The sequence below is a fragment of the Mesoplodon mirus genome (genome assembly GCF_964341445.2).
Source record: "Mesoplodon mirus genome assembly, contig: HAP1_SCAFFOLD_1328, whole genome shotgun sequence".
NCBI classification, from domain to species: Eukaryota; Metazoa; Chordata; class Mammalia; order Artiodactyla; family Ziphiidae; genus Mesoplodon; species Mesoplodon mirus.
In genome coordinates, this window is record NW_028294775.1 from 36,843 (window position 1) to 103,000 (window position 66,158).

The 66,158-nt window shown below is 46.1% G+C and overlaps 2 protein-coding genes across 2 annotated transcripts; one reads left to right on the forward strand and one right to left on the reverse strand.

Moving 5' to 3' along the window:
• Positions 1-25,545: 25,545 nt before the first annotated feature.
• Positions 25,546-27,379, forward strand: LOC309797979 (kelch-like protein 25; the record flags this gene model as incomplete). Its single annotated transcript, XM_082646340.1, has 2 exons — positions 25,546-25,669; positions 26,466-27,379. The coding sequence occupies 2 exons, from the start codon at positions 25,546-25,548 to the stop codon at positions 27,377-27,379; spliced, it is 1,038 nt and encodes a 345-aa protein (XP_082502466.1).
• A 5,685-nt stretch (positions 27,380-33,064) lies between these two features.
• Positions 33,065-58,511, reverse strand: LOC309797980 (A-kinase anchor protein 13-like; the record flags this gene model as incomplete). The annotated part of the gene is made up of 16 exons (XM_082646341.1): positions 33,065-33,710; positions 34,406-34,476; positions 34,920-35,081; positions 38,177-38,371; positions 41,026-41,102; positions 41,229-41,410; positions 41,945-42,021; positions 45,530-45,778; positions 46,664-46,781; positions 46,898-47,023; positions 49,335-49,585; positions 50,206-50,358; positions 50,942-51,054; positions 52,474-52,609; positions 56,235-56,301; positions 58,444-58,511. Coding segments are annotated over 16 exons (2,090 nt in total), but the record flags the coding sequence as incomplete, so codon positions are not given.
• Between the last annotated feature and the right edge of the window lie 7,647 nt (positions 58,512-66,158).

The following is a 66,158-nucleotide window of genomic DNA, read 5'->3' on the forward strand; positions in this document are numbered from 1 at the left end:
GGCTGGGGCAGAGGGCTTTTGTTATTTTGAAAGATCTTAGCAAAGTGCTCTCCAGCTCTCCCCTGCCCTCCTCCCTCTCCATGGGAGGGGAGAAACAGAGCTGTGTCTTGGGCTTTAGCAATTGAGGCACATACCCATTCTGGTTCGACAGCAGCCCTGGCAGCCTGGAGTAGAACGAAGCTTCTAGAGCACAGGGAGAAAGAAATCCACGAAGAAGTAGCCGGTGCTTGACTGTTTTTTTTTTTTTTTCCTTCTGTCCTGTTGTGCGTGTGCATTTTCCTCCCAGGCTGTCACTCCAGGTGGCTCACTGCAAGTGATATCTAGGCCCCAGTGCTTTTAATGACTCCATCTGTGGGCCTCTGTGACTCTTTCAGGGGACCAGACAGGAAGAGAGACAGCCTCCCTCCAGGCCGCCAGCCTCCCTCTGTTTGCCAAGGGCCCGGCCAGTCCTGCTGAAGAGGGAGGAACCCAGGACCAGGAGGCGATGTTTGCTTTGTACGGGGGCTGTTCTCTGCCCCTGCTTGTTCCTCTCTGTCTCGCTCTGGATAAATGAAAGGAAACAAGTGATTTCAACAGATGGGCGAACCTGAGCACCAAGATCTTTGTCCCCTCTGGTTAGACCAGGGATGTCCATTTCATTGGCCCCGCTCCCGTCTGCAGCAATAGCTGGGCTTGCAGACCCCCAGCCTCGAGGGCCAGAGACAGTCCAGGCGGTCCCACTGAGTTGAGGGGCAGCAGGATGCGGCAGTGGAAGCCAGGTGGCAGCTTCTCTCGGCCCTTCCCTGCCGAATTTGGAGGCATCTGAGCCACTCCTCCCTTAGCTGAAAGAAGCCTCTTTGTTGCAGCGGTGGTTTCATTAAGCATGGTAACCAGAGCTTCTATGACAGTATGACGTCACACATCTGTAATTCTTCTCCAAAGATTTTTATCTCAAGAGAATACAGTGATTCCTAATACACCACAGCAAAGACGTTATTTGTTCGTTGGATACAAATGCAAAACTATGGATGAATGAATTAGTAAGTCATGGTGCTTATATACTTCACAGACATTAAAAATTACAGCTGACAACCCCAGAGACGCTGGGATAAACCAACCGGTTCATCGCAGTGTCTGCATGCAGGAGACCCCTGATCAATCTGTGTTCAGTGGTGAATGAAGGATAGGAGCATGCAAACTCTGTGAATGGTAAAAACAATCTGAAATTGTGTTCTATAGTTGCAACAATGTAAAATGTTTGTTTTGGGATAAAAGCTGAAAATAATAAGCGAAAGTGAAAATGGCCATTGTGTTTGCAGTGCCTCTCAACCTTATCACTTCCCCCCACAAACCTTTTTGGACCTTTTATTCCTAATTGCGCTCAACCCCCCTCCCCGCCATAAATTTTAATACCAGATATGCTATAAGTCTGTGTTCTGTATGTATGTCTGTGCTTTGTACCTACAACAAGTAAGATTTTTTTCTGTCTTCCAAGAACCAGTTTTTGCCTCCTTAGGACAGTGTTCCTGCCCACCACCTCCTGACCCCCTCGACCCCCCATGAGAACGTCTGTGTCGGGGCTGTGATTCCTGGGGATTGTCGTCTTTTGTGTCTTGCCTTCACTTTTGTGTTGTCTTCTCAGTAAAAATGACTGAGCTCCTGGGTGTGCCTGTTGGCCTATCTCACTTGGTTCGTGGAGCTCCCACTCAGAAGAGGGGGTCCTGGGCAGAAAAGGGGGCGCCAACCATCTGTGGCTGCGTCTGCTGGGCTGGGCGTATGGCTGGGCAGTCATTACAGGGAGTCATTCCCACACCTCCCTGCCCGGTGTCCCAGCCTAAACAAAGCACTCAGAGCAGTGCCTAGTGCATAGCAAGTGCTCAGTCACTATGACTTATTGGTAGTAGTACTGTTGTCATTACCATTCATCTCTGAGCTGCTGTTTTCTTGTCTGTAAACTACAGAACTAATAGGGCATATGGCAGGATCGCACCTCTGGTGCTGTCCTGGTGAACGAAGCCGCGTGACTCGTTTTAGCTAATGAGATGGGGACAGAAGTGATGTGCGTCTTTCTAAGGCCAAGCACCGAATTGGCAGTGCCGCTTTCCAGAGCGTTCTCTGTTTTCTGTTGGCATGGTGACTGGTGACGTGGCGACTGCTCTGTCATCTGGGTCCCTGGGAGTGACAGTGATGAGAAGAGTACTCTCTCTCCCCCCCCACCCACCAACTAACCCCCAGTGCGTGTAGCGTAAGCGCGAAATGTCTCTGTCCCCAAAGCCACCGAGATTCGGGGTGTTTGTTGCTGCAGCACAACGTAGCCCATCTTGATTAAAACAGAGTCATAACCTTGTCAGGCTTGGTTGTGAGGATGAAATCTTCCATGTAAGATGCCCAGCACAGTTTGGATACATGGTAGTCATGTGCTCCACGCGGCTCCCTTCCCGGCCAGAATTCCCTGTTGATTCTTTGCAGCAGGTGTTGCTTCTTCCTACAGCAGAGTTTCACAGACCTTGAGCCCTTACCCCTGTCCTCTGCCTTTTCTGGGAAGGCAGAGCCTGTTGCCTGGGAAAGGCCAGGGCAGCGCACCACCCAGACCCTTCCTCCAGAAGTGGCCCGCCCACTCCGGCAGAGCTGGCATCCATCCCCATAGCATCTCTCAACTTGGAATAACAGCTCTGGCTCCCCGTTGACCAGAGGCTGCTGGCAGCCTGAGACCTGGCTGTCAATCACAGGAGCTAAAGTGGCCGCCCTTCCTCAAGTGTGCCTAACTAACATTCGTGTGCATCGAGTAAAAAGGCTGGAGCGCGTGGAGAAGGCGCTGAGGCATTTGCCTGCCCCTCTGGGTCTGCTGGGACCACGTTCCCCTTCCTGGCTGTGGGTGCAGGAAGTTGGGCCATGTGTAGGATTCAGTGCCCACCTGGGACTGTGTGTGTGAGTGTGTGTGACCCTTTTGAGAGGGTACAGTTGCACTGTTGCTCACGCCCTCAGGACGGCAGGTGGGAACCGGGCTGTCTCACACTGTGCCTTGTCTGAGGGTGTGGAAGGCTTGGGCTTCTGTCCAGAGGGGGCGAGCTCAGGGGCAGGCTCCACCCTTTGTGGGACATTCTGGCACTGCCTGAAGAGAACCCCATTTAGTACCAAGCAGGGTATGAAGCAGACACCGTCACCCCTTCCTGAACCTCACTCCATTCTAGAACCACCACCCGCATGGCCAGCGCATTCGCCTGCCAGAGGGCCCGGGCTTGCAGCGAGGCAAGGATGGGGTAAGGCTGGGGGCTGGGGTAGGGCGGAGTAGCATCCAGCAGGCTAACCACGGGAGAGCAGGAGGCGTGCGTTACACAATTCCCGTGACTCACTGCGGATTTGAAGTCTTTCAAAATCAAAAGCTGAAAAACAAGATCAAAATCAATAAATACACAGCAAAAAATATAAACAGTTTTAACCTGTTGGATTTTCAATAAAAATTCAGGTAATATGACTTTTGAATAAATATATATAAAGTTGTTTTTTGTTTTCTTTTTAAAAGAAAGGGCCATTGGAAGGTAGAAACATCTAGGGAAAGGACCCATTGTCTGATAATTCCCTTGTATCTAGAATGGTCTGTGGCTCTGCTTCAGTTACAGCAGTCATACTGATTTTACTTTCACTTAACGGTTAGATTTGTCTGCTTCATACGGTGCTTAGTTTGTTTTCCACTTGAAAATTGGACGGATGGCTGCCCCTGCACCCCGTGGGCTCCCCTAGGTGTGTGTGTCCCCCAGACATGGACAGGGTGGGGATTTGAGCTGCAGTATCACGGGGCGTCGTCTCGGAACCCCGCTCCTGGGAACCTTGTTGTAGCACGCCGCCCTGCATAGCCCTGATATCTGATAGTGTTGGAATCCTTCATTATCACAGTTCTGGAGTAACCCAGATCCAGCAGGCTTGAAGAAAACCTTTAGTGTTTTTCCTGACTATAAAAATATTACATACTCATTAAAAAAATCAAACAACTTAAAAATGAATAGAGTAGACAGTGAAAATCCCCTTTTTTTTTCGAAGTGGAGGTTGGGGTGATGTCTGCTGTGTTCTTTATTCAGTGACGGTGGTAATGACAACAGGAACAATAATAAAACAGCTGACCGAGTAAGCAGGAGAGGGCCAGGCCGTCCCAAATGCTTGTCATCGACGGTCTCATTTCAGTCTCAAACAAACTATAAAGTAGCAGCTGTTTTTGTCATCACTTTATGATTGAGAAAAATAGCCCAGAGAGGTGAATTAACTTTCTCAGGGTCACCAGTAAGGGCTGAGCTGTCTTCAGGGGCCCTGTTCCTGTGCACTGGCTTTGAGGAGCTGTGAGTTTCCCCGGGTCTGCTTTGTCACAGGTGTGTCAGTGGAGCTGGGGCAGAACCCCCTGGGAGATACAGCTTCAAAATACTTGCTGCCCCTCCCCTCTGTGGGCTGGGGTTCACCTGCTGCAGCTGCAATGTCCAAGGCGAATTCTTCGCTTACACGACTGGCCCCAGGGTTCACATGCCACTGGCCCTGTGTGATAGCGCCCCTGCCTGTCCCTGGCCTTTCTCTTCCCTGAAGGGCCGATGGTTTGCACCCAGCCTTTGCACCTGCTGCTTCTCTGCCTGAACCCTCCTTTCCCCGCCATCACCTCCGGGCTCCGCTCATCACTTGAAGTTTCATCCCACGTGTCTCCTCTTCACAGGGGCCTAAATGAGCCCACCGTCGTCTTGTCCCTCTGTGGCCCATTGCCATTTTATTTTCTTCATAGAACTCCCAGGAAGTGAAAGTGTCCCGTTCACTGGTTTGGTTCCTTATCGCTGGTCTGTCTGCCCCCTTCTATACCGCCAACCACAGAGTGCAGCCCCATGGGGGCAGGAACTCTGTCTCTGTGCATCACTGTCTCCCTGCCTGGCACGTGGGAATTGTTCGGGAAGCTTCTGGTGGATGAGCGAGTCAGAACCACATTACCTGCAACCCCTCAGCTGGGCCCTGGGATTTTCTGGCTCCCTCTGGCCACCAGCGAAGAGTGATGGAGTTGACACCCTCATTTAGAAAATTGCTAACTCCTGGCTGGGGGTGGAAGGCGAGGAGGGTATTAGCGCTGCAGGACAGAGCTGGACCTCCCAGAGAGTGACCCTCAAAATGCAGTTTTGATTGATTCTGGTGCCTTTTTCTCTGAGAGTGGAGGTCTTTAGATCTTAGTCACTGGAATCTTCAGAGAGCTTGGCAAGTTTTCTTCTGAAGATCTTGCGTCTTGGCTAGTTTGTTTACTTATGTATTTGGCTAACTTTCCAAGGAGGATGAAAGGTGAGCTGGGCACCTTGCTATTTGGTGCCTTTTTTTTGCAATTTTATTATTATGTTTTTAAATAAATTATTTTTGGCTGCATTGAGTCTTCGTTGCAGTGCGCGGGCTTCTCATTGCGGTGGCTTCTCTTGTGGAACACAGGCTCTAGGAGCGTGGGCTTCAGTACTTGTGGCGCATGGGCTTGGTTGCTCCGCAGCGTGTGGGATCTTCCCGGACCGGGGCTCGAACCCGTGTCCCCTTCATTGGCAGGCAGATTCTTAACCACTGCGCCACCAGGGAAGTCCCTTTTTGCAATTTTAAAACTATATATATAGGGCTTCCCTGGTGGCGCAGTGGTTGAGAGTCCGCCTGCCGATGCAGGGGACACGGGTTCGTGTCCCGGTCTGGGAAGATCCCACGGGCCGCAGAGCGCCTGGGCCCGTGAGCCATGGCCTCTGAGCCTGCGCGTCCGGAGCCTGTACTCCGCAACGGGAGAGGCCACAACAGTGAGAGGCCCGCATACTGAAAAAAAAAACAAACAACCTATATATATATTATATTGGAGTATAGTTGATTTACAATGTTGTGTTAGTTTCAGGTGTACAACAAAGTGATTCAATTAGACGTACACATATATTCATTCTTTTTCAGATTCTTTTCTCATATAGGTTATCACAGAATATTGAGTAGACTTCCCTGTGCTGTACAGTAGGTCCTCATTGGTTATCTGTCTTATATGTAGTGGTGTGTATATGTTCATCCCAAGCTCCTAATTTACCATTCCCCCCCTCCACGTTTCCCTTTTGATAGCCATGAGTTTGTTTTCGATATCTGTAAGTCTGTTTCTGTTTTGTAAATAAGTTCATTTGTATCATTTTTTGATAAGTGATATCAAAGTGATATCATATATTTGTCTTTGTCTGACTTCACTTAGTATGATAATCACTAGGTCCATCCATGTTGTTGCAAATGGCATTATTTCCTTCTTTTTTATGGCTGAGTAATATTCCATTGTAGGTATGTACCACATCTTGTTGATCTATTCCTCTGTCGATGGACAGTTAGTTTGCTTCTGTATCTTGGCTGTTGTAAATAGTGCTGCAGTGAACGCTGGGGTGCATGTATCTTTTCGAATGATGGTTTCCTCCTTATATATGCCCAGTAGTGGGATTGCAGGATCATTTGGTAGTTCTATTTTTAGTTTTTTAAGGAACCTCCATACTGTTCTCCATAGTGGCTGTATCAATTTACATTCCCACTAACATGTAGGAGGGTTCCCTTTTCTCCACACCCTCTCCAGCATTTATTGTTTGTAGGCTTTTTGAGGATGGCCACCCTGACTGGTGTGAGGTAATACATCATTGCAGTTTTGATTTGCATTTCTCTAATTAGCGATTTTGGGCATATTTCCATGTGCTTTTTGGCCATCCATATGTCTTCTTTGGAGAAACGTCCATTTAGATCTTCTGCCCATCTTTTTTATTGGGTTGTGTGTTTTTTGGATACAGAGCAGCATATGCTGTTTGTATATTTTGGAGATTAATCCCTGTCAGTTGCATCGTTTGCAAGTATTTTCTCCCATTCTGTGGGTTGTCTTTTCATTTTGTTTATGGTTTCCTTTGCCGTGCAGAAGCTTTTATGTTTAATTAGATCCCATTTGTTTATTTTTGTTTTTATTTTCATTAGGAGGTGGATCCAAAAAGGTATTGCTGTGAGTTATGTCAAAGAGTGTTCTGCCTATGTTTTCCTCTAAGAGTTTTATAGTGTCCAGCCTACATTTAGGTCTTTGGTCCATTTTGAGTTTATTTTTGTGTATGGTATTAGAGAATGTTCTAATTTCAGTCTTTTACATGTAGCCGTCCGGTGTTCCCAGCATCACTTATTGAAGAGGCTGTCTTCTCGCCATTGTATATTCTTGCCTCCTTGGTCATAGATTAGTTGACCATAGGTGCATGGGTTTATTTCTGGGCTTTCTATCCCGTTCCATTGAGCTATATTTCTGTTTTTGTGCCAGTACCATACTGTTTTGATGACTGTAACTTTGTAGTATAGTCTGAAGTCAGGGAGCCTGATTCCTCCAGCTCCATTTTTCTTTCTCAGGATTGCTTTGGCTGTTGGGGGTCTTTTGTGTCTCCATACAAATTAAAAAAAATTTTGTTCTAGTTCTGTGAAAAATGCCATTGGTAATTTGATAGGGATTGCATTGAATCTATAGATTGCCTTGGGTAGTATAGTCATTTTGACAATATTGATTCTTCCAGTGCAAGAACATGGTGTATCTCTCCATGTGTTTGTGTCATCTTCGATTTCTTTCATTAGTGTCTTATTGTTTTCAGAGTACAGGCAGGTCTCTTGTCTCCCTAGTTAGGTTTATTCCTAGGTGTTTTATTCTTTCTGATGTGGTGGTAAATGGGATTGTTTCCTAAATTTCTCTTTCTGGATCTTTTGTCGTTAGCGTATAGAAATGCAACAGATTTCTGTATTAATTTTCTTTCTTTTTTTAAAATAAATTTATTTATTTAATTTATTTATTATCGGGTCTTTGTTGCTGCACATGGGCTTTCTCTAGTTGCGGCGATTGGGGGCTACTCTTCATTGCAGTGCACGTGCTTCTCATTGCGATGGCTTCTCTTGTGGTGGAGCATGGGCTCTAGGCGTGTGGGCTTCAGTAATTGTGGCACGAGGGCTCAGTAGTTGTGGCTCTCAGGCTCTAGAGTGCAGGCTCAGTAGTTGTGGCCCACGGGCTTAGTTGCTCCACGGCATGTGGGATTTTCCCGGACCAGGGATCGGACTCGTGTTCCCTGCATTGGCAGGTGGATTCTCAACCACTGCACCACCAGGGAAGTCCTGTATTAATTTTCTATCCTGCAACTTTACCGAATTCATTGATGAGCTCTAGTAGTTTTCTGATAGCATCTTTAGGATTTTCTATGTATAGTTCATGTCATCTGCAAAGAGTGACAGTTTTACTTCTTCTTTTCCAATTTGGATTCCTTTTCTTTTTCTTCTCTGATTGCTGTGGTTAGGACTTCCAAAACTACATTGAATAAAAGTGGCGAGAGTGGACATCCTTGTCTAGTTCCTGATCTTAGAGGGAATGCTTTCAGCTCTTCACCATTGAGAACGATGTTAGCTGTGGGTTTGCCATATATGTCCTTTATTATGTTGAGGTAAGTTCCCTCTATGCCCACTTTCTGGAGACTTTTTATCATGAATGGGTGTTGAATTTTGTCAGAAGCTTTTTCTGCATCTATTGAGATGATCACTTGGTTTTTATTCTTCAGTTTGTTAATGTGTTATATCATACTGATTAATTTGTGGATATCGAAGAATCCTTGCATCGCAGGGATAAATCCCATTTGATCATGGTGTATGATCCTTTTTTTTAAATTGTTTAAATTATTTTATTTTTTTACATCTTTATTGGAGTATAATTGCTTTACAATGGTGTGTTAGTTTCTGCTTTATAACAAAGTGAATCAGTAATACATATACATATGTTCCCATATCTCTTCCCTCTTGTGTCTCCCTCCCTCCCTCCCACCCTCCCTATCGCACCCCCCTAGGTGGTCACAAAGCACCGAGCTGATCTCCCTGTGCTATGCAGCTGCTTCCCACTAGCTATCTCTTTTACGTTTGGTAGTGTATATATATATCCATGCCACTCTCTCACTTTGTCACAGCTTACCCTTCCCTCTCCCCATATCCTCAAGTCTGTTCTCTAGTAGGTCTGTGTCTTTATTCCCGTCTTACGCCTAGGTTCTTCATGACATTTTTTCCCTTAGATTCCATATATATGTGTTAGCATACAGTATTTGTCTTTCTCTTTCTGACTTACTTCACTCTGTATGACAGACTCTAGGTCCATCCACCTCACTACAAATAACTCAATTTTGTTTCTTTTTATGGCTGAGTAATATTCCATTGTATATATGTGCCACATCTTCTTTATCCATTCATCCGATGATGGACACTTAGGTTGCTTCCATCTCCTGGCTATTGTAAATAGAGCTGCAATGAACATTTTGGTACATGAGTCTTTTTGAATTATGGTTTTCTCAGGGTATATGCCCAGTAGTGGGATTGCTGGGTCATATGGTAGTTCTATTTGTAGTTTTTTAAGGAACCTCCATACTATTCTCCATAGTGGCTGTACCAATTCACATTCCCACCAACAGTGCAAGAGTGTTCCCTTTTCTCCACACCCTCTCCAGCATTTATTGTTTCTAGATTTTTTGATGATGGCCATTCTGACCGGTGTGAGATGATATCTCATTGTACTTTTGATTTGCATTTCTCTAATGAGTAATGATGTTGAGCATTCTTTCATGTGTTTGTTGGCAATCTGTATATCTTCTTGGGAGAAATGTCTATTTAGGTCTTCTGCCCATTTTTGGATTGGGTTGTTTGTTATTTTGTTATTGAGCTGCATGAGGTGCTTATAAATTTTGAGGATTAATCCTTTGTCAGGTGCTTCATTTGCAAATATTTTCTCCCATCCTGAGGGCTGTCTTTTGGTCTTGTTTATGGTTTCCTTTGGTGTGCAAAAGCTTTTCAGTTTCATTAGGTCCCATTTGTTTATTTTTGTTTTTATTTCCATTTCTCTAGGAGGTGGGTCAAAAAGGATCTTGCTGTGCTTTATGTCATAGAGTGTTCTGCCTATGTTTTCCTCTAAGAGTTTGATAGTTTCTGACCTTACATTTAGGTCTTTCATCCATTTTGAGCTTATTTTTGTGTCTTGTGTTAGGGAGTGTTCTAATCTCATACTTTCACATGTAGCTGTCCCGTTTTCCCAGCACCACTTGTTGAAGAGGCTATCCTTTCTCCACTGTACACTACTGCCTCCTTTATCAAAGATAAGGTGACCATATGTGCACGGGCTTATCTCTGGGATTTCTGTCCTGTTCCATTGATCTATATTTCGGTTTTTGTGCCAGTACCATACTGTCTTGATTACTGTAGCTTTGTAGTATAGTGTGAAGTCAGGGAGCCTGATTCCTCCAGCTCCGTTTTTCGTTCTCAAGATTGCTTTGGCTATTCGGAGTCTTTTGTGTTTCCATACAAATTGTGAAATTTTTTGTTCTAGTTCTGTGAAAAATGCCAGTGGTAGTGTGATAGGTATTGCATTGAATCTGTAGATTGCTTTGGGTAGTAGAGTCATTTTCACAATGTTGATTCTTCCAGTCCAAGAACATGGTATATCTCTCCATCTATTTGTATCATCTTTAATTTCTTTCATCAGTGTCTTATAATTTTCTGCATACAGGTCTTTTGTCTCCTTAGGTAGGTTTATTCCTAGATATTTTATTCTTTTTGTTGCAGTGGTAACTGGGAGTGTTTTCTTAATTTCACTTTGAATTTTTTCATCATTAGTGTGTAGGAATGCCAGAGATTTCTGTGCATTAATTTTGTATCCTTCTACTTTACCAAATTCATTGATTAGCTCTAGTAGTTTTCTGGTAGCATCTTTAGGATTCTCTATGTAGAGTATCATGTCATCTGCAAACAGTGCCAGCTTTACTTCTTCTTTTCTGATTTGGATTCCTTTTCTTTGCTTTTCTTCTCTGATTGCTGTGGCTAAAACTTCCAAAACTATGCTGAATGAGAGTGGTGAGAGTGGGCAACCTTGTCTTGTTCCTGATCTTAGTGGAAATGCTTTCAGTTTTTCACCATTGAGGACGATGTTGGCTGTGGGTTTGTCATATATGGCCTTCATTATGTTGAGGAAAGTTCCCTCTATGCCTACTTTGTGCAGGGTTTTTAATCATAAATGGGTGTTGAATTTTGACAAAAGCTTTCTCTGCATCTATTGAGATGATCATATGGTTTTTCTCCTTCAGTTTGTTAATATGGTGTATCGCGTTGATTGATTTGCGTATATTGAAGAATCCTTGCATTCCTGGAATAAACCCCACTTGGTCATAGTGTATGATCCTTTTAATGTGCTGTTGGATTCTGTTTGCTAGTATTTTGTTGAGGATTTTTGCATCTATGTTCATCAGTGATACTGGCCTGTAGTTTTCTTTCTTTGTGACATCTGTTTGTGGTTTTGGTATCAGGGTGATGGTGGCCTCATAGAATGAGTTTGGGAGTGTTCCTCCCTCTGCTATATTTTGGAAGAGTTTGAGAAGGATAGGTGTTAGCTCTTCTCTAAGTGTTTGATAGAATTCACCTGTGAAGCCATCTGGTCCTGGGCTTTTGTTTTTTGGAAGCTTTTTAATCAGAGTTTCAATTTCAGTGCTTTTGATTGGTCTGTTCATATTTTCTATTTCTTCCTGATTCAGTCTTGGCAGGTTGTGCATTTCGAAGAATTTGTCCATTTCTTCCAGGTTGTCCATTTTATTGGCATATAGTTGCTTGTAGTAATCTCTCATGATCTTTTGTATTTCTTTAGTGTCAGTTGTTACTTCTCCTTTTTCATTTCTAATTTTATTGATTTGAGTCTTCTCCCTTTTTTTCTTGATAAGTCTGGCTAATGGTTTATCAATTTAGCTCATCTTCTCAGAGAACCAGCTTTTAGTTTTATTGATCTTTGCTCTCGTTTCCTTCATTTCTTTTTCATTTATTTCTGATCTGATCTTTATGATTTCTTTACTTCTGCTAATTTTGGGGTTTTTTTTGTTCTTCTTTCTCTAATTGCTTTAGGTGCAAGGTTAGGTTGTTTATTCGAGATATTTCCTGTTTCTTAAGGTAGGATTGTATTGCTATAAACTTCCCTCTTAGAACTGCTTTTGCTGCATCCTATAGGTTTTGGGTCATCATGTTTTCATTGTCATTTGTTTCTAGGTAGTTTTTGATTTCCTCTTTGATTTCTTCAGTGATCACTTCGTTATTAAGTAGTGTATTGTTTAGCCTCCATGTGTTTGTATTTTTTACAGCTCTTTTCCTGTAATTGATATCTAGTCTCATAGCATTGTGTTCAGAAAAGATACTTGATACAATTTCAATTTTCTTAAATTTACCAAGGTTTGGTTTGTGACCCAAGATATAATCTATCCTGGAGAATGTTCCATGAACACTTGAGAAAAATGTGTATTCTGTTGTTTTTGGATGGAATGTCCTATAAATATCAGTTAAGTCCATTTTGTTTAATGTATCATTTAAAGCTTGTGTTTCCTTATTTATTTTCATTTTGGGTGATCTGTCCATTGGTGAAAGTGGGGTGTTAAAGTCCCCTACTATGATTGTGTTACTGTCGATTTCCCCTTTTATGGCTGTTAGTATTTGCCTTATGTATTGAGGTGCTCCTATGTTGGGTGCAGAAATATTTACAATGGTTCTATTTTCTTCTTGGATCGATCCCTTGATTATTATGTAGTGTCCTTCTTTGTCTCTTCTAATAGTCTTTATTTTAAAGTCTGTTTAGTCTGGTATGAGAATTGCTACTCCAGCTTTCTTTTGGTTTCCATTTGCGTGGAATATCTTTTTCCATCCCCTCACTTTCAGTCTGTATGTGTCCCTAGGTCTGAAGTGGGTCTCTTATAGACAGCATATATATGGGTCTGGTTTTTGTATCCATTCAGCCAGTCTGTGTCTTTTGGTGGGAGCATTTAATCCATTTACTTTTAAGGTAATTATCGATATGTATGTTCCTGTTCCACATTTTCTTAATTGTTTTGGGTTTGTTATTGTAGGTCTTTTCCTTCTCTTGTGTATCCTGCCTGGAACAGTTCCTTTAGCATTTGTTGTAAAGCTGGTTTGGTGGTGCTGAATATCTCTCAGCTTTTGTTTGTCTGTAAAGGTTTTGTTTGTTTTTTTTTTAGCCATACGCGGGCCTCTCACTGCTGTGGCCTTTCCCATTGCAGAGCACAGGCTCCAGACACGCAGGCTCAGCGGCCAGGGCTCACGGGCCCAGCCGCTCCGCGGCATGTAGGATCTTCCCGGACCGGGGCACAAACCCATGTCCTCTGCATCGGCAGGCGGACTCTCAACCACCGCGCCACCAGGGAAGCCCTGTAAAGGTTTTAATTTCTCCATCAAATCTGAATGTGATCCTTGCTGGGTAAAGTAATTTTGGTTGTAGGTTTTGCTCCTTCATCACTTTAAATATGTCCTGCCAGTCCCTTCTGGCTTGCAGAGTTTCTGCTGAAAGATCAGCTGTTAACCTTATGGGGATTCTCTTGTGTGTTATTTGTTGTTTTTCCCTTGCTGCTTTCATATTTGCTCTTTGTATTTAATTTTTGACAGTTTGATTAATATGTCTTGGCCTGTTTCTCCTTGGATTTATCCTGTATGGGACTCTCTGTGTTTCCTGGACTTGATTAACTATTTCCTTTCCCATATTAGGGAAGTTTTCAGCTATAATCTCTTCAAATATTTTCTCAGTCCCTTTCTTTTTCTCTTCTTCTTCTGGGACCCCTATAATTCGAATGTTGGTGCGTTTAATGTTGTCCCAGAGATCTCTGAGACTGTCCTCAGTTGTTTTAATTCTTTTCTCTTTATTCTGCTCTGCAGTGGTTATTTCCACTATTTTATCTTACAGGTCACTTATCCGTTCTTCTGCCTCAGTTATTCTGCTATTGATCCCTTCTAGAGTTTTTTTTTTTTTTTTTTTTTTTTTTTTTTTTTTTTTTTGCGGTACGCAGGCCTCTCACTGCTGTGGCCTCTCCCGTTGCAGAGCACAGGGTCCGGACACGCAGGCCCAGCGGCCACAGCTCACGGGGCCAGCCGCTCCGCGGCATGCGGGATCCTCCCGGACTGGGGCACGAACCCATGTCCCCTGCATCGGCAGGCGGACTCTCAACCACTGCGCCACCAGGGAAGCCCTAGAGTATTTTTAATTTCATTTATTGTGTTGTTCATTGTTGCTTGTTTCCTCTTTAGTTCTTCTAGGTCCTTGTTAAATCTTTCTTGCATTTTCTCTATTCTATTTGTAAGATTTTGGATCATCTTCACTGTCATTATTCTGAATTCTTTTTCAGGTAGACTGCCTATTTCCTCTTCATTTGTTAGGTCTGGTGAGATTTTATCTTGCTCCTTCATCTGCTGTATGTTTTTCTGTCTTCTCATTTTGCTTATCTTCCTGTGTTTGGGGTCTCCTTTTTGCAGGCTGCAGGTTCATAGTTCCTGTTGTTTTTGGTGTCTGTCCCCTGTGGTTAAAGTTGGTTCAGTGGGTTGTGTATGCTTCCTGGTGGAGGGGACTAGTGCCTGTGTTCTGGTGCATGAGGCTGGATTTTGTCTTTGTGGTGGGCAGGTCCACGTCTGGTGGTGTGTTTTGGGGTGTCTGTGGCCTTATTATGATTTAAGGCAGCCACTCTGCTAATGTGTGGGCTTATGTTCCTGTCTTGCTAGTTGTTTGGCATAGGGTGTCCAGCACTGTAGCTTGCTGGTCGTTGAGTGAAGCTGGGTGTTGATGTTGAGATGGAGATCTCTGGGAGATTTTCGCCATTTGATATTACGTGGAGCTGGGAGGTCTCTTGTGGACCAGTGTCCTGAAGTTGGGTCTCCCACCTCAGAGGCACAGCACTCTCTCCTGGCTGCAGCACCAAAAGCCTTTCATCCACACGGCTCAGAATAAAAGGGAGAAAAAATAGAAAGAAAGAATGAATGAAAAGGGATAAAATAAAATAAAGTAAGATAAAATGGAATAAAGTTATAAAAATAAAAATAATTATTAAGAAAAATAATTCTTTTTAAGTAAAAAAAAAAAAAAAAAAAAAAAACAACGGACAGAACCCTAGGACAAATGGTGAAACCAAAGCTATACAGACAAAATCTCACACAGAAGCTATATATACACATACACACTCACAAAAAGAGGAAAAGGGGAAAAAACTAATAAATCTTGCTCTCAAAGTCCACCTCCTCAATTTGGGATGATTCATTGTTTATTCAGGTATTCCACAGATGCAGGGTACATCAAGTTAATTGTGGAGATTTAATCCGATGCTCCTGAGGTTGCTGGGAGAAATTTCTTTTTCTCTTCTTTGTTCGCATCGCTCCTGGGGCTCAGCTTTGGATTTGGCCCCACATCTTAGTGTAGGTCTCCGGAGCGCGTGTGTTCTTCGCTCAGGCAGGATGGCGTTAAAGGAGCCGCTTATTCCGGGGCTCTTGCTCCCTCAGGCCGGGGGGAGGGAGGGGCATGGAGTGTGGGGCGAGCCTGTGGCGGCAGAGGCCAGCATGACGTTGCACCAGCCTGAGGCGCGCCGTGTGTTCTCCCGGGGAGGTTGTCCCTGGATCACGGGACCCTGGCAGTGGCCGGCTGCACAGGCTCCTGGGAGGGGAGGTGTGGATAGTGACCTGTGCTTGCACACAGGCTTATTGGTGGCTGCAGCAGCAGCCTTAGCGTCTCATGCCCATCTCTGGGGTCTGCACTGTTAGCCGCGGCTTGCGCCCATCTCTGGAGCTCCTTTATGCAGCGCTCTTAATCCCCTCTCCTTGCGCACCAGGAAACCAATTGGCAAGAAAAAGTCTCTTGTCTCTTTGGCAGCTCCAGACCTTTTCCCGAACTCCCTCCCGGCTAGCCGTGGTGCACTAACCCCTTCAGGCTGTGTTCATAGAGCCAGTCCTCTCCCTGCAACTGAAGCCCAAGCCTCAGCTCCCAGCCCCCGCCCGCCCCGGCGGGTGAGCACACAAGCCTCTTGGGCTGGTGAGTGCCGGTTGGCACCGATCCTCTGTGCGGGAATCTCTCCACTTTGCCCTCCGCACCCCTGTTGCTGTGCTCTCCTCTGTGCCTCCGAAGCTTCTCCCGCCCTCCGCCCGCCGCAGTCTCCGCCCACGAAGGGGCTTCCTAGTGTGTGGAAACCTTTCCTCCTTCACAGCTCCCTCCCACTGGTCCAGCTCCCGTCCCTATTTTTTGTGTCTGTTTATTGTTTTTTCTTTTGCCCTACCCAGGTACGTGGGGGGAGTTTCTTGCCTTTTGGGAGGTCTGAGGTCTTCTGCCAGCATTCAGTAGGTGTTCTGTAGGAGCTCTTCCACGTGTAGATGCATTTCTGATGTATCTGTGGGGAGGAAGGTGATCTCCGCGTCTTACTCTTCCGCCATCTTCCCCCTCTCTCCTGTGATCCTTTTAATGTGTTGTTGGATTCTGTTTGCTAGTATTTTGTTGAGGATTTTTGCATCTATATTCATCAGTGATACTGGTCTGTATTTTCTCTTTTTGTAGTATCTCTGTCTGGTTTTGATATCAGGGTGATGGGTGGCCTTGTAGAATGAGTTTGGGAGTGTTCCTTCCTCTGCAATTTTTTGGAAGAGTTTGGGAAGGATGGGTGGTAGCTCTTCTCTAAATGTTTGCTAGAATTCACCTGTGAAGCCATCTGGTCCTGGACTTTTGTTTGTTGGTAGTTTTAAAATCACTGTTTCAATTTCATTACTTGTCTGTTCATATTTTCTGCTTCTTCCTGGTTCAGTCTTGGAAGATTGTACCTTTCTAAGAATTTGTCCATTTCTTCTAGGTTGTCCATTTTAGTAGCATGTGGTTGTTTGTTGTAGTCTCCTATATTTTGTATTTCTGTGGTGTCCATTGTAAGTTCTCCTTTTTCATTTCTGATTTTATTGATTTGAGCCCTCTCCCTTTTTTTCTCAAAGAGTCTGGCTAAAGGTTTATCGGTTTTGTTTATCTTTGAAGGAACCAGCTTTTTGTTTCATTGATCTTTTCTATTGTTTTCTTCTCTATTTCATTTATTTCTGGTCTCTTTTGCTTCTTGGGCTTTTGGCTAAGATCAAGTGTATTTTTGCTCTGATCTTTATCATTGCTTTTTTTCCAACTTTGGGTTTTGTTTCATCTTTCTCTAGTTGCTTTGGGTGTAAGTTTAGGTTGTTTATTTGAGATTTTTTTTTGTTTCCTGAGGTAACATTGTATTGCTATAACTTCCCTCTTAGAACTGTTGGCTGCATCCCATACGTTTTGGATCATCATGCTTTCATTTTCGTTTGTCTCTAGGTATTTTTTGATTTCCTCTTTGATTTCTTCAGTGATCCAGGAAGGACTCTGTGCTTCCTGGATTTGATTAGTCGATTAGTAACATATTGTTTAGCCTCCGCGTGTTTGTGTTTTTTACAGGTTTTTTTTTTTTCCTGTAATTGACTGCTAATCTCATAGTGTTGTGGTCAGAAAAGATGCTTGATATGATTTCGATTTTCTTAAATTTACCAAGGCTTGATTTGTGACCCAAGATGTGATCTCTCCTGGAGAATGCACCGTGTGCACTTGAGAAGAAATTGTATTCTGTTGCTTTTGGATGCAATGTTCTATAAGTATCAGTTAAGTCCATGTGGTCTAATGTGTCATTTAAGGCCTGTGTTTCCTTATTGATTTTCTGTCTGGACGATCTGTCCAATGATGAAAGTGGGGTGTTAAAGTCTCCCACTATTATTGTGTTACTGTCAATTTCTCCTTTTCTGGCTGTTAGTATTTGCCTTATATATTGAGGTGCTCCTATGTTGTATGCATATATATTTACAATGGTTATATCTTCTTCTTGGATTGATCCCTTGATCATTATGTAGTGACCTTCCTTGTCTCTTGTAACAGTCTTTATTTTAAAGTCTATTTTGTCTGATATGAGTATTGCTACTCCAGCTTTCTTTTGATTTCCACTTGCATGGAATACCTTTTTCCATCCCCTCACTTTGTTTGTATGTGTTCCTAGATCTGAAGTGTGTCTCTTGTAGACAGCATAAATATGGGTATTGTTTTTGTGTCCATTCAGCCAGTCTGTGTCTTTTGGTTGGAGCATTTAATCCATTTACAGTTAAGGTAGTTATCAATATGTATGTTCTTATTGCCATTTTGTTCATTGTTTTGGGTTTGTTTTTGAAGGTCTTTTTTCTTCCCTTCCTCTTTTGTTCTCTTATGATTTGATGTCTATCTTTAGTGTTGTATTTGGATTGCTTTTTCTTTTTTGTGTGTGTTTCTATTGTAGATTTTTGGTTTGTGTTTCCCATGAGGTTTTGTTATAGCAGTCTATATGTATGCCAGTTTGTTTGAAATTGCTGGTCTCTTAATTTCCAATGCATTTCCAGTATCCTGCATCTGTATGCTTCTCACGATTGCTGGCTTTGATATTATATTTGTGTGTAGATGTTTACTTTACGTTTGCCTTTACTGGTGAGCTTTCCCATTCATGATTTTCTTGATTCTATTGTAGTTGTGGCCATTTCTTTTCCACTTAGAGAAGTTTCTTTAGGATTCATTTTAAAGCTGGTTTGGTGGTGCTGAACTCTCTTAGCTTTTGGTTATCTGTAGAGCTTTTGATTTCTCCATCAAATATGAATGAGAGCCTTGCTGGATAGAGTATTCTTGGTTGTAGATTCTTCCCTTTCATCAGTTTAAATATATAGTGCCACTCCCTTCAGGCTTGCAGAATTTCTACGGAAGAATCAGCTGAAAACCTTCTGGGGATTCCCTTGTGTGTTACTTCTTTTCCCTTGTGGCTTTTAATATTCTTTCTTTGTCTTTCATTTTTGTCGATTTGATTAATATGTGTCTCACCATGTTCCTCACTGGGTTTATTTTGTATGGGACTCTGTGCTTCCTGGATTTGAGTGTTTCCTTTCTCATGTTAGGGAAGTTCTCAGCTATTATCTCTTCAAGTATTTTCTCACGTCCTTCCTCTCTTTTCCTTCTGGGGCTCCTGTAATGCAACTGTTTGTGTGTTTAATAGTGTTCCAGAGGTCTCTGAGACTGACCTTATTTCTTTTCATTTTTTTTTCTTTATTCTGCTCCACAGCTGTGATTTCCACCACTCTGTCTTTCAGTCAGTTATTCATTCTTCTGCCTCAGTTATTCTGCTATTGATTCCTCTAGTGTATTTTTCATTCCAGTTATTGTATTGTTCATCTCTGTTTGTTTGTTCTTTAAATCTTCTAGCTTTCTGTTAATCATCTCTTGTATCGTCTCAATCCTTGCCTCCATTCTTTTTCCAAGATCTTGGATCATCCTTACTATCATTACTCTTAACTTCTCTTTCAGGTAGGTTGCCTATCTCCACTTCATTTAGTTGTTCTTGTGGGTTTTTGTCCTTTTCCTTCGTCTGGAACATATTTATCTACCATCTCATTTTGTCTAACTTTCTGTGTTTGTGGTTTCCTTTCTGCTGGCTGCAGGATCATAGCTCCTCTTACTTCTGGTGTCTGCCCCTTGGTGGGTGAAGTTGGTCCTGGTGTTTGTGCAGGCTTCCTGGTGGGAGGGACTGGTGCCTGCCCAGTGGTGGGTTCAGCTGGGCCTTGTCCCTGTAGTCAGCAGGGCCATGTCAAGTGGTGTGGTTAGAGGTGGCTGTGAGCTCCGTACACCTTTAGGCAGCCTGTCTGCTGATGGGTGGGGCTGTTCCTATCCTGCTGTTCGTTTGGCCTGAGGCATTCCAGCACTGGAGCCTGCAGGCTGTTTGGTAGGGCCAGGTCTTGATGCCAAAATAGTGACCTCCAGGAGAGGTAATGCTGATCAATATTCTCTGGGGCCTCTGCCACCAGTGTCCTTGCTCCCTCCTCAGTCAGCCACAGCCTACCTCTGCCTCCCCAGGACACCCTCCAAGACTCATAAGTAGGTCCAGCCTTGGCTTCTATGGAGTTACTGCTTTGGGCTGGGTCCCAGTGTACATGAAATCTTGTGTGCGCCCTCTAAGAGTGGAGTCCCTGTTTGCCCCAGTCCTGTGGAGTTCCTGCACTCAAGCCCCACTGGCCTTCAAAGCCAAATGCTCTGGGGGTTCCTCCTCCTGATATCAGACCCTCAGGCTGGGGAACCTGACATGGGGCTCAGGACTCTCACTCCTGTGGGAGAGCCTCTATGATATAATGATTTTCCAATTTGTGGGTCGCCCACCTGGTGGGTATGCGATTTGATTATGCCGTGAAAGCCTCCGTCCTACCATCTTGTTGTGGCTCCTTCTTTGTCTTTGAATCTAAAATATCTTTTTTTTCGGTAGGTCCCTGTTTTTCTTTGTTGAAGGCTCTTCAGCAGTTAGTTGTGATTTTGGTGTTTTCATGAGAGGAGGAGGTAGGCTCAAGTCCTTCTACTCCACCATGTTTTCCAGAAGAGAGGGGCTTTCTTCAGTTTGGATGCTTGCTGTCTCTTTCTTCAGCATGTGCTGGCTGTTATCCCCTTGATATGGGGTGTGCAGGTGCAGTGGCCCTTGTGCACTCCCGGGATGGCAGGGACAGTGCTTGGTGCCTTTTCGCAGGTCTCATAGTAGTAGCTGCTGTCCGTGTATTCCTGGGAGACTGGGGGCAGCGCTTGGCACCCGCTTGCGTGTCTCATAGCAGCGACTCACGCCCACGCCTGGAACTCTGGTAGGCGGTGTCCTGTTGCCTGGGAGTGCTCACAGGGAAAGAAGCTCTTTTGGTGGTCCAACTCCTCTCCTCATGCCCCCTCCCCATAATGGCACCTTGCCTCTCTGGCAGGCCCAGGCTTCTTCCAAGTACCCCCTCAGTGGCCACACTCCAGCCTCTCTAGGCAGTCTCCATGCAGCCATCCCCGGTCCTCTCCCTGGATCTGACCTCTGAAGCCTGAGCTTTAGCTTCACCCAGCCCCCACCGGCACTGAAAGATGAGAGTCTCAGGCTGGGGAACGCAGGGTGGCGGTGCCGATCTCCTCTGCAGGTTACTCTCCGTTTTGCCTTCCGCAGACCAGTTGCTGCACTCTCCTCCGAGGCTCTGAAGCTCCCCCTCCGTCCAGGCTCATCTCCCTGCCAGTGAGGAGACTTCCCAAGGTGCGGAAATCTTTCCTCCTTCACAGCTCCCTCCCTGGGGCGCAAGCCCCATCCCGATTTCTTTCTTTTCCTTTTTCCTTTTGCCCTAGCCAGTTACATGGAGGTTTTCTTGCCCTTTCAAAAGTCTGAGGCCTTCTGCCGGTGTTCAGTAGGTGTTCTGTGTGCATCGTTCCACTTGTAGTTGTATTTTTAATGTTTTTGTGGGAGCAGGTGAGCTCCCCATCCTGTTCCTCCGCCATCTTGATCCCATCCCTTCTATCTGGTGCGTTTTAACCTCTTTCCTGTAGGTAAGGACTGCAGTCGGGGAAGCGGAGCTGTTGTCGGAGGTGGATCAGTACCTCTTAGCAGGATGATAAAGTGCTCGCCAGGAGCATGGCAGTGTCATGCAGTTAATTTATGTGCCTTAAATCCATCAAAACCCGGGATGATGCTTAGGTCATCCAAATAGTCCTGAGATACGTACAGCTTGAGAGTGTCTGATTTTTGGGGGCCCCCAAAGGCAGGGGGCCATGGAGGCAGGCTTCCAAGAGTCTGGGCAGACCTGACTCTGCACACACACTTCTGGTGCTCACCCTTCCTGCCACTGGGAACCTTTTGTCTTATACTCTCTTTGGATCCCCCAGCCCCTGCATAGGGCTGGGTGTGTAACTGGTACTGAACACTGGAAATCACCTCATGAAACCCATTCTTGGTGTCTAGGGTGGCCTCCCCTGGAGGTGAAAAGGGTGGCAGGACTTGCATAGCTAAGACCTCTTACTAAGGCCAGCAGTCCTGACCCCTGACTCAGGAACCGACGTCCCAGTGATCCTTTTACTAGTTGGGACTGCTGGTGGCAAGTGACAGAAAGGAAGAGGGTGGACTGGCTCAGGTCAGCAGGCTTGAGGGCCCCACTCACCTCCTCTGTGCAGCTCCCACCTCGGGCAGCACTTGGGCTCCCAGCCTCGGTTCAATCTATCAGCAGCCCCAGGAACAGAGCCGGCCTCACCCCCTGCAGCTGAGTAAACATCGTAGACTAGAGTCTCCTGGGCGCATCCTGGGTGTGGGGCCCGTCAGAGTCTCCTGGGCCCATCTTGGGCGTGGGCCCGTCACAGTGGCTGGGAGGATGCTGGAGCCCAGGGATGCACCACTTTGGCCAGCCCATTGCCCCGCCTTGGATCCCGTGTCTAAACAGCCTGGAGTGGAGGAGGGTGGTTCCTGAGAACAGCTGGATGTTGGGGCAAGCAGGAGGGGGGCCGTGCTGGCTTGCGTGTCCACCATGCCCGCCCATCCTCACACCTACCTCGGCAGCATCCACAGCCGTCTCAGTCTGCATCTTCTCTGGGCCTGGAGGGCAGCTGGGCGAGCACCGCAGTGGATGTTAGTGAGGTGAGCTTTATGCACCATATGCGTCTCAGCTTCGTCATTTAGTCCAGTCAAGGAGTCACTTTGTGCCGGGTCCCATCAGCACCACACACGGTCCCCGCCTTCAGGGGCCAGAGATGCAGGAGGCAGATAAGCGCACGATGCTAAGTTGTGACGGGTGCTGCGAAGGCAGAAGTAGGGGAGGTGTGGGAAGGGGTGACCTCAACAAGGTGGCCGCTCTCAGGAGGCGCGAGAGTGAGCCACTCAGGAAAAATGGGGTGGGCAGGGGCGCGTTCCAGGCAGAAGAACAGCACGTGCGAAGGTCCTGAGGCCAGTGACAAGTGCGGCGCAGCCTGAGGGGCAGCTCTTTGGGATGTGGCAGGATGTGAGGACACAGGGGTAGCCAGTGGAGACCTGGAGGCCACAGTAGGGACCTGGGATTTTACTGAGGGTGCGGGGACGGCCCTGGAGAGTTTTGAGCTGGGTGTGGTGTGATCCAGGTGATGCTGTTTAAAAGGTAACTCTGGTCTCTGGATGAATTCAGACCCTGGAGGGCACGAGCAGAAGCAGAGGCTGGCGAGGGGCGTTTCTGTTAGTCCAGGGGAGAGACGGGTTGGGGGGAGGGTCAGGCCCAGGGCTCGTGTAGGAGGCGCGGCCACAGGACATGTGGTGGCCTGGTTGTTGGGATGATGGGATGTGAGCACCAAGGAGCGTGTTGGTGGCATTTCCCAGATCGGGGGAGGAGCAGGTTTGGGGGAAATGCTGGACATGTTAGGGCTGAGGTAACGCTTCGGCTTCCAGATATTTTCTGGTGGAGGTGAGTCGCCTGAGGTGGGGCACACAGCATCCAGGGCCCCCGGCTTTCAGGCCTGTCCTCCCACCCCGCTGGCCTGGAGCTGAAGGGCAGCCCTGGGCACCCGTGGGCCTGGGTGGAGACTCGATTCGCAGTCTCTGCAGCCCCCTCCCTGCGTCTGGGCCTCAGCCTCCGTGTCTGTAACCTGGGGCCAGTGAGACTCTCCACCCCCCCCACCCCCCCCCAGAATCCTGGTGCTTCGGGGCTGGCCCTGGAAGACTGGCTCAGGTCCGGGCGCCTCCTGGGAGGAGGCGGGACAGACAGGGGAGGCGGCCCTCCTGGCAGGTGCTGCTGCTCTCGGCTCTGCTCAGAGGATCCTGGGCCGGCAGCCGTCTGGGGGTGGGAACCCGCTTGGGTGTGTCCGTGCGGTGCGGGCTCTCGGCTGGGGTGGGAGTTGGCGTCAGCGGGCAGGCATCCTGGTGCTGAGCGAGACAGAGTCAGCCCAGGGGCCCCGGGCTGCCCACTCAGCGTTGCCCTTGGAGAGGTCACCACTTGACCTCATTCTCAGGGCAAACGTGGCTGCTCTGTTGGGGTTTGCCCTGCTTTTTGGCACCTTCTCAGCCTTTGAGTCCTGCTTCGTCCTGCCCTTAACGCCCTCCAAAGGGAGTCTCCACCTGGATCCCTCCCAGGGCGGCCCTGTTAACAGCCCCCCAGAGTGGAGGGGGGCCCAGCCCATTCCCACAGCCTCAGTGCCAGCTGCCTCAGCATGGACCTGGGCCCAGGAGGGAGGGAAGCGTGCCACACGGGGCCAGAAAACCCAAGAGGGCCTTCGCCTGACGGGCTGAGAGTGTGTGTCCACATGTGACTGTGGGAGGAAAGCAGGGCCGTCCATTCTCTGGCTAGCCCCAGGGCCAGGCCCTGTGGGCAGCCTCTGAGCCCACCGCCCCCCAGGAGCAGCTACTAGTGACGTCCTGTTTGCACGGCAGAGAGCTGGCCTTCCAACCCGGGGCTGTCTGTAAAGTGAGTCCAGGAGGAGCTGGGCACCACGCATGGGTGTCCAAGCCCCAGCATTCAAGGCTACATTCACGTGGAGCTCAGAAGTGGCCTGGTTTTCTGGCTGGGGTGGGGCACAGGGCGAGGGCAGTGAGGTGCTCAGGGGCCCAGAGCAGGCGGGGCCTGTGGAACAGCAGGAACCGAGGTCAAGCCTCAGCATCAGGGCCCTGGATTGGAGTCCCCGGAGCCAGTCCCCCAAGTGGCACACAGATCAAAGGCCACATCCCTCCAACAGCCCAAACACACGGGAGCCAGATGGACAGTCACCAGGTGGATGGCCGCATTTGGGAAAGTGCCCGGTGATCAAGGAGGCAGAAGCCGGAATGAGGATTTAGCAGTCACGTGAGATTTGGGGAGCCGTGCTGCAAGGCTGGAATTCAGGTTAGGCAATTCAGACCTGGGGGGGCAGGGGGGCTTCCCAGGAAGCCTCTGCGGCCAGGTCAGTGCAGTCTCTCATCTCTGTAGTGCCTGGCCACAGGGCCAGGCTCGGGGGTCAAGCTGTGTAAATAAGTGCCAACCAAGTGCAGGACTCTCAGAGGCCTGAGTAGAGCAGGGACTTTGTCTTACAATAGAGAAAACTAAGTTGCAGAGGAGGGGAGAGGTGCCCTAGGGCAGGTGGTAGAGTGGGGACCACCGTGTACAGCCTGGACGTCGGGTCCAGCACTCTCCCGCCCCTGTGGGCTGCACACGGACACACACACCCATCAGGCGAACCTCTAACCTGGAGCTCAGTGCTCCGCGGTGGCAGGTTTGCACTGCAGGGACCCTGACGGGTCATCGGCCCGCAGTCTGCCTGGAGCTTGGGGGCCAGAGCAGCAAGGCCAGGCCCAGCCCCTGTGTCTTCCCTGCCCCAGCCCGGGAGCAGGGGCCTTGCCCGGGCAGCTCTGATCACGTCACTCGGTGGCTTCCCTCTCTCTTTGCCAGGAGAGGAGTGAGCAAGGGAGAGAGCAGTGCACTTGGACAATAATTTACAATCCAGTGAAGCATGAGATCGCAGCCTTTCTTTAGCAGATTATTACTTAAGTACAAAATTGACTTGGAGCGGGGAGTGGGGGGAGTTTACACTTCTGAAAATATAAATGAAAAAGAAGGGGTTTTTCTGGCCTCCTTACCAGTGGGAAGGAGGAAGCCCAGGCTTTTGGGGTCAGGACGCTGAATGCAGTTTGCTTTTTGGCCACTTCCTCTTGAGGCCTAGGATCTTTGCCTGCCGTCTGGCTGAGCCTCATTCCCATAGTACCACAGTGGGGTCTTGGGTCATGCCATCGGCCAGACTTTAATCCAAGTGCTCTGGAATCCCCACGTTCCAGCGGGCGACGAGCCTGTGTCTGTCTGCTCTGGGGACCCACACTCTGAGCCCCAGGTCCCGGGCCCGGCAGAGGACGCCAGACGAGGGGGCAGGTGGAGCGTTCACTGTGGCCCGGGAGCCTGGGGTCGCCTGTCGGGACCAGGGAGGCTCCGATGGCTACAGGTTTTCCTGCTGCTTTGGTTGAGGCAAATCTGGCTTGCTTTGGCGTCCCGCTGTCACCCAGGACTTTGTCTTGGCTTCCCCTTGGGACCTCGGAATCGAGCAGGTGTCCAGAGGGTAAGCCACAGGCTAGCTGGCGTCATCTCCACACCTTGCTTATCGCAGCTGGGTCCGGAGGCCTCTGGAGAGCCCTGGATTTGCAGAATGTGTCTATGCTGAGCGCTTGGGCTGTGACAGCAGTTCTTGGGGAACTTTCCAAGGGCGAGGGGTGTGAGGGGCGTGGCCAGGGCTGCTTGGAGCCCAGCTCAGGACAGGGCGCGCTGGGAGCAGAGGGGGGCGTAAGGCTCTGCATGGGGTCTGTGGCTCTTTGGGAATGGCTTTCAAAAGTCTCCCTGCAGGAATCCCTGTCTCCTTGGGCCAATGGGGGGTAGAGATTGGGCTGGAACCAGACAGCCCACGACGGAATTCTGGCTGTGGCGCGTGAGGCAGCCACTTTGCGTCTCTGAGCCTTGGCTTCCCCGGCTGCAGAATGGGGCCACACGGTAGCAGCCCCGGACGGTGGAATGCGTCCAGAGCACACGCTCCTTAGCGCTGCCCTGCTGTCTTCTTAACCAGGCTGGGGACACTATTGCACGTTCTAGCAACCACGGGAGGCAGCTGCAGCTCGAGGTCACCCAAGGAGGCTCGTATCCAGAGCTGGTGCAAAAGCGGTTGGTCTGAACCCCAGCCTCTACCATCTGACTCGTCCTTGGCTGGCAGATTGAGGGGTGGGGCTTGGGCTGGGTTTGGAAGAGCCGAGCAGAGAGCAGGGGTGGAGGGGGCGGGCCGGCCATGCTTGGGGGCTGAGCGGGGTGCTGCGGGGGCGCCAGGCCCTGGCCCCGCTCACCTGTGGCGTTGTCCCCCGCCCCGGCAGGTTGGCTCAGCATGTCGGTCAGCGTCCATGAGACCCACAAGTCGCGGAGCAGCACGGGCTCCATGAACATCACGCTGTTCCACAAGGCCTCGCACCCCGACTGCGTGCTGGCGCACCTCAACACGCTGCGCAAGCACCGCATGTTCACGGACGTCACGCTCTGGGCTGGCGACTGCGCCTTCCCCTGCCACCGCGCCGTGCTGGCCGCCTCTGGCTGCTACTTCGAGGCCATGTTCAGCCACGGCCTGTGGGAGAGCCGCGACGACACGGTCAACTTCCAGGACAACCTGCACCCCGAGGTGCTGGAGCTGCTGCTGGACTTCGCCTACTCGTCCCACATCGTCATCAATGAGGAGAATGCAGAGTCGCTGCTCGAGGCGGGCGACATGCTGCAGTTCCGCGACGTGCACGACGCGGCCGCCGAGTTCCTGGAGAAGAACCTGTTCCCGTCCAACTGCCTGGGCATGATGCTGCTGTCGGACGCCCACCAGTGCCGCCGGCTCTACGAGTTCTCGTGGCGCATGTGCCTGGTGCACTTTGAGGCCGTGCGGCAGAGCGAGGACTTCAACAGCCTGTCCAAGGACACCCTGCTGGACCTCATCTCGAGTGACGAGCTGGAGGCGGAGGACGAGCGCGTGGTCTTCGAGGCCATCCTGCAGTGGGTCAGGCACAACCTGGAGCGACGCAAGGCCCACCTGCCCGAGCTGCTGCGCGGCGTGCAGCTGGCCCTGCTGCCGTCCGACTGCCTGAAGGAGGCCGTGTCTGGCGAGGACCTGCTCGTGGCCGACGAGCACACGCGGCTCATCGTGGACGAGGCGCTGCGCTGCAAGGCCCTTATCCTACAGAACGACGGCGTGGTCACCAGCCCCTGTGCCCGGCCGCGCAGGGTCCAGATACCGTTTCCCAGGGAGTAAGTCTCACCAAGGCGCCTGGAGGGAAGCGCAGCCCAAACTTCAGTGGGACTATTTACAGCTGTATGAGTGATCACTGTAAGGTCGGATCTTAACAGACGGCACTGCGAAACAGAGGAAACCTTCAAGTGAGCTTTATTAGGGGGCGCTGCCGGGCAAGGTTCACTGGTCTGAGAGAAAGGGGCCAGAGAAGTCGCACCTGGGCGAGGGTTGGGCAAGATTTTATAGGGGAAGAAGGGAAAGGGGTGTGGTGAATCTGGGAGGGCGCAGGGTATTATTCCTTATTTGGTGGTCTCTTCGGGTCTCGTGGCAATATCTGGTGCCGTTGGTCCTGCCCCTCGAACGGCGGGAAGGCTGGGCCGGGTGGAAAGTCCCCAGGTCAGTTCCTGGAACTGGGTGGTCCGGAATGTCTCCAGGTCAGTTCCTGGAACTGGGTGGTCCGGAGAGTTTCGGTCTGATGCAACCTGTGAATCTGATTGTGTTCCCCTGCCTCGGGCCAGTTGGCCCTTACACCAACCTCTTCCCGGCATTTGTTGACTCAGGTTTCTGTCCTGCTGCATTGGTTAGTAGGACTCCCTTCCTGGGCACGTGGCTGCTACAACCTGGTTTTCCTTCCGGTGGGAGGTCCTCAGACAGGAGCGGCCCCTTTTATCTGGGGCACCTTCTCCCTCAGGAACAGGCAGACACCCCACGCCCCACTGGACGGATGGCCGGTCCTTGTGGAGCCCTGCGCTCTTTGTGCCTCTGCACTTCTTCTGGAACAAAGGGTGGCACCTCCTCCCTCCTCTGGCCTCTGCCTCCCACATGGAGCCTGTCCCTGGCTCAGACCCAAGCACGATGGGAGCAGAGCGGCGGAGGAGGGAGGCCGTGGGAACCACTCTCCCAGCCCCGCTGGGGGTGTCGGGACGCTGCAGCTGCCGTGACAGCCAAGGGCAGGCGGCAGAGAGCAGGGACCAGTGTTTGCTGGCTTCTGGGGAGGCATCTATTGCCAGGGCTGCAAGACTCCTTAGAAATCTGGGCACTTCCAAGTTCACTAAGCAAGACAAAGCGCTTGGCAACCCGGCAGGACTTTCCTCTCTTTGGTTGTCTCTTGGGGAGGGACAGGGAGCTTGGGAGCGCAGAGCTGGGAACCGAGGCAGCTCTGCCCACGTTCTTCGCATTACACCACGCGGCCGGCTGGACCGAGGGGCCTCTCATAGGATGACAGCAGGCCTGGACTCCGGGGAGGCAGCCAGCGACTCAGGAAGGGCGGCACAGGTGCCCGCAGGCAGCAGCGGCAACAGCTCCTACCGTGTGCATTCCAGCACTTTCTCAGAGGATCAGACCCAGTAAATCCCTGTGGAGCTACATGCAAATGGGATTCTTCTTTCTGAATTAGTTTTTGGCAGCTCCCTTGTTTGCGGGTGGGATGAGGTGAAAAAAGTTGGCAAAGAAAGGCAAACTGACATTCATCTTTTTTACATAGTAGAATCTATAGCAGGGACGTTTCTTACCGCGCTGATTTGACTGGAAATGGTTCTGACCCTTGGTGCCCCCGGGTTAGGGTCTAGCTCCAGGGGACTTGAGTTCCCTGGGAGCTGCTTTGTGCTCCGGGGCTGTCCTCCTGAGTCCTGTTCCTGAAGGTACAGAAATAAGGTTTCACTGGGGAGAAGGGTCCCTTAGAGCTGGGTAGGGGGTGCCCCTTCACCAGGAACCCAGAGTATCCTGGAAGTCTTCACTTCAGGAAGCCCACAGGGACAGGAATACAACACAGTCACCATCGAGACTTAAAGGACATTTATTATTTTTTTTTGAAAGGGTGGAGGGGGACTTTACAAGGGTCGGAAGCCGCTAACCAGTAAGGAAGATAAATAAAATACAAAGCCAGTACGTTGTGGCAGAATTCCAGAAAACACGCTGAAAAAATCTTTACAGTTTAAAACTGCTTCACTTTATACATAATTACAAATTAGTATACAGCATCTGGGTTTTAACCCCTTCTTATCTAATAGGATTCAGCACAGAAACGTTCATTTAGCATTTGAGAACAACAGACGAGAGCAGAGGTGTAAGGCGCATGGTAATCACCCTCCTACATGTCCTGGTGTCCCCTGCGCGCCCGGCGGGGCGACACGCCAGAAACCTCAGGCTAAACCGCGACCGTGGGCCAGCGGACCGGGCAGGCCCCTGTCAGTGCTCTGGAGCTGCCCATCCTGGCAGGTGGTCACAAAAGGCAGAGGCATTCAAGCAGGGTGAACACTGGAGTGAGCAGAGACTGGGTTCAGCCTGGGTGTGTGGAGCAGGCTGTCACCGTCTGCGGCAGGAGAGACTTTAGCCAGCTGGGTCTGCCTGTCTTTAAACCTTAGCAAGATGGAGAACTCGCTCAAGGCCTGTCGAGCTTTTGACAAATTAAATCCGACTGATACATGGAAAGAAGCCTTTGTTTTTTCCCTCTTATGGCAGCACTAAAAGACTTTTCACTTTAAAACCTGGCCGGCAGGCAGTAGATCCCAAAGCTCCGGTTAACTAGGAATGTTACGCTACATGGAAAGAAAAAGAAAATGAAGAACCGAACCAAAACAATCTTTGCCCCTTTCCTTGTCTCCAAGGGTCAATCGGAGCAACAGCACCAGGTGGGGCCGTGACCCCAGGACCACAGGTGTGTGTGCCACACTGTCCGGCTGCAGGAAGGCAAGGCACACATGCCTCAACCGCTGCCACCGTGGAATTGGAAGGGTTCTTTCTGGGCTTCCACATTCCAAGTGTGTCCACACCCCTTGGCAGTGTCGGGGGTCCCCTCCAAGCCACCCTCTTCATGGCCGCTGAAGCCCACTCACCAGGACCGTCTCTCTCAACACGCTCCCACCCCAGTCCCTGGGCTTAGCTGTCCTCTGGGCACAACTGCCACCCCCACCCCCCCATCAACGCTGTATCAACAACTGCAGGTCCAAGGCCGATACCAAATCCTTGGGGAGAAAGAACCGGTTATGGAAAAAGAACTTTGTGACCAATGGATGAAATATAAAGTACTTCTGTGAACGGTACCTTCGGGATGGAGTTCTGGCCCCTAAGGTTATGGCGCTACCTTTTATTTAAGGCGGGGCCTAGTTAGAAACCCTACACACTAACACCCACTCTCCAAATAAAGGCACAGGACAGTAGGGGTTGGGGCTGCAACCGTGGCGGGGCAGGAGCGGCTGCCTCGGAGAGGAACGGGGTCAGCAGAAGATCTCCTCCCCCTCTGCGGGTACTTCAGATGCAGGGCCATCTGCAAAAAAGGAAACCAAGGCAGAAAAAGAAATTCCGAAAAACTGCTCTTTTCATTGGTAAATTCTGTTCTTTCCTCCCCAAACACAAGTCTTCTGGGATGCAAACAGATGCCGGGCTGGTGGGCAATGACATCCGCCAGCCAGGCCTCCAGGTGATGTAGTGCACGAGGTCGTCAGTGATGTCCTCCGTGTCTACAGCTCCTTAAACTTTACAGAAACACTAGGCTTGCTGTTTATAAACAGGCCTGGAAATAGGGATTTCTCTTCAACCTCCCACACAGAAGGGAGAGAGCAATCCTAATGAGAAGGACTCAGACCTAGTGCAGTGTGATTTGATAGTACGCCCTGTGGCGGCAGGCAGGTCAGTTAATCCCGAGCTTCAGCTTCCCAGTGTGTCTGGGGGTCAGCAACACCTCTCTCAGACGAAGTAACTGTGTATGTAGGAGGGAAGTCAGCACACAGTGAAAGGTATTACAAAGCTCCAATTATTTAAAATGACAGGCACAAAAATGGCACACACACCAATGTAACAAAACAGAAAGCCCAGAAGCAAACCGCAGCATTAGTATATGATACAAAGAGCATTTCTAGTCAATGGAGAAGGAAAGAATATTCGGTGAATTGTTCTGAAAAAACTGGCTAAATCTTTGGAAAAAACTAAGTTGGGATCCACAGAAAAAAACATTCAAATGGATTGAAATGTTAAGTGTAGAAAAGAACTGTAAAAGAGCTGTAAGAAAATGTGAGAATGTTTTCTGATCTTGAAACAGGGAAGGCTTTTCAGAGACAGAAACAATGGAAGAAACCACACACACACACACACACACACACACTTTCAACTTTTACTATGTAAAAATGTATAATAAAAAGGCAAAGGAAACTGAACAGAACAAGGCAAAAAAAACCCCTTTAATTTAAAAAAGGCTCTTGTAGATCAATAAAATAATGAATATTCTAGTAGAAAAACAGGCACAGAACCTAAACCAGCAATTTACAAAAGAAGAAATACAAATGGCCAATTATATAACATATTAAAAATGATTCAACCTTATTTGAAATCAGAAGAATGCAAAAATAACCGCTTGAACTTATCAACAAAATGTCAATTAAAAAATAATTCCCAGTGTTGGTGAAAGTATGAGAATGGATACTCTTGTACTGACAGGGAAGAACGCTGTATAACCTTTCTAGAGAGTGGATGACATGCTGAGGAAATAATCAGAGCCGTGCAAAAAAAAGTATGAGGATGCTCTTGGCTGCATCATTTAAAAAGCAAAACAGTAGAGAAAGAACCACTGGAAAGATTAAATAAATTATGGCACATAACATAATAATACGCAGCTGTTAATTAGCATGGGTTTTTTTTTTGTTTGTTTGCGGTATGCGGGCCTCTCACTGTTGTGGCCTCTCCTGTTGCGGAGCACAGGCTCCGGACGCGCAGGCTCAGCGGCCATGGCTCACGGGCCTAGCTGCTCCGCGGCATGTGGCATCTTCCCAGACCGGTGCACGAACCCGTGTGTCCCCTGCATCGGCAGGTGGATTCTCAACCACTGCGCCACCAGGGAAACCTAATTAGCATGTTTTGTACAAATATGCCCTGGGGAAACACTTCTGGTGTGTTAAGAGAAAAAAAGCAGGATATGAAGCTCCAGGGAGTAGTGAAACAAATTGTATAGAACTATGTTTATGCAATTCACACTCACACATAAAATACATGTCCTGTATAAGAAAAGCCTGGAAATATGAACACCAAACATTTAATAGTAGCTATTTCTCAGTGGTACTATGTTTACTTATTTTTTTTCTTTTTTACATTATTGGATGTTTTCCAAATCTTCTACCACAAACATGTATTCCTTTTATAATATTTAAAACACAAAAACTTAATTATCAGGCTTAGCTCTTCTGAGAATACGATTTGCCCCTCATTTCACTTTATTCTTAATTAACAGCGAGAGGGAGAAGTCACAGCAGACCAGCTGACTCTGGCTGAGCATCTGTAGTGTATCATCCATGCTGGAATGCCTGAAAACCACTGGTCTTGTACTGTCTCTTATCTGACTCTTCTCACTAAATATGAGGGGAAAGTTGCCAGGTGAAAAAATCAACTAAGGGCTACTTTTTAAGCAGCACCAGAGCACAGCAGCCTGTGTGGGAGCAGGTTTACTTCATTCAAGGATGGACACGCTGAAGGGGGTTACGATGTCAGCGTGTAGACTAACATGCCAACAAACAGAAGACAACAAACACCCTTCTGTGTTTTAGGGAAAAAAGGAAAGATTTCCTTAACCTGAAATTTCAAAAGAAAGCTCCTCAGGGATTTAAGGTATTCTATTAAAAGCAGGAAGAAACACAGAACACCCTGAGAGGTACACCCTAGCACCCCACTGTCCTGTGTCTGATTCCAGCCTGCTGACACAGTCACACGCTTGGAGTCAACTAGGTTTGGAGACAGTAGTAACCTTGAGGAGGATTTCCTAAGAGGGACCCAAGGAGATGGGGAAACAGTGAAAGGCGTGGGTTATCCTGCAGGGTCAGCGGAGCTCAGCGGAAGGCAGGTGAAGGACTTGCATGGGGACCTGATCTCTCGCTAGGAGATGACAAGGCTACTTCTAGAGTGACACAGAGCGAAAAGCAGTGCTCGAAGAAGAAAACTCAAGCTGAGTTGCAGGATAAGAAATTATTATGCAAAACTTTACCCACAAGTTAATTTGCCACGTTCCAGACTGTGGCTTTTGGTGCCAGGCTTGTGTTACAGCAAAGGTGGCTACAAATTCTACTCAGTGTGCGTAGATGGAAAGAAATCACCATGGGAGCTTCATGGCCCACGTTTAGAGAAAGCAAGGGGCTTCTCAAGGACAGAGAAGCAGAGGCAGTACTCTGGCAAAAGGGCAAGACGAGGCCCTGGGGCCAGGGAAAGGAAACGCAACTGCACAGATCAGCCAGGAGCCCAGCTTGTTCATCATGGCAAAACAGAAATGAGTATTCCTAACCTAGCAATTATAACAAAATCATATTCTTTTAAATAGCTCATAATGTTCTTACCTGTTTCTTTTAAGCATAAATACCAGCTTAGCATTACCACCCTATAAAACAAACAAAAAAAGTGCATTTAAAAACAACGGGGCTTCCCTGGTGGCGCAGTGGTTGGGAGTCCGCCTGCCGATGCAGGGGATGCGGGTTCGTGCCCCGGTCCGGGAGGATCCCATATGCCGCGGGGCGGCTGGGCCCGTGAGCCATGGCCGCTGAGCCTGCGCGTCCGGAGCCTGTGCTCCGCAGCGAGAGAGGCCACGACAATGAGAGGCCCACGTGCCGCAAACAAAAACAAAAACAAAAACAAAAACAACAAAGACTCTGAGGCAAGAATGATATTCAGCGTGTGTCTGAGTTATGCTGTGACTTCCCCGTTTTCGTTCTTTACTGCAGTAGCTTCTCACTGCAGGGCAGTGAAGATTTGAGGCTGAACTGTTACTGAAGCCTTGCAAAGAGTTCAGGTGGATGTGTGCATTTAAACAAGCCTCTCAATGAAACTGGTCCAGCCACGGCCGCGGCAGAGCTGTGCACGTAGACGTGGTGTCTGGAGACAGGCCCTACGGCCAAGAACGTGGGGCTCTGAATTGTACTGTTTGCTTAGAGACGTGCTTTCCTCTTAAGATAAAACAGGAAATCAAAACGGCAAATTGGGCGTCCAAAACAAAACCAAAGTAGGCTAATTTCAAAGACTATGAATTTAGAGGAAGTGTCAGGGAGGACTTAGGGAGTGTATTTTAGAAAGAAATACCTTTTTCAGACCACTATCCGATTCTGTTCTCCTAAGATCTTGGCCATCATCTCCCTCTTCCTTCTCACCTCCTAAACAAACAAACAAGGTTTTTTTTTTTTTTTTTTTTTTTTTTTTGCAGTTGTAAAACAGATTAGCCAAGGAAATACTATATACATAGCTTAGGGACAGAATATTTCTGAATCCTATTAATGCCAATGGCAGCTAAGTGACTGATTATTAATAATTTTACTGATGCAGAAGAACTAGAAGCAGAAAGGAAAAACAAGTGTTATTACCCCCCTTTGGCTATAGCTTAGCTGAGATCTCAGGAAAACCTCTTTTATTACTGAAAATGAACATGACATTCATAGCGGTTCCTGAGTGTTTTAGCAGCTAGATACTTACTAGGATCTCACTAAAACATTTACTGACTGATTGGGACAGAGGAGATGGAGCTACCAGAGTACAGATCATTTTTAGTTGTGATAGTTAAGGATTGCCCACAAGAACACATGAGTTCAAAACCACTGACCTTTTGAAGCATTCATCTGATGGCTGTCAAATCCTCTAAAGGTCTCTGCTCTCTGGGGCAAGGAAACGGGGCCTACCATGCCTTCTTGTTCAACAGGGCTGCTGACAGCCTGCCCAAGTGTGCCTCCCAGGCTTCCACTCACCAAACCCTGAAGGATCTTCACTGGAAGAAAGGAAACATGCAAAACTGACATCTCCCCTTTTAATGGGAAAAAGAAAATCTCATGGTAATACACTATATGTACAGGGAAGATGAACAGAAAATTCCAAAGTGACTACGTGACTTCCTTTGCTCAGAGAAAGCTCTCAGCTCAGGATACATGCGTTAGTTGGATTCTAATGGAAATGCAGAGATTAGCTCTTCAGCCTTATTCACATGAGACCTAGGAGATTTAAAAGGGTACAGGGAAGGCAGAGTAATTTATTGGAAGGAGCATGGCCCCTGGAGTCAGATCCAAAGCAGCCAAAAGGAATTCCCTAGGAAGTAAGGTGAGCCAATTTGAGAACTGCAGTTCAAACTGGCAGGCTTTTTGCCCCTCCCATAGGGAGGTCAAGGGGCTAGAGCAGTCTAAGCATCTGAATTCTCAAATCCAACCAGCTAGGGTTCTCTTCTAGAGCAGCAGTGTCCCACAGAAAGGAGAAAGTGCTGAAAGTGGAATAAAAATTGAGCGGCAGAGAAGCAACAGAGATAAAGGAAAAAGAAGGTCCAGATGGAATAAGGGAGGAAAGAGAGGCAGGGAATCTTCTAAGACAAGCCATTGTTATTTTCTAAAAACACTACATGAAAACAATAGAAGAGTCCGATGAAGCAAAAAAGCTATCTGAGCCTAAAAATGTAGGAAATGTATTTCACGCAAAAATGAGCAACAGAAAAACATCAAAGTCAAATCCCACACAAAGTTAAGAAAAGGCAGAGAGAGAGAAAGAACAAGGGGCATAACTTCCCTACATATAATAAAAGCACATCAGAAGGACATGTCCATAAAATAAGTGAGCTAATAAAATGACACAAGACATGAAAGAACCTAAGTCAGAATCAGAAAACACAGAAAGGAGGTGGCAAAACTCAAGTGGAAATGAAAGGAAAAAAGGTATCCCTTTAAGAAATGAAAACAACTAGAATATGAGAGCAAATAAACCCAAAAGAAAAGGACTTAATAGGTGGTGAAAGGATATTTAAACATTAAAAAGATGAAGCTATAAAAAGTACTATGGGAAAGCAAGAAGTATTGAAGACAGGCAAAGATGATCCAACATATGGATAGTGGGAGTTCTTGAAGAAGAAAATCAAAGCAAGGGTGTAGGAAAAATATGGAAAACTATAAGAATACATCTCTGAAATCTGAAAAATCTGAAACTCTATGTCAAAATGGAACACTGTGAACCCAAGAACATCATTCCAGAATAACCAACACCAAGGCATATTCTGGTAAAACTACTCGGATTTAGGGGAAAAAAATCCTTTGGGCGTCTAGGCAAAGAGCATGCGACTTACATGGGGAAAATCAAATTACGGCCAGACTCTGCCAGCAATGCTTTACGTCAGAAAAAAATAAATAACATTCGAGAATTAAGATACTGAGGAAGAGAACATGAACCAAGGATTTTATATCCAGCAGAACAGATTTTCAAGTATAAAGGGCACAAATTATTACCAGTATGCAAGGACTCGGTATATTATCCTCATGAACCTTTCCTGAGACATCTACTAAAGAATAAGCTTTAGACATCCAAAATGACTGGAGAGACACTGATAAAAACTGGTGGTGGTTCTTGCAGAATGAAGACTACAGGTTGGGTCTAAAAAGGGGAGAGTGCCGTATACAGTGGCTGTAAGCTGACAGTATAGGCAGAGTACAACTGGTAAATAAAAAAGGGGGGAGGGAATGGGGATGCATAAGAGAGTCCTATTTAGTGACAGTAGTATTAGTACTGTTATTCTGACGTGTATGTTAGGGTAAATAGAGGCTATTTTATTTCTACGATGTATCCTTGAGAATGAGGATTCACAATGTGGAAGAAAAGAGATACAGATGTAATATAGAAGAGATTAAGCCCTGTAGTCCACAATTTGAATTAAATATGTATCCGTGTGAATTCATTACCCCATCCCCTCACGCACACACACAAGTATATTTCCCCCAAAGCGGCCCACTGAAAAGGCCCAACCTAGTAACGATGAAAACCCCAGCAGCAATAACCACCCCTAGTGCCTAGACAGTGGTCTTGAAACACCATTTCCCACTGAAAGAAACCAGAGCTTCTCAGAAAGATGGCTAATTCCAGGTATGGGCAGAAAACAAGATGAGCCTGGGACATCTTAACATACCAACCAGCAAAGCAGCTCTCAAAGACTGCTGGGGTCACGCCAAAAGGACTCAGAGGCCCCACAAAGAGGTGCTCCTTGGCAAAGAGAGGACCTCTTTAACTTTTAATGAGGATAAGAACTGTAACGACTTGAAGCGCATCAGACATATTTAATTCATGAGTCTATAATAATATATTAAAAGTACTGGTCACTTTCAGAGAATGACCATAAATCAATTGACTACTTTGAAAACTGGTAAATAACGGGGGGAAAAAATCAAGCATTTATCCTTTTATCTTGTTTTCCCTATATGTTACAAAATAAAGAATACAACTAGACATTTTGTGTCCCCAGATGAAAGAGCACAACACTACGGTAACACAGCTTGCCAAAGGGATTATGTCTGAGCAACTGAGCCTCCAAGTCCAGCAGAGAATCTAAAGGAAATGGAGGGCAGAAGAACAGAACCCCTGTGTGAATAAAACCCAAAAAGAGAAACCCACAGGTCAAAGCTCAAGGATAATTTGTGTGGAAAAGAAAGGGGTGGTGGGGTGGGTGGAGGACTGTAAAGAAAGAATCCTAAAAGGCATATCAAAAACCATGAATACAACTGAACCACAGGGTCTATGAACAGGCACTTGGCCATAAAGAAACTGAAGCGATTACTATAAAAGTCACAATATACTTTCGGGAGGGAGGGAGAGAGCTCTGATGGGGACAGGACATGTGGAAGGGCTTTTAGGGGTCTGGCCACATTTTATTTCTTGACCTGGGTAGTAGTTACAAGGATGTCCACCTGATAATAATTTACTAAAGTGAAATATGTATTGGGTTGTGTTCTGTATTTGTGATTTATTTTACAATACAAGAGTACAAACGGGTAGATAATATTAGTGTGTAAACCACTGTGGGAGGAGACAAAGAGGGGGGCGATGCTGAATGTAAATTACCCTCATTTATGGCACTTTTCATTAAAGGCCCTCCTTTGAGAGCCTCTTCTGTGTTGGATCGGAAGAGGATCCTAGAGCTTTGAGTTGGGGAGCAATCCTCTGGCAAGGGAGTGCTGCACTCAGTCATGTCCCGGAAAATCATCTCCTTCTCTTCCAGTAAGAGTAGGATCTGCTGGTCCTTTTGCTGAAGTTGCTCTGCAGGTGCACAGAGAAGAGATCTGGTGACTTGACTGTTCACTATGATGAGATGACTAAGACATGAGCACCACCTTGTGGTAACGCATGGAACCACAAGGAACATAGCTTGCCCCACTTTCTTTTTCATCATGAAGGCAGTATCAAGCTTTTGATCTGTAATGTCTACCTGGAAAACTATCCTGGGTCTTTCTAGGCAAATACCAGAATTTCTGACATAACGAACTTGCACTCTGTTCCATTCTCCTGCCTCCTGTTTATTTCTCAACCCACACACTCTTCTCTGGCTTCTGCCCATCACTCTGCCTCTGCTCTTTCCAAGGTTACCCTTCACTGCTGAATCCAGTGAAGTCTTTCATTTCATCTTTTCCAGCATGGATGACTTCCTCCATTTAAAACTGTTTCCCGGACTTCCCTGGTGGTGCAGTGGTTAAGAATCCGCCTGCCAATGCAGGGGACACGGGTTCGAGCCCTGGTCCGGGAAGATCCCACATGCCGTGGAGCAACTAAGCCCGTGTGCCACAACTGCTGAGCCTGCGCTCTACAGCCTGCGAGCCACAACTACTGAAGCCTGTGCGCGCCTAGAGCCCATACTCTGCAACAAGAGAAGCCACTGCAATGAGAAGCCCCCACTAGCCACAACTAGAGAAAGTCTGCGTACAGCAGCGAAGACCCAAGGCAGCCCAAAATGAACGAATGAATGAATGAATAATAAAATAAAATAAAACTGTTTCCCTCCCCATCCGCTTTTGAGGACACTGCTGGTTCTCTCTTCCTACCACTCTTACTCCAGCACTTTACAGACCAGACCTGCCACCTGCCATGAATGAGTATCTGGGCTCCCCCCACCCCCCAGCCCTGGGCTCCATCCTAAACTCCTTTCTATACATGCTTTCCTCTCGGTACCTCAGTCACTCCCATGGCTTCAGTTACCTCTTATGTGCTGATAACTCACAAAAGGCACCCCAAATCCTACCCACTCTTTGAGCACCAGACCGCTGAGTCCCACTGTCAGGAGGCTCTCTCCACCTAGACGCCTTGTTCTCCGCAGGTCAGAAACCTCTGTTCTCCCTTCTTGCCACCCCTCTTGCCTCCTCCTGGTAGCCTGTGGCCTCTTCCTCAGGCAACAACATTGTCATCCCCCAGTTACCCAGCTGGAAACCTGGGAGCGGTTTTGTCTCCTCCCTCTGTCCCACCACCCACCACAGTGGTTCCTTATTTCTTACTCATGTCCATCCCCCCTCCAGCCCATTTCTCACCAAATTTACCCCAAGAGTCCCCCAACTGGCTTTTCCACTCCCAGTGGGCTCCCCCAGCCCCCCAAGCAATTCTCCCAACTGGTGTCAATACCAATTAAAAAAGTTAAGTCTAAATTTTGCTAAAGAAATTGTATCATTCCCTTTGTTGCCTTTCAAGATGTGGTGGCTTCCTGGCTTAATCTCCCATCACTCAGCCCTGACTCTCCAGACATACCAAACCTTCATTCCTTGGCAGACACGTCAAGTCCTTTTTCACTTTTCACCTAACTATTCTTCATCTGGTGAGGTAATTTTTTTCAGATGTAGCTCATGTGTCATCTTCTCTGTGAGACTCACCACAGGCAGGATTCGTGGGTCCTACACACTTTACATGTGTCTGTGGTCTAGATGGCCTGTCATTTATGTACATCTCCCTTGCCAGAGTGTGGGTTTCCCGATGGCAGGGACAGTGCTTTAGGGCTCGTTGCACCCCTAGCACCTAGCGTTATGCCTGGCCAGGTGCTTCATACATGTGAAAAGAAGGCAGTTCTTATCTCTGCCACCCTAATCACAGGCAGAGATTAAAAAGTGTGATACTGGCTCCAGTCTAAATCTGTCCATCTCTTTTTTTGTTTTTCTCCCCATTGAAACAGAATGAAGTAATAAGTAAACTCCTTGGGCGCCTATATTTACTTGACTCTGGGCCTTACTTCTACCCAAAGCACAACACGTATTTACTTCAGAACACTCAGCAAGCACCGGCAAAGGGGCACGAGTACTGCGCCCTGCAGTTGAGCAGACAGGGAGCACAGCCCTGGCTCTGCCATGAACTGTGTGTGTGTGACCCTGGCTTGCTTGGCCTTCATGGGCCTCAGCTTTCTCACCTACACAGTGGGGACTGCAATACAGGGCTTGCAGGGATGCCAACAAGACTACATGAAACAGTAGGGCCTTGACAGAGAGTGGTCAAACGTAACCCATAGGCACACTTCTCCCCAAACCACCTCATGACGGATTTGGAACGCAGGGCACAGTGGCGGGGGTAACTGACAAATGGATCAACTGGAAAATTCTTTTCTGCAAGTACCTTTCTCTCCTTGTTTTAATCTTAGATGTGACCATGAATTCTGGCAGATTCTTCTGTGACAAAGTACAAAGACCGTCACCAGGGTCCAAGGACACTGATACCGAGACGAGAGACCCAACATCCCCTCGATCTAGTATCAGACACATTCCTACAGCCATTGTTCACCAGGACCTGTGCCAGCTCAGATTTGGTCTCTCTTTTGTTAGGAGCTATTCCCCTCCTCGGTTGACATGCCTGCCGGGACGGCTCTGGGATGGAGGAGCAGCGGGGACTCCATGGGACTGCAGACGCCCCCAGACAGGGCCTCAGACTGCTTCCACCAGCTTTACCTTTTAACTCCCGAGCTTTGGGGTCCAACATCTTCTTTTCTTCCTCAGTTTCACTAGGAATTCCTTCATCTTCATCTCTGTTCCCAATACAACCACAACAAAACAACACATTCTGAAGATGTCGATTAGTCTGATGGCAGCCCAACCATTATGAAACCACAGAGGTACCAGGAGGCAGGGGTGGGCCAGGGTGTGTGACTCACAGGGTGCTGATCGTGTCCTGGATGATCTGAATCCAGCTGTTCCGCTCCTCTTTGGAGCTGGCATGGACTTCCACCATCTCTGGATCTTTCATCCCCATACTGATTAGGAACAAACCTTTCTCCTCGTGTGCTACCTCTCTTACAATCAGCTTCTTTAGGGAGATCACCGTTGACTTCTGGTCCTGGAAAATGGGGGAGAGCGCAGACGTTAAGACACGGATACAACATTCTAGCTCTTAAAACAACCTCCGTCTAAGGTAAGACTAGATGCCTTTTAAAAGCATACGGCTCACTCACATTTTATGCAACAGAAAAAGATTTCCAAAAAGGAAACGAAAATTTAAGGTTATCAAGGTTCGAGTCCTGTTTTCTGCACGATGAGTCCTTTCCGGTTCGTCACAGAATCTGGTTGGCAATGTTATAAATTGGCAAGATTTGTAATACGTAATGTGTGAGACATACTCCAGTGACAGATTTCTTTTTAGATCAAATGCCAAAGGCTCTCAAAAGGATTATGAGGGAACAGAAAAATAATTGGTGGGGAGGGAGGTGGGCAGAAAACTGCAAGGGTATGTAAGAAATGACTCGGAGGCATCTGTCCTGAGCCAATTTTAAGAAGGTGGGAGAGCAGTAATACAGTGTTAACACTCACCACCTACCATCACGCGTTTGAATACTATTAATTACAAACAGCAGAGACAAACAATTCAGCTTACCAATGACGCAAAGACGTATTTCTGGTATTTTTCTTGAAGGAAAACTAAAATGTCAGTAAGCAGGACCGCTTGAACCTCTGTAGACGGGGGAAGGGAAGAGAGAACAATGGCCACTGAACGGTGAAGCACCTTCAGGGCACTTCATTAGAGGAAAACTCAGCAACACACCCGCACAGCACATTATTACACTCCCCCAAGGCAAGGGCTTGACATTTCTGCAGGGTCCAGATATGGTCATTAGATTTTTAGAGGCATTTTAAGATGGAACTTGTCACCAAAGCCTTGTCTTGGGAAGGCTTAAGCACTCAGTGCTGGAAAGATATATCCCACAAGGCAAGATTTTTAAGAATAAATACTTTAAGAGTAAAGCTGGAAAGCAGGACTTTAACAGATGCAAAATAGCAACACATTCTACAGGTCATAATACTCAGGTCATAGTATTTCTCAACTTCTGATCACAGTAATGGGAAAAAGGCGCCGGACAGCAGACAGGAAGGCTGCCAGAAGGTGATGTACAAGAATATCTCAGTCTAATGAAAGGCAGGCTTCATCCACACATCCTAGAGGACACGGATGGCTAGACAACACCCGCTGCCGTCACAGGTACACGGAGTACAGTGGCTCCGCTCCCAGCTCCAACACAGCACAGTCAACCTCAACCCCTCTGCACCGTGGAAACAGCCTTCTCTTCTTCTCAATTAAGACAAAACAAAAGCCAAATTAACATCTCTAGTTGGATCCAGGAATCAAAAGAATGCCACAAACTCTTGCTCTAATCCTCTAGGAGTATGAAGTGACATTTCCCATTATTCCCTTAAGGACAAAGTGGGACCTCCCTGGAGGTGAGCCGTCTACTGACACCTAACAGGTCCCTCTGTACCACCTTCACTCTGGAAAGGGGAGCCTACAAATCTCTGGGAAAACAACGGGCTGACTTATGCAGCCGCCTCCTGGGTGGGCAGGACCCTCTTGGCCTTTTCTACCACTACTGCCAAAACTGGGGTGCCCTCTCTGTGTAATTCATTGCAAAGCTATGAGGAAAAACAGAAGCAAGGATGTCTGATTCCTAGGGTGGTCTAGTTTTTCAGCCTAGACCACAGTAATTTTCCATGCACTACCATTAGTTTTGACAGGTTTTTTTTTTTCTTAAACTTTACTTTTAAATAGTTCAGGTGTCTGCCAAAAAAAAAAAAAAAGAGCTCTAAAACATAAGTTTCAACTTTATTGAATCCTGAAGTTTACGTGATCACGGCGTCAGTAGATCAGAGAAAAACAATCCTACCCCTTTCAAGGGTTACCCGACACAGGACTGGCTGTTCTTGGCACAAGTCATTTTCACTTGGGGGTGAAAATGACTAAACACCAAACTCTTATCTCCACTGGAGACATTTTAGGCCACAAAACCTGTCGTTGTGCCATTGCTTTGACCGCAACATTATTCCAACAGCTGGAATCTATTAGTTTTTATTTCGGGAATGAATAAATAAACTGCTGTGTAAAGAAAATACAGCACTGGCAGCAACTCTAGGAAACCCATCCTTACAAGAGAGGGCAGGTACTTCTCTACCATCAGGCTACCTCCGACACGGCCTCACAGTGGCGGTGAGGCCAGAGCCCTCAACTGTGGTCTCAGGACATCACAGAGCATCAGGGCTGGAAGGAAGGAGTTGCAGGGATTGCACAATTCAAGTTCATCATGGAACAGTGAGAGGCACAGCTGGCTGGTGGCAGGAAGGGGTATTTCTTCTCTCTGAGATGACCCTGCCCGGAGGAGCCCTTCCCGGATCCCTGCGACAACAACCGCCCTCGTCTCCGTCACTGGTACCTCCGCACCCCTGCTGTCCACTACCCTGCCCCTAGCAGCTGAACTACACACACTCTAACTCACTCACCCCTTTCCTGCTCAAACCCTCCATTCTGAGCCCATTCTTCGCTCACTCCCATCACCAGCATCCCTGTCAGCTCCCTAGTCTGGAGCACGCACCCACCCCAACCTGGCCCCCGGCCGATTCTTCAGCCATATTTCCTGCCTCACTCTGCTGCCAGAGACCCCGACTGCCCACCCTTCCCGACGGGCCAGACCCTTCAGCTCCACGCTTCCACGCTTCCTCCTCCCTTCTGCCTGGCTCCCTCCTCTTGTCCTCAGTTCACGCCTCTCTATTCTGGCAACCCTCTCTATTCTGGCAACCGTCATACTGCAGAGCAAGAACCTCTTTACAAGTCTCTTCATTCTCAGCCCAACTTCTCATGCAGGGTGTCCTGCGACATTCACCTTTGAGAGCAGCTGAATGCCTGGGATTTCTTTACTATGTGGTCTGAGCATGGTGAGACCCTAGCTAAGGAGTCCTGGGAATTCTCCCAGAGCAGCTACCTATAGCATTACTTATACCTCGGCGATGAGAGAAGCACACATTTTCACTCACCTGAGTTTTATGTCAGCGGGGCTGATGGCACTCGGCTGCTTTGTGTGCTCAGCTCACCGAGGCCAGGGAGGTGGGCTGGGTATACTCAAGGCTACTGCTGAGGTTAGAGTTACCATATAGGCCCAGAGGATACAGGTTTGATGAAAACAATTATTAAAAACAAACAGGGGCTTCCCTGGTGGTGCAGTGGTTGAGAATCTGCCTGCTAATGCAGGGGACACGGGTTCGAGCCCTGGTCTGGGAGGATCCCACGTGCCGCGGAGCGACTGGGCCCGTGAGCCACGACTACTGAGCCTGCGCGTCTGGAGCCTGTGCTCCGCAACAAGAGGCCGCGATAGTGAGAGGCCCGCGCACCGCGATGAAGAGTGGCCCCCGCTTGCCACAACTAGAGAAAGCCCTCGCACAGAAACGAAGACGCAACACAGCAAAAATAAATAAATTAATAAAAACTCCTACCCCCAACATCTTCTTTAAAAACAAAAAAAACCCAAAAAAAACAAACAAACCAGATGCACAGATGAATGAACAAACCTCCTAACTTCTTTCACTTGATGGGGCTGATCATTTAAAAGGTAAAAACTAAAATCAAACAGAAAGTGAGTATCTTTTATGACCTCTTTTGCTTAGAGAAAGATAAAAGATGAAAAACAAAGTTTAATAATAAATCTAGTTGCTGTGAGTTAAACTTTCGTTTCTCTAAGGTCTCAGGAGCTGAAAATTCCTCTGCTATCTCTTAGGAACGAGTGATGTATATTTAATCTCAGAGAATCTATGAATTGTGCAACTGATGGTATTTCCCTCCTAGCAATTGTTTTGCCAGAGACCCTGACCCCAAATGTGTTGCCCCTCTTTCATAGGGAAAATACGTCTTCCTTAACACCTTGCTTTTTTGTATGAATCTTACCCTTTGCTTTGTTCTTTAAAAAAAAATTTTTTTTTTCATTTCCCGACTGCATCATTTCCTCGTTCTCTTACTGTATTCTATATGGTTTTGTAAGCCATCTCAAACCAGTCTTTTCTGATACAAGATTAAGATCAATTAAATGCCTGCTGCTCCTGTGTGGCATCTGGACATGGGTCCCTGGGAACAACCTGGTGACATCTGGATTCTGCCCGCTGCCCTCTGGCACACGCTTAAGACTCTGACGAGAGTGAGCCTCACCTTTCAACCTCCCTGTTGTGCTCTTCAGAAACACGCTCCCATCCCGCACGAGCTTCTTCCACTTCAGATCCTCCTTGGCAAACACCTGACCACTCTTCATTCTCATGATCGACTTGCTATCTGTCTTTGTATAAATTTCATTGAGACGGACCTTCTTTTCATAACTCGCCACTTTGCTGTCCACAGCTCCAATCACACCCTTCACCAGGCCCAGGGACTGAGCTAGATCTTCCTGTTCCACTTCACTGTCTGAGAATGAAAGAATAACTGTCTCTACTGGGCAGAAGGAGGGGCACCCTGCCTTCTTTTTCTTTTTTTTTTTTGCGGTACGCGGGCCTCTCACTGTTGTGGCCTCTCCCGTTGCGGAGCACAGGCTCCGGACACGCAGGCTCAGTGGCCATGGCTCACGGGCCCAGCCGCTCCACGGCATGTGGGATCTTCCCGGACCGGGGCACGAACCCGCGTCCCCTGCATTGGCAGGCGGACTCCCAACCACTGCGCCACCAGGGGAGCCCCAGGACCCTGCCTTCTTGCTCCACATCACTGTCCTCCCTCTGTGGGCACGCTGGCAGAGCGAAGCCAACACGTCGAAGGGCACGTGCCTACCCCTCGCTCTGTCAGAGTTTAAATCAAGTTAGATGTTTCAAAGATACAGATGACATGCAGTTATATGCCACGTTCTAAAGTGGAAGGAACCCAACATTTTTAGGGAGGGAGAGGAGCAACCAGTTTTTTATTTATGTCTTTATTTTACCTAATCCTTAATGTAACTGCCCAGGAGCAGGATTAGCTGAGAGAGAAACTACGAAGTAGTGATTAAACGAGAAACAGTGGTGATTCTACAACTTGTAGGTGGAATCACCTCCCAGTCTAGGGACAAGCAACAAGTTGCTTAGGTCACTGAACTCTCACTGGGATCACTAAGTGGTTCCGTCCCTTCTTGCTCTCATTCACCCTAAGTCTGCTGATATAACACTTTATGTTTCCACTCAAGAAAACTGTCTTTCAGATAAAACACAGGCTCTCTTTTAGACCTTCTCGACGTAAAAGAGTTCTTCTACGGGGTCTCCAGTGCTGTTGGACAGACTGGAACAGTCCACTGGCAAACAAGACTGAGTCCAGAGAGAGACGCACCTTTGGTACACTGCAATATTCTTTGGAACAAAACCGGGTATTGGGTGATCCGTTGGGTTACAAGCAATATACACTCTGGGATTCCAAGCCTCCGTACGACTGAACTGCTCATCTTCTTCTGCAAGGAAGTAAACCAAGTGTCAGGATCTACCCAAGGGAGAAGGCTCGAGCCAAAACTGACAGTGACACAAGGCTCTGGACAACAGGGAAATCCCCACCGTTTCACATCGATACCTTCACAAAGGCCTGAAAATGCTTATCCTTGGTATAGAGGTCTTTGAAGTAGTTTACAGACTGGTTGTGCTGCCCACAAAACTTGCCGTATGTCTTCTTTAAGCGTTCTGCATTCTCTCCTGAAAACTGCAGAGGAAAGAGAACAGAGGTTATGCCATAACTCAGGGTGCTAAACTCCTATTACCATTTTGTCCAAAGTTTCCAGTCTACTTGTGAAACCCAAGAGAGCTCCCTCCAAAGACTGAAAGATTAAAATGGTACAGGAGCTTTGGAAAACAGTTTAGCAGTTCCTCAAAAAGGTAAATATAGAGTTACCATATGACCCAGCAATTCCGCTCCGGGACATAAAAACATATGTCCACACAAAAACCTGTATATGAATGTTCACAGCAGCATTATTCACAACAGCCCCAGAGTGGAAATAACCCAAGTGTTCATCAGAGGATAAATGGATAACGTATGAATGAAAAAAGCCAATCACAAAGGACAACATATTGCTTTATTCCATTTATATAAAATGTGCAGAATAGGCAACCCCACAGAGAAAGTAGATCAGTGGTTGCCTAGGGCTGGGGAAGTTGGTGGGGGTGACGATGATAAAAATGCTCTACAACGGACCGTGGCGACGGCTGCACAAGAGTCACGGATATACTGAAAACCACTGAACTGTGCACTTTAAATGGGTGGATCACATGGCATATGAATTACATTTCAATAAAGCTGTTATATATATTTAAAAAATAATAAATACAGAGATATCTATGTACTGTGCACGTAAGAAATGCAAGATGTGTTTTAACTCCCATTTGTCGTAACACAGTAATAAAACAGAGAGACTCACTAGAAGTCTTTCATGAGGTAGCACTCTCAAAGAAGTCATCCTGATAAGTCAGCAAGACATCAGAAACGGCCGTCATTACCTAGGGATCTGTTTATCCTACTTACCTCAGGCCAGCAGGCCTAACAATTCTGCATGGCCCTTACCTCATTCCCAAGCGTGTGCAATCTCAACCACTCATCTGAAGCTACGTTCACTGTGGGGTAACCGCTGAGTTTCTGTATGTGGTCCACAAGACACGTGCTAAGCATCAATTCCCGCTGGACTAACAATCTCTGGAGGCAACACAGCTTGATCCTTACCCCAAAACTTGAAAAAACGTTCAGCGTAGCCTTTCCTTTCCCCCTTTACCAACAGAGGAGCTGAGGCAGAGAGATTTTTAAGTGATCGGCTCCCATCACAAAGCAAGTGCCCTAAAAGGGTGACTCTGGCACTGGCGCTCAGAACCAACAAATGGACACCATGGGGCTAACATCTTACTAGAGAACATGCACAAATACAAGGAGCTACAAGGTCAGAGGAAGTACCAGTGCAGGTCTGAGGGTGGAGAGGAGGGGCAGAGGGAGAAACATGGAAAAGGACAGGAGGGGGATGTTTGGGGAGGAAGGGTCCTCACTTGCAGAGCTGACCGTGCCCACTTTGAGGCCCTGACCACCAGTGTGAACGCATTCACTACACTGCATCTGCATTTACTTCACGACATGCCTATCCTTCACTCCTAGAACATGAGTTCCATGAAGCAGAGGTCTACACTATACTTACCTTTGTGGTTCCACATGGTATTGAGTAAATCCCCAGTGAATACATGAAAAATGAATGAATGAAGGCACCAATGAATTAATAGGGCAAGGGGTACAGACTCAAGGAAGGACAACGAAAGGACAATATTTCCAATTCTCAGGCAAATGTTCCAGCAAGTAAGCCTCTGCTTCCACAAGGAGGCAGAGACTTGCCGGTGAGAAAGAGCTAGTCAGATGTGATGCGATCCCCTCTGCCTATAAAGGTTATACTAGCATTATTCATCTTTCAAAAAGAACGTTTTAAAAAAGAAACATTTAGAAACTGCCTATGACATATACATCTGAAAGTATCAAAACAACTTTTAGCTAAATTGCTTTTGACGTAGGATTGAAACCATACCATACCCTGATGAAAATATTAGCAAGAAATATTTTATGAATTATTTTACAGTTTCTTAGTTTCTTAGTCAAGTTTGTAGTCTCAGGTGGTTTTTAGATAAACGAGCCTTTTGATTTGAGGCACAAGTTGAAGTTGAGACTTCCAAAAACTATTTTTTGATCTCTTAAACTATAGTATCTCTGATGTTGGTACAGACTCTGAGGAAGAAAAACTGGCTTTTACCGCGTATCTACCATGTATGCTGGGTACTTTATATATACATTACCTCTTAAATTTTAAAATAGCATTAAAAGAGAAAATCTACTGTCCTCAATTACAGAAGAAGAAACTGAGGGTCGGAGAGCTGCAATCACTTGCCTAAGCTCACAGAGATCGTGAGCAGTCCAGCCAGGATGTGAATGCACAGCTACGGGGCCCCCAGTGCGTGTGAGAGGCACCAGGCGCCCACCCGCTGCTCACCTGGTGCACAAGCACATCCCCAATCCTCTTGATGAGAAAGTTCTTTTCACTTTTATCCACCAGAGAGTCCTTCTTCCGCTCCAGGATCCTCTGAAAGAACTGGCTGTGGATACTGATCAGCTCATCCAAACAGGGGAAGAGCTTCTCCACCAACTGCTGCTTGAAGAGCAGGTCGGCCGTCATGCCACGGCTGTACACGTCGCTCATGATCTTGAGTGTGCGGAGGTGATGGAACTCCGTCTGCATCAGCTCTGGGGGAGGGACAAGGCTCAGTGGTCAGGAATGCTCTCCTGGAGGATTCTCCTGCAAAGCGTGTCTGCTGCTACTAACAGCCCAATTTTGTCTTAAGGCTATTTACGGCCCAATTTAAACTTTAAAACTGAGTCAACAGCTGTCTTTTCCCTAAGGTGTTTTCATCCTATTCCTCGATTTTTGACGGGACCTCACACTATTTTCTGACAGGTGTACTGGATTCCATCACTCTTAAGTGGTGGTTTCCAATGTGGTCTTCATTGGGATTCAAGACCCTTCATAATTTACTACGTTCCTATTTCCCAGAAATGACTTGTGTTTAGTCTAGTTTCTACTGTAGCTGAGGAATTAAACTGTACTGTCACAAGAGATCTCTTTTTAGGACTATCACAAAATAAGCACTCATATTAAATAAAATGTCCAATAAAATTAAAGAATATAATTTTACAGAGAGAGTAAAGGATAGAAATAAGATGTCTCTCTACCTCAAAGTTTTCAAAAGAAAATCTTTGAGATGCTACATACTTGAAAATTGACTTGACATAGCCCAATAAATCCCCTAATAAACAATGCCAGACAATGCACATCAAATATTAGCAGAGCACATGAAGAGTCTCACCATAAATCACTTCTTGCCGTATGACCACATCTTTCTTTTGCTGTTTCAGAAACTGGCTGTCCACTATCTGACTCCAGCACTCTGCTTCCAGCTGTTTGGACTCAATCTCAAAGTCTCCCATTAGCTGCCCTTCATTCATGTCTGTACCTACTCCTCAAAATACAAAAAAAAAATCAATATCAGAATCCTGCATCTGTGACCTCTAAAAAAAACCTCTGCTGGACGTTCCTCATGGTGATAATTTCCTGAGACATAAACACTCTACACTAATACAGGGATGTTCATAGAATATATATTCTATTAGAAAAGATCATTTTCTGTTCCAGAGTGACATACTCTATATTCAAGACATTGGTTAAGGGTGATAACCGTCACATAAATCAAAGGTGATTAAGACATGATCAGGGTCCTGGTGACTTGACTTGTTTAAGAGAGTAGGCTTACAGCTGTGCCAAGAGAGCTAGAACTGAACGTGTACCAAAGTCTAGGGGAAGGAGAAGCGTTTGTACTAGAATCTGACCACATTAAAATCAATGACATCCTTCAGTGGACAACCATCTAACAACAGGGTAAGTGGGTTTACCAACTCATTATAAAGCATGTGATGCTTTACAGACAGTTCAGAGAAGTTTCACAGGAGTAAGGAAGAGGCAGGAGATGCGTTAGTTCTTGCATTCTAGGAGATGGCACAAAGTCTCTGCAGACACACACAATACATGCCGTGATTTCTGCTTACCCTCATCAGTAAGGGACTCTGTTGACTCATTGACCTTGCTGATTTTATTTCGTGAGTCTGTTGAATGAGACAGGAATTTCCAGGTGTTTGATATGTTCTCAGCATTGCCAACTCTGGGGGCAAAAGGAAACACATACCGTCAGATACATTCTGAGAAGCCACAGTTTCCGGTCTTAAGTGAAGATCTGACAAACTAGAAAGTGACAGCTGGCTGCAAGTACTACAATGATGGAAGACAAATTACTTAGGTCAGGTACCCAGCAATATGCAACACAAACTATTAAGGAAGGTTGGAGGCATTTAACATCACTGCAAGCATGAACTTTTTGAGCCTTGGATTTTTTTTTTAACGATAGGTAGCAAGGAGAATGCTCTTCCTTCAAACTGCATGCACATTATATAAGAAATTTTTCTGTTTGAAACTCATGTCTAACCACTACACTTTTTCCCTGTGTTCCCTAAATAACTATAGACCAAGCCCTTATATTAAACCATATTCTTCCAACTTTTCTTGAGCCCAACTCACCAGCTAGCACATTAGGCACCCAGTAGATGTTTGTGGTACAACACAAAAGTAAGCCAGAGTCATTTAAAACTAAATTTTATTTAAAGGCCAACTTTTAAAAGTCATAATATAAACTCATTTGGATAACATAAGAACTTGGAAAAGAAAGCCTTTGGTTAATTACAATAGAAAGACAAAACGACATAAAAATCCCTGAAACTTTGTTTTTAATGAGGAGGAAACATTAGCCAGCACAGAGGTTAGGAAACACAGACAAAAGGAGATTTGCATCCTTCAGTTGGGAATTTTCCTCCAGCCTAGGTTAAGAGAGCTGCAAGAGATGTTTTGAGTCCTACATTTGAGATGACTTCTTTACTGGATGGGAAGGCAGGCATCTTACCCCAAACAGCCAGCAACATCATAATTGGCCCCGTGCTAATCACAGACAGCCGAGGCCTGAACAATCAGGGGCCACAGCAACTTCTGGAGGGACCATAAAAGGAACTCAGTGCAGATGAGGGATGGGGAACCTACTGTAGTACCCGGCCCATTATTCACTCCCATGACTTAAGAGTCAAGAGGCAAGTTTAAAAAAAAAAAAAAAAAAAAAAAGCGAAACAGAACACAGTTACCCCCTCCCCCCAGGTTCATCTGACCAACAGAAAAGTGTGACATATGAAAATACAAGTGATAGAAACCAAACATTCAGAATTAAATCTTTTTTCCTATTCCCACTTCTTATTTTGATCTGAAAATCATCCTTTTAGAAGGCAGGTTCTTGAAAAGCAGGGCTGATCATGTATAAAAGCAGAGGACAACTGGCCTAAAAATGGTGTTTAAAGGGGATCCTTGCTACAAAATGGCGATCATGATGGTGCATCAAAGTGTAATCCTCACCCCACTCAGCTGTAGCACTAACCCATTACGTTATACATTTCTTTCTAAAACAATCTTTTTGTCAAATGGTATAAATTATTATGCTCTGTCACCTAGATGTCAACTGTGTTAGCTTTACATCCCCACTCACCCAGCAATGTTCTGAATGGAGACACTTTTGGAGAGCGACACACTCTGCTGGGACCGTCTGTTAGCAAACATGGGGGCGGCAGTGGTTTCATGGGCCAGGAGGAATGCGGACTGAGGGCGCTCCTTGGGCTGGGAGGCTGTAAAGAACGAAAGGACACCAAATGAAGTATCACCGACACATGCCCACCAGCACTGACTCACCTGATGAATGCCAAATAGAAGCAAACTGCTTTAAAAGAGATTTACCCTGGGAGTGTAAATAGGTACAAAAACTCTATGGAAGACAACTTGGCAATAGCTGTTGAAACTGTAAATGCCTATCTTTGATCCAGTAATTCCATTTAGGATATGTTTATTCTACAAGATTTACTTGTTTATATTTGAAATGACATATGTCCAAAGTTATTCAATGCAAAGTTTGGTAAAAGCAAACTGAGTATCAAAAGAAGATCAGTTAATCAATCATTGTACAGCCTACATGTGAATACTATGAAGCTTTAAAAAAAAATGAGGACACTCTCCATGAACTGACACAGATCTGCAGATAACATATTAAGGGGGAAAAAAACCAAGGTGCAGGGCTTCCCTGTTGGCGCAGTGGTTGAGAGTCTGCCTGCCGATGCAGGGGACGTGGGTTCGAGCCCCGGTCAGGGAAGATCCCACATGCCGCGAAGTGGCTGGGCCCGTGAGCCATGGCCGCTGAGCCTGCGCGTCCAGAGCCTGTGCTCCGCAACGGGAGAGGCCACAACAGGGAGAGGCCCGTGTACCGCAAAAAAAAAAAAAAAAAAAAAATCAAGGTGCAGAATAAAGTGTGCAACAGACCACCTTTTATGTTTTAAAAACATAATTAATAATCCAAATTGGTATTTGCTTCATTATGATAAAGAAACTTAAGGAAGATAAATATAAAACTAAAAAAAAGCGGTTCACCTGTGGGGTGTGATGGCAGTGAGGATAAAGAATCATATATTTAAAAATTTAAACTAATTCAAAGTAAGAGAAAAGGAGACCGAGAGAATTTTAAGGATAAAAGGAGCCTCAGAGATAACAGGCTGGTGTTCTTTGGGAGGACCTACCAAGAAACGTGTCAGGGGCTGGTGAGATATGCAAATTCCCAGCCCTCCTTGTTCTGTGCAGGTGGGACCTGGGAGCCTACACATTTACTAGCTCCCCAAGCGATTCTTCTGTACAATGTCTGAGAACACAGGTTTTGACCAATTCCTTTAATTTACAGATGAGGAAAATGCAACATGTGTTTGAGGTCACATAGCTAATTTGTCCTCATACTGCATACTTCTCTTGAACTTGACCAAAGAGGAAACTGGAGCTCTAATTTCATGCTAAAGTAGTCACACTGCCATCTGGGTAGCAAATTATTTTTCCTTGGTAGCTAACTAAACTGCTGCATTACCTGTCCATCCCCAGGAGCATCAGGAGCTGAAGGAAATAAGACTGGGGCAGCTGTTATGGCTTCACAGTATTACAGGATGTTTCTGACTTAATAAAATTAATAAAACCATTAATTTCCAATTCAAATTCTGTTTAGAAGAAGGTGATATAATAAACACCAGAAACATGCTACCCTATAACACGACCAGACCCTTCCTGCAGGAAGCACACAGGAAACTAGGAGATGTGGGTCCCACACCAACAGGGAAGAAGGGCAACTGGCAGGGAAGAGAACATGCTCAAGTGTTCAAGAGCCTGGAGCACATCCTCAGTGTCTCAGAAGGGAAGCTGCTGAGCAGATAAAATCTGATGAAGGAAGAAACACCCGTTCTTGAAGAACAGTAGGATGTGGGTAAGTCAACAGAAAAAGGGGACATTCTGATGAGGAGAATTACATGAAGGAAGGCAGAAACACTCTATTAATGTGAAAGGGAGAAAACAAGCAGAAGAGGAAGTAAGTAGAGGGGCGTATATAAGGGATCAGTGAAACGGCTGGAGAAGCAGAACGAAGTCATGTCATGCAGAGCCCTGAACATTATCAAGAACAACCTGCATCTAAAAGGCAGCATAGGGGGTTGAAAACAACAACTTTCCTTTGTTGAAACCAGTCCACTCCACTCAGGGAAGTTGCTAACTACTCTCTGAGCCTCAGCATCCTTAATTGTGATGGTGATGGTAGTGGTGAAAGCAAACACTGAAGGAGGCCTCTCACCAAGTACTTCACTGGTGTGATCTCACTTAAACCCGATGACCACCTGCTGATACTATTACCATCCTTTCACAGAGGAGGAAAACGAGGTACAGGGGATTTAGTAAACGTCCGAGGTTATGCGGCTATTAAGTGGGATGCTGGGACTCAGACCCATCCAACTTGAATCCACAATCTGTACTCTTACCGCTACGTTACCTCAGGAATAAAACGGGTAAAACAGGAATAAGAATACATGCGGGGGTCAGACCTAATAGGTATTTTTTGGAAAAATGCTATTTTATCTGATTTGAAAGAAAAAAAAAAGGTTTCTGAAATAAGGGATAATGTCACAGAACAAAAGTTTAAGGAAGATTAGACTTGTAAAAGGTGTTGGAATGGGTTGGATCATTGGTTAAAGTGGGTGACTGTCTGGCACAACTTTTCTTCTAGGAATCCACATGCAAAGATGGGCAATAATTGGACTTCTGTCTAAAGGGACTCCACACCCTCCTGGTGGCACAGTCTCTACAGCCATTCCGGGGCCATCTGGAAGCACTCAGAGCAGTCGGGCACAGAGCAGTGGTCCTCAAGCTCGAGTGTGTGCATCACCGTCACCTGGAACATCTACTAAAACACAGATCACTGGGCTCCGCCTCTGGAATCTCTGACGTAGTAGGTTTGGGGAGGGCCCAAGAATTGGCACTTCTAATTGATCCAGGATCTACCCTTTGAAAAACACGGCCTGAGGGTAAGTTTCACATGGGCTCCCATAGAGCAAATTTAGGTGATATTCATTACTGCATCTTTATGACAGGGGTTGGAAACAACTCAGACAACCATCTTTGGGGGAACTGATAATTATAATGTGGTATATATTTATGAAAGAACACCATGCAGCGATCTGAGACAATAGCTTACATATAGTAACACGCATAGATCTCAAAACCATATTGAGTGGAAAAAACCCCAGCAGAATGGATAAGCAAGTCCTATCATCTAATTTACATTTAACGCACAAAATCATAAGAGATATTTCCAGAGGTACACATATGTCTAAAGATACGGCAGATTAGAGAGGTTTACATGAAGTATACTGCAGTGCGTGCCGAGGAGGGGAAAGGAATGAGATAGGGAATGAAGAATGAAATGGGGAAAATATTAAGTAAAACCAAAGTGAAGCTTTGCACAGACTGGAGAAGACAGGTTGATGTGAATGGGAGAGGTGTGATTTATCCAATTTGTGTACCACTGAAGTCCTTGGGGAAAAAAAGATTTTCATAACTCCACAGTTTGTCAAGAAGTTTATAAGCAAGATCTCATCTGATGCAACTGTACCGCTGCTAAAAGCGAGTTTCACTGTCGACTCACGCAAGAGAAATTTCAAGACACACAGGGCTAAGGTGCTGCCTTTTAAGCGAAGACACACACTATTCTAGAACCTTCCAGAGAGTTTGATGGTAGAATGGTAAGCTTTTGGTCAATGAAACTGCAGCCTTCTCTAAGTATTCAAAATAGGTATTCAAATCTTGCTTAAGAATAACAAGTAAATACTACAGAAGTATGGGTAAGTCCTGAACCAGAGAGGCGAAAAGGAATCATGAGACGTGGGCCGAGCTACTTACACTTGTTTCTCATAATGACCGTGGGCAGCGAAGATGTGTCATGTGCTTGAAGGCTCCCTTTGGGCTGCTGAAAGGAAAAGAAAGCCTGAGTGAACCCTGCATTTACAATTTATCTTCTGTCAAGTTTCAAGAGGCTTAGAGCAGGAAGCCAGCTGCTCCTACTTCCCTGCTCTATTCCTGCCAATGGTCCTCAGCACCCTAGTCCTAAGCCACCCACTCTGGCTCCCCTCTGAACCCGCCAAGCACTGTGATCCTGCAAATGCCGTCTCTTCTGCCTGGAATGCTCTCTTCACCTTCACAGGCATGGCATTCTTCTATTTCAAGATAATCCCTCCTTGGTAGAGCCATCTGTTAGCTTCTTTCTTCTCCTCACCCAAGGCAGTGACTGGCACCCCTTAGAATCCTGCATGTGCCCCCACCTAGTTTTTTCCTTATTTATGGTCATCGTCTGCTTGTCCATCTTCCCCACCAGAATGCCGATTCCTTAAGAGCGGCATCTGTGCCTTTTTTGTTTCTCTTTCTCCAGTGACTCGCATTTATAAGGTGTTAAATAATTCTTAGGTAAAGTGCTAATTTTAAGACTTTTGTTGTAGCATGGAACAGAGACACTGTGTGAGAAATTACAGACTGAAGCAATTAGTCTGAGATAAATCATTAGTGAAAAAGGGTCCATTTAAAATGGAACTCCCCCTTTCAGGTTACATTCTTTTCTATGGGATATGCTGTATCCCTATCATTCTCCTTCTCTATAGCACATTCACAGTAACAGCAGTCTTACCAGAGATCACAAACTCAAATGCCTGTGGGGTCGGGCAGGTAACAAAGGACAGAGGCGAGTTGGAGGAGGGGGGGAGTGGCAGGCTGGGGCTTGTATATCTTGTCTAGAGGAGGCAGCAGTCACTCAGCCCCAGTAGATTATCACCCACCACCCACCTCTCCAACATTTAAGGAACTACAGGCCAGATACTGTTCTACGTGCTCAGGAGCTATTGATGGATCACTTGGCAAGTTGAGTGCTTACATTCTAGTGGGGGGAAGGTACAGAACATTAAAAGTAAATGTAATACAATAAATACAGTTGTTAAGTAGACCCTAAGAAGGTGATAAGTAGTACTATGGAAAAAAAGAAAAAGAGCAAGGGGGGAATTGGGAATGCTGGGTAAGGGGAAATACCAGGGCTGTGAGATCTTCCATTTCTTCAGGAGAAATCAGAAATCCAAACTGGTGTGAAATACGATTTTTCAATAAATACACTAACTCAAATAAAAAAAAAATTACTCCATGAGCCAAACAAAATTTATGTCCATGGACTGAATAAGATCTAGGGTACAGAGGTCTGTCATCTTTACACTAGAGTTCAGTGCTTCTCAAAGTGTGGTCCTCGGACTAGCAGCATTAGCATCATCTGGGAACTTATTAGAAAGGCAAGTTCCTGCCCCCTCCCCACCCACCAAATTGGAAGCTCTGGGAGTGGGGCCCACTGTCACCTTATAACAAGCCCCCCAGGTGATTCTAATGCACACTCCAGTTTGAGGCCACTGCACTAGATAAATGTGTTTGGTTACTGGAAGCACACAGCATGCTGAGCATCTGTGTAGATGGAGCTGGAGAGCACTCTTCTGACAAGGAACAAAGACATTTATGAGTGACTACAACACTGAAAACCACACAGGCCACCTAAACGCCCATCTGCCCCCAGCCTCGTACTCTTTAAGGGCTCTGATATGCAGTGCCTGTTATCACACAGCTGCATACTCAGAGCACGTACCATCATACACTTCCTGCTCCTGTCATGTGATCCACACGAGCCTGTGGAGAAAAGTGCTGCCAGACAGGCCCGTTTAACCCTGACACTCCCCAGCCCATCAGCGTGTCAGAGCCCCTGATTTCCACCTGCTGCCCTCATGGTCCTGAAGAAGGAAGCCAGGCATGTGAAAGGCAGAGGAGGTCTGCAGACACAGTTAAGAAAAAAACCACTTCAACGGCGACACAGATTAAAATCACAGAGAAATGTGCATTTAACATGGAGAAGCTCTGAAATCATTTTACCTTCCAAAAGCCACAAATTCTCGAGTGTGTTAAGAAGAGAAAAATCATTTTTGGTTATTTTAGTCTCAAAGTAGGTACCAAATGATGAAAATAAACAAAAACTACAACCCCAAATCTCCCACCTCTGAAGATCTTATTGGTTTAGCCAGAAGTGTCTTACCTTCATTTTGACCTTTGCACAGGAGGCCAGACTTTCTCTACGGCCTTTGTGGACAAAAGCACTACAACCTGAAAAGAGAGCAAAACCCCAGGTGACATTAATACACAGCAAACAGATCCCCCAGACTGATTTTTCCACTGCCCCAGCAACCGACAGACTGCCAGGTGAAGTCGCTCACAGGTCAGAATGTGACTAGCCGAAATTACAGACTGCAGCCCTCTTCTAGGAAGCAGGCGTGCGATGTCATTTGGAGGAGGAGAAACAAGAGCAGATGTGATTTCTGATTAATAAAAACTAGAAATCTGAATCTTCTCGGGCAGGAAGCTGAGAGGCTACAAAACTAAAGTGAAAGCGTCTGCTGTCAATATGTGAGTCTAAGTCACAAACAATACATAAATGATATGTATTTACATATATAGACATTTACATATACGTTTAATAACACCCACAAATAATACATAAATACAGCCCCTTAACAGGGGCTGTGAAATCTGTATGGCTGTGTCAAAGGTGGAATGTGAATCTGAAAATCTACCTATTTATGTCCTTTGACTTGGAAACCTAACTACCCTGAACTTTTTGCAACACCCCGACTGAGTCAAGAGCCGCAGAAGAAAGGTCATCAGAACCACCCTAATAAAGTACCTCTGGAAGCCCTGACTCGAGAGGAAGTAGGAGACTTCCTGAAGATGAACGGACATTTCCAGAAAGATGGAGCACAGCCCATAATCCTCCAAGGACACGAACTTATTTCAACTCATTTCTCACTCCTTGACCCACAAGGGCCACTTATGTAAACACCCCCCCCCCACTCTCTGCCTCACAAGGGTCATCATCAGCTTGTACTGCTGCTATCAAGTCATAAAGCAGAACTATGCCAGGAGGTCAGAGGTCGAGCATCTCTCCAGGAAAGGACTGCCTGAGAAAATCAACAGATACCACCCATCAGGCAACGCTTCACACCCGGATTCAGGAAGCACCATAGGTCCTGCCTATGGTAACCCACGAATCATGGGCCAGGATGCTCTCCTGGTTCCTACGTATGGATTACGAGGATACTAGAATGGAGACTGCCAGAACCCCAGACCCCAGAGGCTTTTCCCCATTCCTTCCTCAATGCCCACTCGGTTCACAGGTCTCTTCCCTAACACCACCAGTCACAATGCGTTGGATAATCTTATGGTTTTCTCCTCCACTGAGTGCTCCTCTAGGGCAGGGTCCCTTCATCTACTGCCGAATCCTTAATTAGGTCTCCCTAGCATAATGCCTGGCTCATGCCACCTACTCAAACGTCTGTTTGAGATCTTATGTCTATCTTATCCAAAAGCCAAGTGCCCTGACACAACCTAGGTTACAGCATGTCAAATATCTTATCAACACTAAAAGGAGTACTAGAAGAACAACCATCACACTAAACGTGATTTAGGTCCTGGCTCTCCTAATTAGTTAACGTTACCCTATGCGAGTTCCTTCTCTATAGGCCTCAGTTTCCTCAGAACTATAAAATGAAAGGAAGTACCACATCTTTCCCCAAGTTCCTTTTCTCTGTGATCCTGTAAGACTCCTTAGGCTACATCTCTTGAAGAAAGAGATAATTTTCCAAGTAAATCCACTAGATTGTTCTATAAGGTTCATGTTGCAGAAGAGTTTTCAACTTAGTCATCTGAATTATCACTAGGACAGACCCATCCTTCAGGGAATGGTTAGGGAAAGTTCCAAGTGGAGAAATCTTGGCTGAAGCTATTTCCATAAAAGAGGCGATAGGGAGCAACTCTACTTTTGTTGACAGGATGGCCCAGAGCGGGAACTTGTCTGGAAGTGGGGTGGGGTGAAGTATTCTGGGCCTTTTACTCTCGGGCCTACCAAGCCTTCTATCTAGCTAAGCTCTTCTAGCTCCACCCCAAGTGAAATTCACTGTCTGGTCATTTTTCTGATGTTAAACCATCAGAAGAGACATCCATTTACCAATGGCAGCACGAGAGACTCTCCAGGGAAATCAAAAACTGGGTAAATAATATCTCCTCTTACCACTTCTATTCAATAATATATTAAGAGTTCCTGGGTAGTATTATAAGGCAAAAAAAGAAAAAGATACAAAATGTAAAGCAAACAAGCAAAAATCCCTGTCTTTATTCACAGAGAACTTGCATAAGTTATTTGCTAAAATTAAGAAAGAAAAAGAAAGAAACACGAGAAAAGCTACTAGAAGTAAAACTTACGGCAAAGTCATGGAACTCAAAGTTGATAACACAAAAATCAATTGTATTTTCATATACTAGCAATAAAAAATGAAATTTAAAATTATCATTTACCATAGCATCAGAAAGTGAAATACATGGGGGACTTCCCTGGTGGCACAATGGTTAAGACCCCGTGCTCCCCCCAATGCTCATTGCAGCACTATTTACAAATAGCCAGGTCATGGACGCAATCTAAATGCCCATCGACAGACGAATGGATAAAGAAGATGTGGTACATATATACAATGGAATATTACTCAGCCATAAAAAGGAACGAAACTGGATCATTTGTAGAGAGGTGGATGAATCTAGAGACTGTCATAAGAGTGAAGTCAGTCAGAAAGAGAAAAACAAACATCGTATATTAATGCATATATGTGGAACCTAGAAAAATGGTACAGACGAACCAGTTTGCAGGGCAGAAATAGAGATACACATGTAGAGCACAAACGCATGGACACCAAGGGGGGAAAGTGGTGGGGGGGTGGTGGTGGTGTGATGAATTGGGAGATTGGGACTGACATGTATACACTAATATGTATAAAATGGATAACTAATAAGAACCTGCTGTATAAAAAATAAATAAAATAAAATTCAAAAATTCAAAAGAAAAAAAGACCCCTTGCTCCCAATGCAGGGGGCCTGGGTTCGATCCCTGGTCTGGGAACTAGATCCCACATGCATGCTGCAACTAAGAGTTTGCGTGCCATAACTAAGGAGCCGGTGACCTACAACTAAGGAGCCCATGAGCCGCAACTAAGGAGCCTGCCTGCTGCAACTAAGGAGGCCACGTGTTGCAACTAAGACCCCACACAACCAAATAAATAAATAAAAAGTGAAATACATGGGGTACATCTAAAGATTACCTATAAGAAGTTTACACTAAACACTGCGTAACACTAAAGGGAAAAATTAAATAAGGCCTAAAAAAATGGAGAGGTATATCATGTTCATGGGTAGGAAGACTCATGAATTACGAATATAGTTGGAGACGCTCAAAAAATAATAGGACAGACTCAGGTACCTACCCATCCAGATTTAAACGTTGTTAACTTTTGGTTGTATTTTCCCTAGAACTCTTTTTCTTTAAGAAATACAAACTCCCCAAAAGATCTAAAACCCATTTCCCTTTCTGCTCCTCCATCTTCAGACAGAATCACTATTTTGAATCTGGTGTTATCTTTTTTCAGCACGGTTTTATCCTTTTTCTATACACGTTAAGTATCCATAAACAAGAAAATGTATTGTCCTGTTATATTAAAATGATAGGTAATTTTAATAACAAATTCATATTCATGTTGTGAGGCTTCCATGAAATATATGAATCAGAGTACAATCTGGTTAGCACAGCCTGGTAATCTGAGTTTGACTATTTTTGGAACTGGCAGGTTGGTGGTGACCCACACTTGAGAGCATGTGTTGGTAGGTAGAGAAGCCTTTGCATCTGAGGCTAGAGGACAAGTGAGGAGTTTGGGTTAGGTTTTCATGTCTTAGTTGCAGGGACTCTGAGAGAGAAAAACATCGGAACAACGGAGACATGGGTTGTCATCTGGTCCCTGCCCAGGCTGTGAAGAAGGAGCTTCTTTCATAGGAAACTTAGGGAGCTTTGGTGCCAAGCAACACTGAGGTGTGGTACAGAGTTTTGGAGAATGCTAATCCACCCCCCCCATCTTTACATGAAATCCAGCAACTCTCTGAAAACCCAGCAATGGCAGTAGCAAGAGTCCTTTTAGTAGCTGCAAGGACAGCAGACAACCACCAAAAGAAGCCTAAGCGTCAGGGAAGAATGGACTGGCCCGTAAGGGTGACTGTAACCAATGGCTACTTTATGAGTACAATTGAGGCTACGCGTGGGTACCCCAAGAGATACCTAGGAAAGAAGTAACTTTTCAAGAGAAGTTTAAAGGCCCTGAATTGTGAGTAGAAGCAGGAATAGATGCAAAGTTTTCATTTATTTGCTCAATAAATATTGAGTGTGCACCAGTTTTGTGCAGGAACTGTTCGTTCCCAGAGATAGAAGAGTGAAAAAATACAGCATATAATCTGTGCCCTCATGGAGCCCAGTAATAGGGGCTATGAAGAAAACAGAACAAGGTATGTGATAATGAGGTTCTGAGTGAGGGAACATTACATATGGTGACCCGGGAAGGCTTCCTCAATCTGAGCTAGGATAATACACAACAAGAAGAAATCAACCATGCCAAGTTATGGAAGACAAGTATTCCACTCGAGGGAACAGCAAATGCAGAGGCCCAGGGGATATAATAAATTTGCCATGTTCAAGGAATAGAAAGAAGATTAGTGTGGTTGAGGGTACAAAGTGCTAAAGGGGTAAGATACAAAACAGAGGGGCATGAAGGGTCTTGCAGAGGCAGTAAGATTTAGATTTTACTAAAATTACAAGGGTTATTAATACTAACATGACCACATGTGTACTCACACATTGGAGAAGCCTAGAATGTATTACTTGTAGTATAAAGAAATATTTTTACATATAGGGAATTGCATCTCGAAGATAAAGGATTTTCTCTCATTACTACACAGCTGAAAGAGGTCACAGAATTTGGGGGTTAGAATTATGAGGCTTAAGATTCAGAGAGTTTGGGGATAAATCTGAGCTTTACTCTTACTAACCATAGGAATTTTTAGGGCTTCAATTTTATCATCGAATATTGGAGACCATAAACGCAATTCTTTTTTTTCCTTTACCTCAGAGTTGTTGTGTGGAACAGTTAATCACATGTAAACACTCTGTAAACAGTTAATTCCCTTAAAAAGATATAAATTGTTATATCTCATGAACATATTTATAGGACAGAATGTTTGGCATTGACTCTGATGACATATATTACATGTTTCTGCTACAGTAACCACTTATAGTCAATTTTTAGTGTCCTTGTTAATTGAGAAAATTATTCAGGTAGTGCAAACTTTATTTCCCTCTGAAATAGATTATATTTTATAGGATATTGGCTTTATAATTATGTTTAGCCTGAGTTCTTATATAATTTGCAGGCCTCTGGAAATGAACATTCCCGAAACTGAACTCAGTATCTGTCCCCCACAGTCTTACTCTCTCATATATTCTTCTGTTGGCATGAAACCGTGCACCCATCACCCAAAGGAGAAATACTTCAACTCCTTCCCCTTTATCTGTACACGCAATCAATCGCCAAGACCTCTCACTTGTAACTTAGACATGTCACCTATATTTAGACCCTTCCCTCCCATTTCCATAGACTTATCTTCCTTGGGAACCTCATCGTCCAGATAGAGGACTAACAGTTGTTACCATTTTTTTTCTTTTTTTTAACACCTTTATTGGAGTATAATTGCTTTACAGTGTTGTGTTAGTTTCTGCTGTATAACAAAGTGAATCAGCTATGTGCCAGGCACTGTTCTAAGTCCTCTATAAGCTTCAGAGTGCCCCATGAAGAAGGTACTATTGTTATCTGCAATTTATAAATGGGGAAACCTAGGTGTGTAGTACTGAAGCATCTTTTCCAAGGTCATGAAGCTGCTAAATGGCAGAGTCAAGATTAGAACCCCAGTGAGTCTGAATCTAGGGGCTAAGCACTTAAGAACTCCTCTGTGCTGGGCAACATGTCACCATGTTCTCACTCCAGACTTCCCCCACATTACTGCCATAAAATCTTCCTCCAAAACAAATTTGACCTTGTCACTTCTCTGCTTTTAATAACATCCTGTTAGCTCATCACTACCTTCAGGAGAAAGTAACATGAAAAATAAGGTTCTTTACCACTCAGCCCAAATTACGTTTCCCACCTTATGGTCTGACCCTATAATCAATCTACCATCCTGTAGTCCTGGCACCCTGAGATGTTCACAGCATCATTTCCAGGTCTCCCTGTCTCTGCAAAAGCTATTTTCCTACTGGAAAAGACACTCTTCCATTTCTCTGCACGTAGCAGTCTGACTTCAACAAGAAAATCATATGGCATTGGCACTGAATCTCAGTTTCATCATTATAAAATGGGCGTCATAATTACACTCTTCCTCAACTCACAAGGGAACTATAAGGACAAAATGATATATTATGTAAAAACTTTGTAAGAATAAACTACGTGATTGGGTATAAGCAAAACTATTCAACTGTAAGGTTTTACAGTTTTTCCCATCCCCTCCAACCAGCCTTGGAAGGAGAAAGAATTCTTAACCTTCCTTTTCTTGGAGTGACTGGGCCAAAATGGGAAGTAAAAAGGAGGTACTCAACTGGTCTAAATGTCATAGCTCTGAGGGGTTGTACTGAAAAAAGGTGGGATTACTGTGAACCACTATTTGTGTGTGCAGATGGATAACAGTAAGATAGAGGAGGAGGAAAGGTGAATTTACGATGGTTTGAATGGGTTTTACATACTCCCCCTTTCATGTTTTCTGAAGAAAGATTCAAATCGTTCTTTAAATGGTTTTGGGATTCTCCACTGAGGTTTCTCTGAAAGCAAAGCTGTCAATATAGCATCATTGTGCACATGGGATTTACACAGCTTCCCCTCGTGGTTACCAGTTCCCCTTTGATTCTACCATGAAGACAAATGCTCTCTTTTCTGTGCTACCACTGAACTTTGTTCTGGTATAACTTGCTGTACCATAATGACCTGTTAACATGACTGTCACACACAAATACACACACACACGCAATGTCAATCATGGGTGTCTCAATGACTAAGATCACATATTATTCATCTCTGTATTCCTAATATCTACCATGGTTCCTAGCCCTGGTTGCCTGAAGAGATGGAAATCTCAAAACAAGAAAAGGGTACAATTCAGTTTTTCTAATTCTAAATCCTTCTATTAAAAATTTCCATAGAGAGGTCTTTTCATACTGTTGTAGTTCTTTCTTTTTTTTTTTAGTTGTAACATTTCTCAGAAGCAGTGCTTTACAAAAAAAAGAGAAGCACATGATTTAACCAGGAGACGAGAAGTCTGAGGTCTAGAACCCCATCTGCCATCAATCAGCAAGGTGACCGAGACAGGTCAGTTCATGCTCCTGACCTTCAATCCCTCACTAGCAATTGAGGAATCTGGACTCCATAGTCTTCACAGATGTTTAAGCTCTAGAATTCAATGATCCCTTAATAATACTTGGCTCCACGTGCCTCTGGGGGTGGGGGCATAAAAGAAACAGGAATTCCCAGGAGTGAGCGGTTTCCACTTTGGCTTTCTGTTTTCCTTGGATCACTACTGTCCCTTCACCCTCTCGCCACGGGAAAGCTCTGTTCTTCATACCTGATCAGGTGTCTCAGAAACAGACAAAGGCCAGAGAGGATGGAAAATGATTCGCAAAGAAGCCAAAAGGGGAATTCTGTAACTGTGTATATTTCCATTCCGTTTTAATTTAAAACCACTTAAGTGACAACTCCCAACCCGAGGCAGGTGCCGTGGGGTAGCTCATTACACCCTTGGGACTCCATGTAAATCTTTTTTTCTGAGAACAGCTATTGTCTTCCAAGG